At 35.0% G+C, this 71604-nt stretch overlaps 4 protein-coding genes, 1 long non-coding RNA gene, 2 other non-coding genes and 1 pseudogene across 19 annotated transcripts; 3 read left to right on the top strand and 5 right to left on the bottom strand.

The window, feature by feature from the left end:
* Nucleotides 1-2797: 2797 nt before the first annotated feature.
* LOC147556316 (uncharacterized) lies at nucleotides 2798-6887 on the bottom strand. 7 transcript variants are annotated; one of them, XR_015235303.1, is made up of 6 exons: nucleotides 6779-6887; nucleotides 6607-6653; nucleotides 4321-4576; nucleotides 4067-4218; nucleotides 3323-3630; nucleotides 2798-3189 (listed from the first exon to the last, which is right to left on the bottom strand). XR_015235303.1 is itself a non-coding variant. In XM_086664163.1 (6 exons), exons 3-6 carry the CDS (start codon nucleotides 4566-4568, stop codon nucleotides 3022-3024), a joined length of 705 nt encoding a protein of 234 aa, XP_086520289.1. In that variant the 5' UTR covers nucleotides 4569-4576; nucleotides 6607-6653; nucleotides 6779-6887; the 3' UTR covers nucleotides 2798-3021. The 7 variants fall into 7 exon arrangements, 4 of the variants coding, with proteins under 4 accessions (XP_086520289.1, XP_086520290.1, XP_086520292.1 ...); XM_086664163.1 differs by having other exon boundaries at nucleotides 3494-3630; XM_086664164.1 differs by having other exon boundaries at nucleotides 3494-3630; nucleotides 4321-4606; nucleotides 6779-6878.
* On the bottom strand, nucleotides 4673-6065 carry LOC147556317 (golgin family A protein). The gene has a single exon (XM_086664162.1). It carries the CDS (start codon nucleotides 6063-6065, stop codon nucleotides 4923-4925), a length of 1143 nt encoding a protein of 380 aa, XP_086520288.1. The 3' UTR covers nucleotides 4673-4922.
* A 25082-nt stretch (nucleotides 6888-31969) lies between the features above and the next one.
* Nucleotides 31970-41240, top strand: LOC147556315 (putative inactive cadmium/zinc-transporting ATPase HMA3). Of its 5 annotated transcripts, none has more exons than XM_086664156.1 (10): nucleotides 31970-32503; nucleotides 34079-34307; nucleotides 35370-35627; nucleotides 37005-37102; nucleotides 37211-37466; nucleotides 37764-37901; nucleotides 38322-38649; nucleotides 39058-39260; nucleotides 39401-39594; nucleotides 39688-41240. In XM_086664156.1, exons 2-10 carry the CDS (start codon nucleotides 34085-34087, stop codon nucleotides 41080-41082), a joined length of 3093 nt encoding a protein of 1030 aa, XP_086520282.1. In that variant the 5' UTR covers nucleotides 31970-32503; nucleotides 34079-34084; the 3' UTR covers nucleotides 41083-41240. The 5 variants fall into 5 exon arrangements, with proteins under 5 accessions (XP_086520282.1, XP_086520283.1, XP_086520285.1 ...); XM_086664157.1 differs by having other exon boundaries at nucleotides 32091-33880; XM_086664159.1 differs by having other exon boundaries at nucleotides 32386-33356.
* Nucleotides 41241-41821: 581 nt separating this feature from the next.
* On the bottom strand, nucleotides 41822-41903 carry TRNAS-GCU (transfer RNA serine (anticodon GCU)). Its single transcript has one exon. It is a non-coding gene; the product is annotated as a tRNA-Ser (tRNA).
* Nucleotides 41904-49567: 7664 nt separating this feature from the next.
* LOC147556313 (uncharacterized) lies at nucleotides 49568-52730 on the top strand. 2 transcript variants are annotated; one of them, XR_015235301.1, is made up of 4 exons: nucleotides 49568-49968; nucleotides 50006-50172; nucleotides 50709-51180; nucleotides 51545-52730. It is a non-coding gene; the product is annotated as an uncharacterized LOC147556313 (long non-coding RNA). The 2 variants fall into 2 exon arrangements; XR_015235300.1 differs by having other exon boundaries at nucleotides 49568-50172.
* Nucleotides 52731-53198: 468 nt separating this feature from the next.
* On the bottom strand, nucleotides 53199-61098 carry LOC147556311 (cyclin-D3-2-like; annotated as a pseudogene). Its single transcript, XR_015234108.1, has 7 exons — nucleotides 60650-61098; nucleotides 60282-60403; nucleotides 60005-60190; nucleotides 59783-59918; nucleotides 59394-59676; nucleotides 53348-53490; nucleotides 53199-53264 (listed from the first exon to the last, which is right to left on the bottom strand). The product of XR_015234108.1 is annotated as a cyclin-D3-2-like (transcript).
* TRNAS-GCU (transfer RNA serine (anticodon GCU)) lies at nucleotides 53523-53604 on the bottom strand. The gene has a single exon. It is a non-coding gene; the product is annotated as a tRNA-Ser (tRNA).
* Nucleotides 61099-62197: 1099 nt separating the features above from the next.
* On the top strand, nucleotides 62198-67657 carry LOC147556310 (uncharacterized). The gene is made up of 15 exons (XM_086664152.1): nucleotides 62198-62588; nucleotides 63116-63243; nucleotides 63726-63797; nucleotides 63883-63996; nucleotides 64208-64276; nucleotides 64376-64432; nucleotides 64714-64767; nucleotides 64843-64905; nucleotides 65043-65105; nucleotides 65301-65432; nucleotides 65518-65673; nucleotides 65825-65905; nucleotides 66014-66075; nucleotides 66170-66298; nucleotides 67304-67657. The coding sequence occupies exons 1-14, from the start codon at nucleotides 62414-62416 to the stop codon at nucleotides 66249-66251; spliced, it is 1308 nt and encodes a 435-aa protein (XP_086520278.1). The 5' UTR covers nucleotides 62198-62413; the 3' UTR covers nucleotides 66252-66298; nucleotides 67304-67657.
* Nucleotides 67658-71604: the final 3947 nt, after the last annotated feature.

The following is a 71604-nucleotide window of genomic DNA, read 5'->3' as shown; positions in this document are numbered from 1 at the left end:
AGAACTTAAGGATATGATTTGTGTCAAACCAAGACAGACACCTATGGTTTCTCATGACTTTTATCTCAGGAAGTACAAAATTCGTCTGTTTTGTGTAATCGATTATTATTAGGATCGGTGAGCGAAAGATTCAAAATAAGCTTGTTTTATAAGCAACAAAAACCAAATTGCATGAAGTTAAATTGTAAAATTTTATAGAGTTCTTTACGTTTTGTTTACTGCAATTTACATGTAAAAGTCCTTTTTTTTTTACATTTGTTTTTTCTTCATGCAATTACACAAATGTATTACTCATGTGTTAACTGTTCAGTGAATGTTTAGATATGTGTAGGAATAAGCTTGTTTTATAAGCAACACAAATCAAATTGCATGAAGTTAAATTGTAACATGTATAGAGTTATTTACATTTTGTTTACTGCAATAAGATAACACAAAAATAATTTGTCTGGTGAATCTTATAAAGTAGTGCATGCAAAGTACATATCAAAATTTTTATACTTGGACTTTTGGCCTATCTCTTGTTAATATTAGGGGGAGGGGGGTAGTGGTTGGGGACATTTTCATGTCCCCCAATGTCCGTGTTATTGGTTGGGGACATTTGAAATGCCCCCAAATGTCCGTGTTATTGGTTGGAGACATTTCAAATGTCCCCAAATGTCCGTGTTATTGGTTGGGGACATTTAAAATGTCACCAAATGTCTGTGTTATTCGTTTGGGACACGAAATTAGGGACATTTCAAGACAAATTTGTTTTGGGGATTTTGGAGACATTTTAGTGTAAATTTGGAGAGAAAATGTCTCTCAGAATATGGAAGACACTTGGGGATATTTGAGTAAGGAAGATAATAAAAATAATTATTATTATAAAATTATATTATAATAATATTCTCTTATTATTATATTACTATATTATTGTATTATTATTATATTATTATTATTATTATTATTATTATTATTATATATTTGAGTAAAGAAGGTAATAAAAATAATTATTGTTATCAAATCATATTATTATAATATTATCTTATTATTTTATTACTATATTATTATATTATATTATATTATATTATATATTATATTATATTATATTATATTATATTATATTATATTATATTATATTATATTATATTATATTATATTATATTATATTATATTATATTATATTATATTATATTACTAGGGTATATCCCGTGCCCTAGGGCACAGTCACTTATATCATTCAAATGTTACAAAATTTATTTTATATTTAACTGAGAGAGGGAGATTTTTGTTAGTTATTATTTTTGGGTAATATTTTTTTGTTTCTTTTTTCTTAAATTAGTTATTATTTTATTGAGAGAGAGAGAGAGAGAGAGAGATTTTAATTCTTTTCTTTAACCCTTGAAATTTATTTTGTTTCTTTTTTTTCTTAAATTAGTTATTTTATTTCTAAGAAGGAAAAGATTATTGTTTTTTAAATAGGTAACTTTATTTCTACGAAGGACTATATTTTAAATTTTGAGAAAGGCTTCCAAACAATATGCATAATTAAATAAGGATGTTTGTCCCAGTCATCATTTTCCCTTCTGTTTTATATAATAGATATTATATTATATTATATTATTATTATTATTATTATCATATTATTATATTAATATTATATTAACTATATTAAATAATAAATATTTACCAATTGTCCATCAATGTCCACAGATATCTACGGATGTCTATGAAAGTCGAAAAATTTATTTTCAAAGTAGTAGTGCAAATATATTATTTCATATGATTAGGCAATAATGATTCCATTAAAATAATAAATGGCTACCAATTATCCTTCAATGATAATAATAATAATAATAATAATAATAATAATAATAATAATAATAATAATAATAATAACAATAATAATAATAATATCCACTACACATTTTGTCCATGGATTCAATATGTTGAAATGTCCCCAGGACATTTTGTCCATGAACCAAATGTCTCTGAGACATTTTGTCTATGAATCAAATGTCTTGAAATGTCTCTAAAATATTTTGTCTCTGAATGTCCTCCAATGTCCTGAACCACTACCACCCCCTTAGACTCTATGGTGTTTATTAAGGCCCATATTTTGGACCTTTCCCTGAAGATTATATTCTATATACACTCTTACCCTTAATTTTACACTAGGTTTTCGTCGCATCCTACCGATGTGGCAAATCCCTAGATTCTACAAGTAATAAGGAAGGGAGAGTTGTATAGAAGATGGAGGAGATAAATATAATCTACTAATCGTGGATTGTATGAGAAAAATAGGGGGAGTAGTTATTTTAGGCATATCATAACTAATTGTTGACACTAATACTCTTCCGTTTTGAATCAATCTACAGGAAGAGGATTTTATGTCAACCGTCGAAAGTAATCGATATCAAACTTCTAATAAAAGTAGACAGCCAAACTTAGCCCAAATAACCGACCGACCTATTTTTAATTATAATTATAATATGAGATTTCAAAAGTGCTTGTACACTAAGTGATACTAGATGTGGAAAGAAGACCAGAGACTACAAAACTTCTGTTTATCAGCAAAAATTCATGGATGATAAGAATTGTCTAATCAACTCCAACAATGAGTAACAAAACAGATTAAAGAGTATAAAAAGTTTAATTGAATGTATCAATGAATAGGGAAAAGGCAAATCTATTGATATAGTTGGCAAACGACCTGTGTGGTATGTATAGGGTAAGCAAACGAAATAACAAGATAAAAATCGGGGCTGTGTTGTCCAGTATAAATTAGGATTCTAGCATAAATACAAACCTCAACAAATGCACAAATTTCACATTATTTCTTTCATTTCCTTAGAGTTGATTTACAAATTACAATAACAAAGTTCTTGGAAACATCAGTACAGTTCTATCCACACACATTTACACAACAAAAGAGAGAGGGAGCAGGGAGGGTAACAAAACCGACGGTACACAAATAGGTTTTGGAAGATATGGCACTCAAAGTTGAAGAGCTGGCCGTCTTTCATATGATGTTTGGGATGGTCAGTAGCCTAACCAAGCAGATGGAATTGGCTGAAACTTATACTTAGCGTATGACAGTACATCGTAATAATCCAGTCGATTGAAGCAATCACGAAAGTCCGTAAAGAGCTTTTCGAACACCCTCCATTGAACTTCATATGATCTTGAGTATGGGAATGGAACGAAAACCTGCAAACATGAGATATTATAAGCGAGTGGGCAATTAATATTTCATTCTTAAACAACTATTAATGAACCTTGTGTAACACTATATAGACAACATTATCAGACTACATGACGTAGCACCTTCGAGAAACCTTACATGTGGAGTGTGAATGTTACCCAAGTATAACATGGACAACAAAACCGCAGTCTACATTTTGTTTGAAGTATGAAGCACCGGAGGCGAGATGACTGCTTTGAGGATGTCGCATTCCTTAGGCGTGCCTAGTCGACACTAAACCCTAAATTCTAAAGGGAAATAGAAGCTTACATCTCCTTCTTGCGCGAGACGTTTAAGTAGTAGAAATGTGTGCTCAGTTTCTTCTAAATTGTCAATAACGGCTAACCAGATCACTGAAGCAAGTTCATGCGCTTTAGCCCTCGATTTACCACAGGCAATAAATTGATCTGCAAATTAAGGACAAACCTACACTTATTTACAATGGGAAATGCGGAATAAAGTTCATATGACATTATGACCAACAAATAATTGACACACTCGGTCGCCGATACCAGTAAGAAAAGCTAATAGAACAAGAAAAACCATTTTTGAGTTGACTGCAAACAAACAAATTTTGTGGTTTTGTTAAACATACTGCTCTAACATATCTGATTTTCGTCTTAAAATCAGGTAACCATGGATGCTACCAGAATTCGAGCTTGAAGATTGCAGAAGTGGGGATAAGATCGAATCAGGCTTAAAAATATTTCATTCTTTTGGTGTAAAGATGGGGGAATACATAATTTACAAAGATAGCAAGAACATAAAAAATCATGACAGGAACACCAACACACACAGCCAAAGCAAGCATAAGAAACACGGAAGAAGAGGTTGGGAACTCACCAATTATGGTTCCTTGAAGTACTCCAGAAGGAAGAGGCATGGTTGAGAGCTCCAGCTGCTCCTTTAGAAACAAATAAGTATGACCCATAATCTCGTCAATCTCACCATCAAATGCAAACATTTGTTTACTAACATGCAAAGCTTCATATCGTCTGGAGTATATAAAGAGAATACGAAAATGTCAATCACTAATAGGCTAGGTACAAATTAACATGAGGAAACCAAATCAAGAAGTGTGAGGTTGAAATCCTTACCTCTTGCTCAACCCTCGAGGAATTGGGCCAGGCCATCGTTTCCGTTGGTCAGCCGAAGGCCATGTCCTTAAAAGCGCACTTCGCCAAAAACACTCTCCTCGAAATAGATTCGCCCATTGCTTCTTAACACATGATATATGAGTCCAATCGGATATAGGCACACGGATGAAGATTTCTATTAGAAGGTGATCGGGAAGCTTCCGGAAGGATGGATCAACTAAAACAAGACTATCAATTTCCCCCGTCATTATGTTACCTACGCAGCTTAACCAGAATTATTGGAACACTGATCGAAGCAATGAAAGAGAAAATGAAGAAACTTCATATACACTACAGGATAACAGCAAAACAGAGATGAACATGAATAAATAGGATTTGTGTGACTTGTTCAAACAGCATCAGAATAACAAAATTGAGAGAGTACAATGTACAAATGAATCAACTAATGCTACTAATTTAAACTAAACCCGAAAAACCATTTAATCCAGTAGAAGAAACTTTTTTTTTTGTTGAAATGAACTATCATACTTGAATTACATACTTGTTCAATAGTTATGTTACACTTTTTCCCCAATATCAATTGTAAGGGGAAAAAATCAAAATCACAAATCTCTTTCCTTATTCAACACTTTCTTGAGAAGGGTTTCTCTACCAGGAAAAGGGTTGGAATTCCTCTTTACCTTTAGATCATAATCTTGATCTTGATTAAATTGATTATCAATATCCCTCTCTTTCTTCCTGTTTAAACAAATTCCCAACTTGACATTATGCATTTGGATACCTCTTCTTAATCTCTGTCTCTCTCTCCTCTCTTCTCTACCTCCTCCAACATTACCACCTACTACCTCATCTGCTTCAATAGAAACCCTAGAAGATTCATTCCCCAAAAAGTCTAATTTTATCTCTTCATCATAAAACCTTGAATCTTTAATTGAACTTCTCTCTTCCATCTCAGGAACCCTAAAAGAAGATCCTTTGCTTAAAAACCCCACTTTTCTTTCTCTTTTACCCCTTGAACTAATTTCTTCCATCTTAGAAACCCTAATAGAGCTTTTCCCTGATTTCCTATCTCCATCAACCCTTGAATGTCTAATACTGGGATTACCAATATCCATTTTCTCCCACTGAGAAACCCTAAAAGAAGACCCTTTGTTCAAAGCCCCTGATTTTCTTTCTCTGTAAGAAACCCTAGAATCTTCATCAGATGAACAAATCTTTTCAACTTGAGAAACCCTAGAAGGATAATTTTTTCTAGGTATTCGCCCACCCTTAGAAGTCCCAAGAAGTTCAAAATTAATTTTATTCCAACCAATCTTATCTTCATTATCCCAACCAAATCTCTCACTAATTTCCAGTAAATTCGAGACAGAATTCTCATTTGCACTTGAAAAACTAATTCTTCTATCCCCATTCAAGACTGTTTCAGCTAATTCCCATTCTACACGATCTTTATAAACTGGGTCTTGTAAAACTTCATCTGCTAGCTTTGCCCATTCTTCAAAATCACGAGCTCTTAAGGTCTTCGACACCCATTTTAAGTATTTTGAAGGTAGGGTTCCAAGCATTTTCCCCCTGTGTTTACCAAAATCTATGATTTTATCTCTTGCCGGAATTGTAGCAGAGATGGGTTTTATCCTAATGTATGATGAAGATGAGATTGGTTTGTAAGAACACATTAGAGTGGGTGATTGAGATGGAAAAACGAATGGATTTCGAAGTAAACAGTGAAATGCAAACAAAGGCATTGGGGAGAGAGAGGGGATTACGAGAGAGCGAGGAAGAGAGAAGGTAACGGTCGATTCAGATTATACAATCAGATACATGAAATTGATCAACTACGACGAGACTATCAAATTCCCCACATCATTAAGTTACCTACGCAGCTTAACCAGAATTATCGGAACACTGTTCGAAGCAATAAAAAAGAAAATGAAGAAACTTCAAATACACTACAGGAGAACAGCAAAACAAAGATGAACATATGAATAAATATGATTTTTGTGACTGGTTTTAAACACCATCAGAATAACAAAATTGAGAAAAGTACAAATGAATACATTCATGCTACTAAATTATACTAAACCCTAAAAGCAATTTAATCAAGTACAAGAAACTTTAACATAATTGAATCTCAAAACTTAATAATATACTAAAATTTCAGAAAACCCTTAAAACCCTTTTTGTTGCTGTTGCATAAAACTGAATAATAATACCTCAACACAATAAGAAATTAGCTTTCATAGTTAAGTTAAGAGTGACAATCAGATAAAAGTAAAACGAAAATACCTGATAAGTTAGCTAAATCAATAAGTTGAAGTGCTCAATTTTGTAATCTACACCAAATAGACACAGAATATGAGCATAAAAGCAAATTGAGAGTAGACGTAGAAGAGAACAGAGAAAACCCTAAAAGATTCAAATGAGATAACACAAGAAACCCATACTAGAAATAATATACCTAATTGAAGAAGAAACGCCTTTCAGTATATGGAGGAGAGAGAGAGAGTTGTTGATAGACCACCTTGCCACGTAAAATAGGTTACGGTCTGGGTCTCCGTAAGCCCAACACTCAATCTCCCGTCACATAAACATAAGGGTAAGGGTAAGGGTAATTTTAAATGCACTCACCATTTTTGTTATAGACACTCGGATCAAAGGTACTTTTTTTTTTGTTAAAATCAAAGGAGATGTGAGTGTATATAGAAAAAATTGTGAGTACATCTAATATTTTTCGAAAGGAAACTTGGGAGGACGAAGCATTATCCGGGGCTGGCCTTGAGGGCAAGAATAAAGGCTTTCTTGGCCCATCTCAAAGAATAGTTTACTTAGAGCATCTTCAACCTAGGCCCGGTTGAGGCCAAAAATTCACTCCAAGCCCAGTTGGTTGGGTTGAGCTCCAACCGACGACTTCAGTCGACCCTAACATTAGGGTCAATTGGAGTCTCACCAACATGACCGTTGGGGACTCCCAACAGTCATGTTGGGGTTGATTCGACACCTTCTCCAAATTTTTTTAATGTAATTAATTTTATTCTTTTAAAAAAAATTTAATTAGTTTAATTTTATAACAAAAATTCATGTATTAATAACCAGAATACATCCGACCAAGGTGTCGGTCCTCGAAGAATTTCCCAACCTTGAAAAAAAATATTATTTCGAAAATAGTTCAAACACGTGTTTCGTATATACATAAAATCATGCACGTTATTCGCACATCCCCCACACACGCGTTTCCCACATGCACAAATTTTCGGCCTAAACAGAAGATGGGGTTGGCGCTGAATTATTTAGGCTCACCCTGAGGCAGATTTTTTTGTGAAAACATAGTTTTTTCGGCCTAAGACAGGCTGGGGTTGGAGTTGCTCTTAGGATAATGACATAATCTTGGAGGTGTCTATAACACATGGCACCTCCCGACCGATTGCAATATTGGCAGAATATTGTCTTCTAATTAGGAGTATTTCTAATTGGATTTTTTTTCTATCTTTGTAGTTATTTCAAAGTTCTCATTACTTTTAAGAGATATGGGAAATAAAACTTCTAGAAACTCAGGGTCCGTTTGATACTTGTGAAAATATATGAGTAAGAAAGCCATCATTTTTTGATGGGAAAGAAAACAAACTCTTTCACATTAGAAGTTCAAGTTAAAGTGTTTGGTATGATTGTGGGAAATTATGCGGTGGTTTTAAAGCAATGAAATTATTAGACTTCTTTGAGGTGCCTTTGGCAAGTCCAATCATTTTCTTTAAATCGATTTAGACTTAGAAAGAGAGAGAGAGAGAATGAGATGCATAAGATCTATAAACACAATCCAAGAATAAAACATAATCACTGCATGATTCATAAACCCAATTCTCTTCTTCTTCTTCAATTCGATTCAGATTCATAAACCTAATCACAAACCCGTATCAACAAACCACATCCAAGAACAAAACCATTCAATTCAAACCCAAATTCGGATCTGCAAACAAGTATCAAAACATCTGGGTTTAACCCATTGAAGAAATTAGGGTGGGGTTTTCATTGGTTTTTAATTCATAAAACCATTGAAGAAATGAGGTTTTTTTAGTTGACAATCGATTCAGATTCAGATTCATAAACCATTGAAGAAATTAGGGTTTTTTCAATTCTAAATAACCAAGGATTTATAGAGATTAGGGTAGGCCGATAGTGTTTTCTGGTTTGAACAAATTAGGGGATAATTAACATTTGGTAGAGATTCCTGGTTTGAGCTTCAGTGAAGGATTCTAATTTGTATTTCATATTCTCTTTTATTCAAAATACTAAATAGATTTGATAAAAAGCTTTATAGTGAGATACATATATTTGCTAGACAGAGATGAGAGCGAATAAGAAAGAAATCTTTAGGAGAGAGACAAATCCGATTGTGAGGAGAAGAGATGATATGAGATGGAAAGGGAGTTTAAACAGATCAGGGGGAGAGAGAACGCAACATTGAGTGGGTGAGAAATCCGTTTTCCCACCTTTTGGGTGGGAAAAATTATCAAGCCTTTTTCCTACTCTGTTTTGACTTTCCCGCCTTTTCTGTCTAATCAAACAGTGAAAAATTGATTTTCTCGTGAAAATTGATTTTGTAACACCATTTTTACACGTATCAATCGGACCCTAAAGGTACTCAAGCTTTAAGGTCAAGGTGAAAATGTGATTTTTTTTTTCTTGTGTGACTCAACCAATATCACATCTTTTATGAAAGGGAAAACATTAGAGAAGATTCATGCACACTGGACTTTATTATACATTTTGAGAGAAATAAAGCCTTTAAGTGTTTTTTTGATACTTACAACTGTTAACTATAAAATAGAACAAATAATACAGTCTCAAACAATCTAGCTAAACGATCTAGAGGATAACATGCTAACTATTGGTGTCAAAAAGACTTTGCTATTAGCTGCCATCTTTAAATTGCAGTTTCTATCCAGAAAGAAGAGAACAATGTAGGAACGAAAATTGAGTGCACTCAAGCCACAACTAATAATCGGTAAAGCTTGATATGTTCGACTTGCAATATACCCCGTGCCCTAATTCTTTTGGAATAGTACTGATTCAATTCTAAATCACTGCATATTTAGGGGGGGGGGGGGGGGGGGGGGGGGTAGTGGTTAGAGACATTTGTAGACATTTGAGGATTCTCAAATGTCTAAGACATTCAAATCCAGACATTTGAGAATCCTCAAATGTCTGAGGCATTCAAATCAGACATTTGAAAATCCTGAAATGTCCGAGGCATTCAAATCTGAACATTTGAAAATCGTGAAATGTCTGAGGCATTCAAATCTATACATTTACAAATCCCCGAATGTCTGTAGCATTCAATTATAAATAAAATATCCGCGGACTTTGGTAGACTTCATAGTTTGATGGATTTTGTGAAGGATTTGGGACAAATTTGAAGCTCAAAATGTCTTTACAAAAACAAGAGACATTTGGAGTCCATCATGTGATTAAACAACAATAATAATATTAAAATAATAAATGACCAGCAAATGTCCATCAATGTCCACAAATATTTACAGATGTCTATGAAAGTCGAAAAATATATTTTTTAAATGTTCATACAAATATATTATTTCATGTGATTACACAATAATAATAATATTAAAATAATAAATGACCACCAAATGTCCAACAACGTCCACAAATATTTACAGATGTCTATCAAAGTCGAAAAATATATTTTTGAAATGTTCATACAAATATATTATTTCATGTGATTAAACAATAATAATATTGTTAAAATAAAAAGTGTCTACCAAAACGTCCATCAATGTCCACAAATATTAACGGATGTCTACGAAAGTTGAAAAATATATATTTTAAATGTTCAAAAAATATATTATTTCATGTGATTAAACAATAATAATATTATAATAATAAATGTCTACCAAAATGTCCATCAATGTCCACAAATATTCACAGATGTCTACGGAAGTCGAAAAATATATTTTTGAAATGTTAGTACAAATATATTATTTAATGTGATTAAACAATAATAATAATATTAAAATAATAAATATCCACCAAATGTCAATCAATGTCTGCAGATATTCACAGATGTCTAGGAAAGTCGAAAAATATATTTTTAAATGTTTATACAAATATATTATTTCATGTGATTAAACAATAATAATAATATTAAAATAATAAATGACCACCAAATGTCCAGCAATGTCCACAAATACTTACATTTTGTTTATGGATCAATTGTCTTGAAATGTATAAAGACATTTTTGTCTATGGATCAAATGTCTTGAAATGTCTATAAAGACATTTTGTCTACAAACTCAATGTCTTGAAAAAGTCAATGAAGACATTATGTCTATAATAAATCACCCGAAATGACTTGAAATGTCTACGGGACATTTTGTTTATGAATGTCTGTGAAAGTCCAAATCCACTACCCCCTTCCGGTTTCATAGTAGATACTTTATCACATAAAAAGGTGTAAGATATGGAGTGTGATTTTAATCACCCACTTGAAGGGTAAGTGGATAAATAGTAATAATGTATCCTTCAAGTGTTACACATCATCTCATCATCACAGGTAGTAGCCGACAGATGTGAAGGTTATGCTGACCCACATTAATTAGTAAATAATGGAGTGAAGAGAGTGAATCTTATATAGGAGAAAACATGGAGTCATAATGTCATCATATTGGTTCTTTCAACGAACAAAAGAAAAAGAATCATAATGGTTAGCACTAAGGTTCACTCATTGGGACAATAATTCTACTCAATCCCCCCCAAAAGTATCTTACAAATTAGAAGACCCAACTCTTGCCCCTAGGGGTGCAAGTACACAGTAGGACACTCCTTCCCTCACTTTATTCACTTTTGAATCTTCTACTCTTTGAACCAATGTCTAGTAGGGTTGATTTCGTTGTGTAACGGTTAAAAGTAGTTAAAAAGATGGCCTGTGTAGTAGGGTTGATTTCGTTGTGGCCTCTAATTTATGACTACTCGCCGTTTTGGCCCCCCTAAAGTGTCTGGCAGCTCGATTTAGTTTTCAAAGACTAAAAAATTTTCAATTTTTTCTGGAACTATCGTTGGGGGCCAAAATGAAATTGATTCCAACTTTTCTTTTTAAAACATAAACACCTCCTCATCTCTCTATTTCTCATCTACTTCACCTTATCTCTCCTCTATCTCATCTCCACGTCACTTCCGCCCGAGAAGTCGTCGGGCGGTAAAATTCCGGTCGACGACCTAACTCAAAAAAAGTATATATTTTTTTCTTCATATTCTTCTTTTCTCTCTTCTTCTTCTTCTTCTTCTTTCTTTCTCTCTTCTTCTTCCTTTCCTTTTTCTTTCTTTCTCTATCTTCTTCTTCTTCCTTTCTCTCTCTTCTTCTTCTTTTCTCTCTCTAAACACTCCGGCAAAGGGGAACTCCTTCGCCGGAGGTCTGGTTCACCTGATCTGAATCAGATCTTTGAAGGTCAGTTGATGACCTTCGAAGATCTGGTTCGCAGTGACAAGACCTTCCTTGAAGGTCTGGTGAACCGAACCTCCGACGAAGGGGTTCAAATCAGAAGATAGATGCTCCATCTCATTTCTCTCGTCGAGCTTTTCAGTTTAGAGCTAAGAATTGTTCAAATCTGATTCTAGATAAATGAGATATTGTTGGTCAAAGTTTTGGATTAAGTGAGGTACTGATCGAATGCTAAATTAGATATAACTGGCACCAAAAGGCATTGATGGTCAAACCCCCGCTTCTCGCATTCATGGAGTTGATTCAACACTCCAATTTGATGTGCCCCACTCAAAATACTCCAAACGGTTGTTAAGATTTAACGGGTGGTCCAAGTGTGCGTCAGAGTCGCGCTTCCTTACGCTTCAGCATCACCTTAGGCACGCGCTAGATCTAATGGCATACGTTCGACCCGCCCAGAACTTGAAGCTGTAATGACCCAAATTCCAACCACTTGGAACTTTAACAGAAGTATCACGTTCCTTCACAAACTGTCGCTCCTTTTGGCCGAACAGTCACAAACACATTTCTAATGGCAAAAGTTACATCCAAATAATGTGATTATCCGAATCCAATAAAAAGAACCCATTTCAATGTCAGAGTTCATTCCAGTTTTACTAGAGTATCAAACAGTAATCTAAGTTCATTTAGACCTAAGAGTATTAACTAGGATGGTTCTTAAAGAGTTTTAGTGGAAGCAAATCTTGTTCATTCGAATGAAGACAAAGGTACTTTATAGGGGCAACTGGCTCAAGGAGAGTGGAATTGTTGCATCGATAAAACATTTATTTTGTAATGCTTTGAATTTTTATCTTTACTCTTTTTTGTTTTAATTTATCTGGTTTCGGAAACAAGATTATCTAATTTGAAAGTAGAAGAGGTCTGGTTTAATTTGAAAGCAGTGGCGATTCGACTTCAAGTCATGTATTCTGAATTACAAACACTAGTTGTTACAAATACGAAATATATGGAATTGTTTTCTTCCTCATTCTTTTTATGTTAACTCGGTTTATAATCTGAATAAATTGTATGAATGGGGCATAGATAGTATCCACCATTGTGAAAGGGGAATGACTTTTTCTTCTTATGTGAAAGGCATAGATTAACATTGACTAAATACTAGGGTTATTTCTCTACTGACCCCTAAAGTAGGTAATCTTCCCGCAAGACCTGACCCTAAAGTAGGGAAAATGTCACAATGGTTGTTAGAGAATCTCCAATGCAAAATTCAATCTTAGAAACTCGGAGTGTCACGTAAATTTTTTGGAGTTTTTCTTTTAAATCATCTCCAATGTAAAACTCAACTAACATTTCAAAGAAATATCTCAAGCGGACACTCTATTCTAGATTGTCCTCTTGAGATAACTCTAATTTTCCAGCTTATCAATATTTGAATTTGAACCAACAGAAATCAAGTCTCCATATGTTTTCAATAACTAATTATTTCTTTACAAAAATAACCATGACACATAAGTAAAACAAACAAGTTTAGAATTTTGCTTTGGAGACATCTAAGAGTTGAGGATTTCTATTTTTGCGACATAGGAATGAGAGTCTCAATTGGAACTCGATAAATTGGATTAATTGAGATTTTTTGAGTTTTGTAATGGAGATGCTCTTAGCTCAAAGTTACGTTAGATTTCACTTTTCAATTTTTGTATTTTTTTTCTTTTCATTTCTTTTTCTCTTTACTTTATCTCAAAAATTCTCTCCCCTTCTGCATCTTCGTCCCCTCCATGTTTATAACCTTCATTAATCTCTATACAAAAAATTATCTTTGTTTTCTCCTCCTTCTCTTTCCATCAAATTTATCTTTTTAATCTAAAAAAGTATCAAATTTCTTTTCTCTCTCCCTCTCTCTCCTTCTTGCTCTTTGAGAACCTCTATATATAATTTGCGCATTTTTCTCCCACAAAAAGGTTTTTCATGGGAGATAAACCGATGAACACATAATTAAAGAGAAAGGTTTTCTCATGGGAGTATGGTTTTATGATTTGGGGATGATGATAAAGACGAGAGAGAACGAAAGTGAGGATAAAGACGATTTTTTTTTAATGCAGATTAATGGAGATTATGAAGATGAAGAAAGTGACGGAAATTGTTAAGAAAGATAAGAAAGAGAAAATAATTAAAAGAAAAAAAATAATTATTTTTTGAAAAGTTAAATCCGACTTTACTTAGACTTAACGGTCAATAGACAACAAATTCCAAAAGGGGGCCACCTGGGAATTTTTCTTTGGGGACGCAGTGGGGAGCTCACTTTACTATAAATGTTAACAAACTTATAATCATGGTCTTAATAATGTGATTTATAAAGGCCAGCGCTTTGGGGAAAGCTAAATAGTTTCCGGGGTGTGAAATTTTAAAGGGAATATGTATAATTTTAGAGATTTTCCGGGGAAATAAATTTTAAGGGGAAATAAAAAAAAACACTCCACCTCACCTCAATCTATCTCCACCTCACCTCACTCTCTCTCCACCTCTTTGTCTTCTCCGATTTGGTCGCCGGCCGGAAAATTTTCCGGCCGGCGACCATTAAAAAAAAAAAAAAAAAAATTTTCACTCTCTCTCTCTCTCTAAACTCCGGCGAAGGGGTTTCCCTTCGCCGGAGTCCCGGTCTGTTGAAGAACAGACCGGAACTGGTCTGTTCTTCAATAGACCGATCTGGCCTGTTGAAGAACAGACCAGATCTGGTCTGTTCTTCAACAGACCAGATCGGTCTGTTCTTCAACAGACCAGATCGGTCTGTTCTTCAACAGACCGGAAGTGGTCTGTTGAAGAACAGACCAGTCCGGTCTGTTCTTCAACAGATCCGGCCTGTTGAAGACCGGATCTGTTGAAGAACAGACCGGACTGGTCTGTTCTTCAACAGACCACTTCCGGTCTGTTGAAGAACAGACCGATCTGGTCTGTTCTTCAACAGACCGGAACTCCGGCGAAGGGAAACCCCTTCGCCGGAGTTTCTAGAGAGAGAGAGAGAGTGAAAAAATTTTTTTTTTTTTTTTTTTTAATGGTCGCTGGCCGGGAAATTTTCCGGCCGGCGACCTAATCGGAGAAGATAGAGGTGAGGTGGAGAGAGAGAAGTGAGGTGGAGAGAGAAAGAGGTGAGGTGGAGAAGCTATTTTGCTTTCCCCTAAATAAAATAGTCAAACAAATTTGACCAATTTTTGACCAAGTCTTCACACCCCGGAAACTTTTTAGCTTTCCCCAAAGCGCTGGCCTTTATAAACTATCCTGGTGCAAAAAAGAAAAGTTCTTTAGATTTATCGAAATAAAAACATTGATTTACGGTTTATCTTGTTAATTATTTTAAGACTGTAAGAAAAAATATTAAAAATTAAAATTAGAATTACAAAATTTTAGGCAAAAATACTTCAAATTTTAAACTAAAATTAGAACTTTTAAATTATAAAACTAAATTTTACTTTTTCTTGTCTACTAATTTTTAGGTTTTAGATTTTTTACGTAAAATTTTAAATCTCTATTTTTCATTGGCTAACTTTTTTATTTTTACTTAAATATTATAATTTATAATTTTTCAGTTGTGGACTTTTAACTGATATGTAATTATCAAGATAAAGATAAACCTCTTGTATTAGATTAATTGGTAAATCACATAATTAAGATTATCAAACTTAGCCGACAATTGAAATCGTTAAATATTAATTAGTATTTAATATACTTTTACATAAACCTTTCATTTCGTTATTGTAGGAATAAAACTCAAACATCTTTCATGACTTTGATTACATCATGCGCAAATGAAATCAAACTTCCATCATGATGCTTGAGGGAGCGTGTGAGCGCCATGGCACAAATAATTAGACCTTTATAGGCCACCCCAAGACCCTTAAGCATCAAGACCATGGGAGGCCTATATTTCATTTTTACCATCAATCTATAGATTTTTCATAGATCTATGGGGATAAGGCTCAAAATAAAATTCAAAGAGAGATTAAGGTCCTAGCTTCCCACAAAAAATGATTTTAGTCCTTTAGCACTTTGGACCCTACCCTCATAGATATGAAATCTATTCCGACCCAATCCTTCTTCAGTTCTCGTCCAAATTTTAGAGAGTCGTTACACCCAAATCTTTTTCTCTCTGTAGAAAACAGTTCGTCTCCCTCCCTAAAATCCTAGAATTTCTTCACCTAAATCGAGATAAAGCCTCTCTCCCTCTCTCTAGATCCCTCAATATTTTTTATTTCTTCACCATCTTTCCGAAGGTTCATCAAACACATTCTAAAGCACAACTGGAATCCTAAAAGTCAGAAACAAAACGCCATGAATGATTCATCATCTACATCTTCAAGCTTCTTCTTCATCTTCAAGCTCCATTAACGATTGAGTTTTATTAAGGTTTGGTAATGCTCATGAGAAGCTATGGAGAGACTTTAAGCTTCATCTTCTTGCTTTCTTTATGTTTTCATTTGTACCGTCTTATCTTCAAGATTATGTTTCATCATCTTCATCTTTTTATAGGGTTTCATTTTTAAACTTATGTTTCAGCCATTTCACAAATTATTTATCACAAAACACATTTTGTATCATCCATTTTATATATTTTATTTTCATAAGAATGTTGTTTCATATTATGTTTTGTATTATGATTTTCCATATCGTGATTTACAAAACGAGATTTTCACTCATAATAACATGCAATTTGATCTTCAAGGTTATGTTTCATCATTTTTATGGAGAACTTAAGAACATAAACTGGTGATAAAGGTGACGACGTGAAGATTAATGAAAGATTTTGATCAAAAAAAGTTAAGCTTCATGTGAGAAGATGATGAGAACGGTTTGGAAGATGATGAAAATAAGATTAATAAGAGTAAATATACGATTCTGAAAACTTACTTGATGAGTTTGGAAGATAATGAAAACCATTCTGAAAAATGTTATATGATAATAAAGAGAGAAAATATTCCAACTTGAATAAACTTGTTCTCTACAATGAACCATGATTTGATGAAGATAATGAAGGTTGAATGAATAAGATGATGCTGCGTGGTCTTCTCTACTCGGTTGTGGTTAGTTTTAGAGAAAGAAGGCGAATAACGGAGCAATATCAGATAGGGTAAATAAAGAGGTTTCCGGTTAGAATAAAAGATTGGAGAGAGAAAATGAGAGAAAGAAAAGGAACGAGAATCTTTGGAATTGATTTCTTAAAGAAGGGTTTATCTTATATAGAAGGGTACTAAGATAAAATAGAAATCATAGAGATTTGTGTTTTCTATGGAGATAAGAACATTTGGACTAGAAATCTATTATAATTTTTATTCTGGTTTAAGAATCTATATTATTATTATAGTGGACTAAATGTGGGATTAATTGTTGTTTTTTAGACCATAAACTCAAGAGTTATTTTTCATACGAGGGAATGAAGATCACCCTCCTAAATCGGAGTCTATGACCTATTGAATTTTGGAGGACCAACATCCTCCTAAGATATCAAAGGAGAACACAGAGCATTCATTTGTCTATCAAATATAAATTGTCAATAGATTTTGTTCTCTCCTATCTTTTTTTTTTCTTCTTCCCGGTGCCTTTTCTTCTTGAAAAACTTTGAATTATAGTATTCGTTGTTGAAACAATTTCTCTGATTTGAGACATGGTTTCAAAAGAAAAATCCAAGTCCTCGAGTAACTTAAAGTTAACAACATCACTATAATCTGTCCATAAGTCATTAATGGAAATTCGCCATAATTTCATTTGTTTCATTAACGTATGAATAAAGTCTCTTAACCTAACTTTAAATTTATCATCTTTTGGTATTATTAGATCTGACTGAAATACTTCATGCATGTCCTTACAAAATTTTGGTTCACTTCAACGCGTAGAACCCAAGTTTTGTATGGTATTACAAGGAAAAGCCAAACCTTAACAAGAACTATGATCCCGAAAAGAATACTGAACTATAATAACAGAATATCTGATTTCTTTCACGAAAACTATCAGTCATGGACAACGATCGAGGCTCGGATCTTTGTCAAATTAAGATTATTGATGAATTTATCTTGAAGACTCTCCTCTATCTGGTGAAATGAAAGAAGACAATCTATCAAAATCAAAGTAATATTGAACCTAAAACAAATTCGGGCGGCTTCTTCTTAACAGACGGAGGGGATTCCATAAAAAAGATCTCTCTCTTTGGGAGAAAAAAGCGAAAAAAACACAGAACGAACGAAGGTTAACAAATAATTAACTAGTCAAGGTTCGGTGTTTCTAAAGAGGAGCTTCTCTCTCTCTCTCTATAACTTCTTGTCCAGAGACCTTCCAGGGAGATTTTCGCTTCTCCGGCGAAGGGGCTTCCCATTGCCGGATTCCTTTCCTTGTTTCTAATAAAGGTTAGTTTCTTTGTTGGTCTTTAGGGCCTGTTTTGTTGATCTTTAGGATTCTTTTTTTTATTTTCGTTCGATTTCAAGATCAAGTGTTTGGTCATGGGAAACCATTGGGAGTTTCTTCAACAACTAACAACTCTCTCCACCGATGTACCGGAACCAGTCACAACGCAAAGATCATCCCAAGAAGTTCAAACCGTAAAGTATAGACGATGTGGTTCTTTGGTATTCTTCATAACATTTTGTAGTAGAAGACTCAAGTTGCTGCAATTAATGGAAGAAACCACCGACAATGCTAAACAATAACTTATAATGGGCAAAGTACAACCACAATACAAAGTGGAGTTCATACTATTCCATTCAGGGATGCGGGGGCTCGATTTACAATCCAGATTATGGCTAAAGAAGAAGAGGCGCAGATCAGAATCTGCCCATCGACGGTTGACGGCGAGAAGAGAAGAAGGTGAAAGAAGCAACAGTTATATAACCACCCACAATTGGGTGTGGCGTCTGCACCAGAATAACGGCCCACAAGTTAGACTAGGCATCTCTAGAGGCACCCCAAGTGAGCTTAACTTGACTTGTTAGAATGTTTGGTTGCATATTTGTATTTCAACTTCATTATGTAATTCTCATTAGCCTTTTGGCCTATAAATGAACCAAAATAATAATAATAATAATAATTAACTAGTCAAGTTAGTCAATGTAAAGTGTTTGAGTCAAGATGCTCTGAATAGTAGGGACGGAGTTGTATTTATAGGAAAAGTTATACAAGTACAATTACATGAATGCCTTCATACAAAATGTAGAATACAAATATATACATCTTCTCTTAACATCCCCTCTCAAGCCGATCGTCTGTTAACCAGAGAGAGCTTGAACTTTAACTCATTGAAGCGAGAGGTTGAGAGGCCCTTTGTAAAAATGTCAGCAACTTGATCCTTCACAGGAAGAAATTTCACCTCTAATTTCCATGATGCAACTTTTTCTCTGACAAAATGAAAATCGATTGAGGCATGCCTTATCTTCGAATGAAGTATTGGATTCACGACAAGATAGGTGGTATTGATGTTATCACAATGAACAATTGGAGGAGATGAGATTGTAATGCCCAACTCTTATAACAGATTCTTTAACCAGATTACATCAGCACTTGTGTGTGCCACTGCCCTGTACTCTACCTCAGTTGCAGATCTTGCAACTGTTGGCTGAGTTTTGGAAGTCCATATGATCAAATTGGGGCAAAAAAAAAAACACAAGAACTTGTTGATCTTCTATCATCAGGTGAACCATCCCAATCGGCATCAGAGAAACCTAACAAAAGAGATGATAAAGCTTTTCGAATACACAATCCTTCAGTAATTGAGCCTTTTAGATACCTTAGAATTCTTTTGGCGGCAATGAGATGAATTGTTGTTGGCGACTTCAAGAATTTGGATACTTGGTTCACAACATAACATATGTCTGGTCTTGTCATGGTTAAGTATTGTAAGGCCCCAACAAGACTTCGGAATAAGGAAGAATCAGATAATGGTTCACCACCAAGTTTCAAAAGTTTCTTACCTGTAAGAACATGGGTAGCCATTGGTTTCGAGTTTGTCGTGCCAAACTTTTGTAACAAATCTCTAATATATTTATGTTGAGTGAGAATTATAGAGTTTGAATCACGAAAAGCCTCCATACCAAGAAAATATGTGAGATTCCCCATATCAGTCATGTCGAATTTTTGTTTCAAGCTTTGAATTAAAATTTGTAAATCAGAGATTGAAGAACTAGTAACTATAATATCGCCAACTTATGATAACAAAATAGTTAAACCAGAAGAAGATCGATGATAGAATGTAGATGGATCAGATATAGATTGTTTGAATCCCAAAAAGTTGAGAAAAGAACTGAACTTGTAATGCCAAGCTCTTGGAGCCTGTTTGAGGCCATATAAGGCCTTATTTAACTTACACACATGATTGGGAAAGTTTTGATTTATAAAACCCTTTAGTTGATTCATGAAAACAGATTCAGAGAGGTCACCATTTAGAAAAGCATTTTGACGTCTAATTAACGAATGCTCCAATTTCCAGAGATGGACGTCGATAAAATTGCCCTAATAGTAGCTGGACGGACCACGGGGCTGGAAGTTTCATCATAATCGATTCCCTGTTGTTGAAAGTATCCTCGAGCTTCCAATCGTGCTTTGTAACGTTCGATTTGGCCATCAGCTCTTTGTTTAATTCGATAGATCCATTTACAGTCGACAATGTTCATATTAGAATCTTTAGGAACCAGAGTCCAAGTTTGATTTTTACGGAGAACATTCATTTCAGCTTCCTTGCTTGTAGCCAACTTTGAACTACTGGCAGAAGAAACAGGATTTGATAAAACGGAAAAAAAAATACCTTAGGTTTTCGAGTGTCATCTTTACTTCGAGTGATCATTGGGTGAATAGATGTAGAAGAGGAAGGAGGTGGTTGTACTGGTTGGGAGGCATCGTTACTCTGTTCTGATAGAGTAATTTGAATTAGAGAAGAAGAAGGTGGAGCAGGGGACACAGTAGTGGTTGTAAGAGGTATAGGTGGAGGGACCACAAGGGGTGTGATACGAGACACATGGTCGTTAGTGGAATTAGGGATACTGTTGGGGGGACAGGTGGTGCGAAATGGCTAGAACTTCCGTTAGAGTTAGAAACGCGTGTACGACCCTAAAAAACAAGTGAGTGACTGAGACCTACAGGTTGAACCATTGGACAAGCAGGTGGGTGAGTGTCACCAACACGTGAAGGGTGAGAAAAAATAGTTGTGGTTGTTTTCAGCCGTTGGGAGACAGGTGGATGAAAAACACCAGCTGGACTATTTTCCCTTAATGGGACAAACCAAGTGAGAGAAAACAGAGGTAAATTAGGGTTCTTATTTGGGGGTTTCGTTGATGAAGAAGAGGCAAAAGGAAAGAGAGATTCAAATAAAACATTTCTGGAGATGTAAACTCGAGAGGAATTTTCATCTAAGCACCGATAGTCCTTGTGATTGATACTGTAGCTAAGAAGAATGCATGGTTTCGTTTTAAAATCAAGTTTGGAAGATCGATATGGAGTGAGTAAGAGAAAACAACGACAACCGAATGTACGAAGAAAGGTATAATCAAGTTTTCTGTTAAAAACTTCTCGAAAGGCGAGATTCCATTATGAATAGAAGATGGTAGATAATTAATTGTGAAGATGGTTGTCAGAAAAGCATCAACCCAGAATTTCAGAGGTGCAGATGACTAGAGGACTGATGAAGAAGAGAAAGAGCAGTTTCCACGAGATGGCGAATTTTTCGCTCTGCCACGCCGTTTTGCTGGGGAGTGTGGGGACAAGTTTGGCGATGGTGAATACCATTTTTAGTAAGAAAAGTGGCTAATTCAGTACTGATGTACTCGCCTCCACCATCGGTTTGAAGAATTTTAATTGGACTTGAAAATTGATTTTCTACTAGGGTTTTAAAGATCTTAAAATGATTACTTACTTCTGATTTGTGTTTTAGAAAATAAATCCAGGTGAACCTGGTGTAATCATCGACAAATAACAAAAAAAACGAAATCCCATGTTGGATAATTCTGGGGATGGTCCCCATAGATCAGAATGAATTAATTCATTAGGATACTTTAATTGATGATTAACAGAAGAGAAAGGAAATTGGTGATGTTTTCCCGAAACACAACTTTCACATTGAAATTTTATAATTACAGAGTTAGATAAAGGTAATAACATTTCTTGACTAATAACTTGAAATTTTGTTGGTTGACATGACCAAGACGATGATGCCAGACTTCTGCTAAAGTACGAGTGCTAGGAGATGATGTTGAGCAAAGAAGTTGAGAGGAGCAGTGGAGGTAGGAGCAGAGGATAGTCGGAAAGACCATCAGACATCGTTCCGACGAGAACTTTCTTCCCTGTGGGAAGATCCTGAACATAAAAACCATTTCGATGGAAAACGACAATACAGTTAAGATCATGAAGAAGACAAGATAGAGAAATTAAGTTTTTCTTGCAGGAAGATACAATTAGTGTGTTTTTAAGAATAATTTTAGTAGAGGGTAAGCAGAAATTACCAACTCCTGGAAATGAAGTTGTGTTCCCATTACCAACCATGACAATTTCTGGAACAAGAGCGAGATATGAGAGAGGCAGCATCTAAAGCAATGTGGGAGGTAATACCAGAATCCATGTACCAGTGAGGATCAGCAGTGATGGAGTCAATACCTAGAGCAGCAAACGACTGATTTGACTCAGTGGTTCTTTGAAGAGAGTATCATTGACGAGCTGAGTGACCATATTTCCCACAATATTGGCAGAAAGTTGGTTGTCGATCTAGTGGTGGTCCAAGAACAGAGGTCCTTCGAAAATTTCCTCTGTTTGAATTTCTTCCTCGACCACCACCTCTGTTATATGACCGACCTCTGAAACCTCTGTTAGTGTTGTAGTTTGGATTGTAAGAACGAGATAAAGGAGGTGAGTGAGTAATGATTTGAGAAGTGGATTGAGATAGGAGAGTAGTGGGAGAGGGATTTGAGCTTGCTACAAATTGAAGTCTGAATTCATGAGTAAGCAGTAAAGAATGAAGTTCAGAGAAGGTGGGAGGAATAGCTCGAGTGGTGATGGAGGTAACAAAACCCTCATAATCATTACCAAGACCAGCAAGCACAATAAGAACCATTTCATCATCAGCAACAGGATGACCAATGACAGCTTAAGAGTCAGAGAGAGTTTTGAGACGAAGGAGAAACTCAGAGACAGAGAGGGGCCTTTCTTAGAAGTTTGAAGTTGAAGTTTGAGATTCATGAGTCTTGCTGAGTTGACAGAGGAGAAGGTTCTTTCAAGAGATACCCATACAACTCTTGAGGAAGTGAGACCAAGGACTTGTGTGAGAATGGGTTCAGTTAAGGTGGCATTTAGCCAAGAGAGAAGCATTTTATCTACTCGATACCAGTAAATGTAATCAGGATTTGGTAGAGAAGAAGAGGAGCCTTCAGTAGATGAAGCAGAAAGAGTAGTTGAGGTGGAGGAAGGGAGCCCTCAACAAACTTAAACAGATCTTGAGAGTGGAGAATGGGAAGAAGCTGACTCTTCCAAAGGAGATAGTTAGAGTTGTCAAGTCGAATAAATATGAGATTAGCAATGTTGGTGAGAGAAGGTAGAGTAGAGATGGAGGTGTTGGGGTTGGAAGGAGTCGAGATAATGGTGGGGGAGTTGGTTTGGTCGGTTGAAGCAGCCATTGAAGAACAAAGAAGAAGGAATGAAAAGAAAGTGAGACAAAAAAAGAAGGACGACACTAAAAACATAAAAGAACTTAGAATGTTTTGGCTCTTGATACCATGTAAAGTGTTTGAGTCAGGATGCCCTCAATAGTAGGGTAGAGTTGTATTTATAGGAAAATTTATACAAATACAGTTACATGAATGCCCTTATACAAAATGTAAAATACAAATATATACATCTTCTTTTAACAATCAATACCTCTTTCACAATAGGATAAAAGTCATTCCCATTTCACAAAAGTCGGTACTTATATATGACATATTCGTAAAATAATTTTGGTTATAAATCTCTGATTATATATTAAAAAGTAAGTACATTTTTTAATTTATCTTTTACATTAAACAAATAAATTTTTTGAATTAACAACATGAGAATTAGTGATGCTAAAATTTAACGGCAGTAGATTGATCAATGCACGCCTCTTCCACGAGTTAGTAGAAATTCATGTTATTTGTTTAAAACAACAAACTTGTCTATGTCTTTTTCACAAAATAGCTCAATTCAAGACCACACTTTGGATAAAACAGGAAAAACTTTCGGGCGCACCACCTCTTGGAGTAGTGGTTAGACCACCTACTCTAAAATTTAACGTAGGTAGACTGATCAAGGCGCCCCTCTTTCAGAAGTTAATAAAAATTCATGCTCTTTACTTAAAACGAAAAAAATTATAAATGTCTTTTTTCACACAATAACTCAATTTAAGACCACGACTTCGAGAAAACAAGAAAATTTAACGGGGTAGACTAATCAATGCAAATTTGTCTATGTCTTTTCCACAAAATAACTCAATTTAAGACCACGGCTTTGGGGAAAGAAGAAAAAATTTCGATTCCGCCACCTATTGGTGTAGCGGTTAGACACCCACTCTGCAACCTGTAGGTCCCAGGTTCGGTCCAACAGAAGTGAAAATCCCGAACTTATTGAACCTGGTATAAATAAAGTAAAGGTAGATCAGATATACTTTAGGCCACTTAGGATGGCTTTAATTAGGGCTTCAAATGTTTAAAAATCAGGTTGTAAGTGTTTATTCGATTCATAAATTTTTGTATTATCTTTTCATGATGTATCAATGTCTTGTAATGACTCTCATAGTGCATATATAAAATAAATCCGAGTTACAAACTTTTAGCCAATTTTATGTTTCTTTTTTGTTCCCCCAAACCCTCTACCACTATTTCTTCTCCCCACTTGTAAAGTCGCCATTACTGTCATTGTCGGCGACCTTTAATATTATTTTTTTTAAATTTTTTTCTCTCTCTCACCTTTAATTTTTTTTTTGGGAGACAGTGATCGGAAATGAGAGGAGATAAGCAACAAGAAGTTTTGTTGCCCAGTAATTTTTGACAAAACCCACAAATTTTATTAAAAATTTCGCACCTCCAAAAATTTTCATGTTCTTCCAAAGCACAGCCCCAATTTAATAATCATCATCGTCATTGTCAACTAATAATTTTATTTTGGATTACTACATGTTTGACCGCCTACTTTGTGACCAGTTTCCCTTTTGATCCTTTGTTTTATGGAAAATGTTGAAATGATCTCCTCTATAGTTTCCATTGCATAGACCAAAAAGTCATATTTTATCTCTCCTAAATTATCATCCCTTGTCTTTATTTATTTTTAATAGAGTTCCTTGTCTTTATCTCTTCATATTTTATCTTCAGCTTCTTCTTCTTTCTTTCTCTCTATACCCATTAATAGAGGTTCTCAATTTTTTTTTTAAATTCAAAATTAGGAAATATATTAAATGTCCATTTTCTTTCTCTCACTTTAAGGACCTCCATTAATTGATGGAGTTTCTTCAAATATTGTTAAAATTTTGGAGAACCTTAAAATAGAGATTTAATTTTTGGGTCCATGGGGCCCAAAATAATGTTCAAAAAAGGTTTATGGTCCAATCTTCCCAAAAAATATGTTTTTAGTCCGGGTGCTTCTAAAGGCACCTGGCCAAAAGGCTGTTAGCATCCGGAAATTTAATTGACTCGGGTCAATGGTCAATGACCCGAGTTCTCTATAAGCACCTGTTTTTTTAATGTGGGTGACTGTCACCTTCGTTTGCTTATTCCATCTTCTTCCAAAACAAAAGGAATCTCAATCTATTTTTCTCAAGAATTTTAGTTTTGTTTCATAGCCGGCAAATTTTGATTCCATTTATATAATCCAAAGCAGGTCAAGAACCATAAAAATTAGGCCCAAAATAATCACTTAATTAACTTAGTATAAAAAGAACATAAAACTTACTTGTTATTGAGTTTCTTCTTTTTATGATTAATATGATCATGTTCTTCGTTTTCATTTGGTTGATCATTCCAAGGCAATAAAGGGAGTGTTTGTTTCTGCCCATTTACAAAATTTGAGAGTGAAGGATTACAACTGTTTTCTTCACCAAGTGCCTTACTGAAACTACGCTTGTTTTTGTTGTTCTCCAAAATTGGATTAATGGGTCTAGTAGAAGTAGTAGTATCTTTTGGTTCATAATAAATTTGGTTATTTAGATCAAACCCTTTGATTGTCTGCTGGTTGGTTGATGAGAGTGAAAGACCTAATTGAAGCTCCACCATTGATCTAGTTTTGTTTCATCTCGATGCAATGGTGAGAATTTTAGTTTTGTTTTTAATCTGGAAGCAATGGTGAGAATTTTAGTTTGTTTCATATCCGCAAATTGATCTAGGTTTAGGGTTGTCAAATATGGAAGTGATTGTGTGAGAGATAGATGGAGAGGTTACGGTCAAATCTCAACTTTGACCGGTGCCTACATAATTGGACGGTGCTAACAGAGAAATGAGCAGTTGGGCTTGGTGCTAATAGAGTTGGATGCTAACAGCCTTTCGGCCTGGTGCCTTTAGAAGCACCCTTTTAGTCCTTTTGCACTTTGGACCAAAAACCCTTAGTATATTAAACAATATGTCGTCCTTGTCCCAAACTGAATTCCCGCGATTTTTTTAGTGTGGGGTCAGACGAAATTTTAAGCGGCATTTTGTACCGTGATTTTTGGTTTTAAAAAGGAAACGAAATCATCGATTTTCTCTCTCATCGAATCTGTTTTGGAAACGAAATTAATTTGCATGATTGGAGGAAGTTAAATAGGAAGTAGCGAATATTTTCAAATCATTTTTCTCTCTCTTTACAGATTTGGAAACCAAATCAATTTTCTCTCTTTACAGATTCGGAAACCAAATCAATTTTCTCTCTTACTATATAATTTCTTTTCGATTCAAATCAATTTTCTCTCACTTAACTTTCAGATTTGGAAAAAAAATATTTTCTGGGATCAATTAAGCGTGATTTGGAGGTTAATATACAAAACGTGTATATCACTTTCTCTCACTTAACTTTCAGATTTGAAAAATATATATTTTTGTGGGAACATTACAGCAACATTTATTTTCGTTTTTACTCATACATAACCACACATCGAATACAAAATTATGAAACAGGTTTGTAAATTATGTGTTATTTATGACGAGGCAACCATCATTTGTCATGTATACAACGTAATTTATCAAATGTATATGCGATATGTTCAATAAATTACACATACTTTCTATTAAATTACACATCGTTTACATTCTGTTACAAAAAAAAAAAAACGTACAAAATCTTCTCTGGTTCAGAAATTGTGCTCATCCATGTGCTCTCCATTTGCAGTCTTGAACAGGACAAACAACAATTACACGTTTTAAATCATTTTTGATGAATTTGAACTCATGACCTGTGTTTATACTATATTTTCGATGAGCATAGCGAAATGCTTTTGCACCACCAGGAAACAACTGATCAATTTCAATAAATATTTTATCCCAGCCATCAAATTTTAGTTTTGTGGTCTTACTTAATTGGTCTGTAGGAAATTCCATAGGTAATAGCAAAACTACAAAAAAAACATATACATTTGTGAACAAAACATATAATTTACTAGAAACGACATGTATAATGGAGTAAATTATGCATACTGTTTGTTAAACATCATAATGTGTTGGGAGACAAACAGAACTTTAGTTTGAATCACAAGGTCACTGTTATGTGAAAAAAATATGTATAATGTGCAATAAATTACATATATTTTTAGAACATTACGCAATATTTACATTCTGTTACAGTATAATTGTAAGAAATCTTCAGCGATTCAAATGTGTAAAGCGCAATAAAGTACGTATAATTTTTTGCACAATACACATTGTTTAAATTCTGTTACAGTAACATCGTACGAAATCTTTTATGGTACAAACGTGTGATGTTCAATAAATGCACATACTTTCATGTAAATTACACATCGGTTACATTCTGTTACAAAAAAACGTACGAAATCTTCTCTGGTATAAAGTTGTGATGTTCAATAAAGTACACATAATTTTGTATAAATTACACATCGTTTACATTTTGTTACAAAAACATACGTAATCTTCTCTGGATAAAAAATAGTATCGTTACCGGATCTGATATCAAAAGATGTTCTAAACATCAAGATTTGTATCCTAAATCTAATAAAAAATAAAATAATGCATAGATACAAACATAACATAATCGAAGATAATGAATTAGTAAACAAGGGTTTAACATTAACATCATAAATCGGTTATGAAGATCTTAGAGAGAGAAAATCATGAATAATGATGAATATTTGAGAAGATGATACAGAGATGAAATCGATTATAATAAAAATCATAAATATCTTTAAAGATGATGATGAAAAACATTAAAAAGAAAGATTAAACTTGTTACTTTAACCTCAGAAGCAACTGTTGATCTTAACAATGGTTCGAACTCGAATCTTTGATGATGGAAATCGAAATAAGCGATAGAGGTTTCAGCTGCTCTAATGAAGATCAAGAAGATTTTTGAGACTAAAAATGGAGGATGATTAGATGATTCGGTTTTAAAGAGAGAAAAGAAACAGGTTTCCGTTATGGAGGATAATGAAGATAATTGTTACTTTGAATAGAAACATGATTGGAGAGAAAAGGTGGGAGATAAAAATGGAAAAAGATATTTGAGGATTTTGAAAGTAAATCAGTTTTCATATATAAGGAAGGTTAGTTTAGGTATTATGATTCAATATGTATTCTAGGAATTTGTGCTTTCTCTATAGATGTATACAAATGGACTAGATATCCATTTACATTAATTTTTTTGGTTTAGAAACCCTTTATAGGATTAGAGAGGACTAAATGTATGTTTAGGGCCCGTTTTTTGGACTATAAGCCAAAAATTCTTAATTTTTTTTATATTGACTTAAAAAAAAGGGTTAATTTCGTTTTGGCCTTTAATTTGTGACCAACTCACCGTTTTGGCTCCCATATGTGTCCGACAGTTCAATTTGGCCCCCAAACTTTCTGTTTTTTAGCCCCCTAATTTTTACTAGCCTCTCAATTCTACCCTCATGACATTTCTGTAATTTAATTTATTTTTTTATTTTTTTCCACCTCACCTCAATCATTTCCACCCCATTTTCTTCCACATAAACAGGTCGTTGGAGAAGGTCACCGGTCGGTGACTCTTTCCGGCAACCTTTTAATTAGTATTTTTCATCTTCTTCTTCCCCAACCTCCTATCTTTCTCTCTATCTTCTCTTTCTCCATCTTCACTTTCATTTCTCTTCACTTTCATCTCTCACCCTCCCTCTTTCTTCTCAGTTCCGGCGAAGGGGGTTCCCTTCGTCGGAAACTCGTCTGGATCTAGGGTTTGGTAAACCCCAGATCCAACCCCCTCTTCATCTTGGATTTCCAAACGAAGAGGGTTTTCTTCGCTTAGAAATCTTAGACGAAGAGTGTTCTTCTTCGGCAAATTGAAAGAGAAGCTAGAGAGAGGAAGAAGTCGCCGGCGAAATTTAAGAAGTCGTCGGAAAAAGTCACCTACGGGTGACCTTCTTCGGCGACCTGCTTATGTGGAAGAAGATGAGGTGGAAATTGTGAGGTGAGGTGGAAAAAAATAAAAAAAGAAATTAAATTAATAAATGCCATTAAGGTAGAATTGAGAGGTTAGAAAAAATTTGGGGGCTAAATAGGAAGTCTGTAGGCCAAATCGAACTGACGGACACATATGGGGGTCAAAATGGTGAGTTGGTCACAAACTGGGGGTCAAAACAGAATTAACCCTAAAAAAAGGAGCCTCTTAGAGATAAAGGCAAGGGACATAATCAGAAATAAAGAAAGAAAAGACAAAAGAAGGTAATGTAAAGAAGATAAAATCTGACTTTTTAGTTAATGCATTGCAAACTACTAAAGAGAATCATCTCGATATTATTGATAATTTAGGAAGTTAGACAGAAAATCGGTATTAAGGACCAAGAAATAACCCTTACATTATCGCAAAAGAGGGCAAAGTTTGTAGGCATGAAACTAATGAGTTGGGATTAGATAAATCAAATTGATTAAATAATATATATTAGAGCATTAGACAATTACTTCAATCACGATACGCAAAATTTAATATGAGTATCCACAAAAAGCACTATGATCTTTTAGGTAGGGATAGTATAATCAGGAATTAAAAGCGTACACTGTTTGTTTTAGGTTGATCTCACACAGAAGTTCTTAAATTAGGGATATTTTAATTTATTATTGCCATTAATGTATAATTGAATACGCCACATTTTTTAATTGATAAGAAGACTTTTTTTTTCTTCCAACCATCCCGAAACAGCTAAAAATCTTCAAATACGACCAAACTACGTACTATCGTTAATTCAATTGAACTTACCCCTTTCTTCTTCCTGTTCTCGCCATATTTAAATAGTCAAATCGTCTTTACATTTTTTTTCTTCGACTTCATCATGCTTCTTATCTTCTCTCTACATCCTCATTTTCTTCTCTATCTCTCTTGTTACTTCATCTATTATCATTTTCTCTTTCACACTTAATATCTTCAACTAATGGAAGGTTTCAATAGAAATTGAAGAAAACTAGAATTTTTGAGTTGTCTTTGCTAACAATCTTCCATTTATAAATGATTTTGATAAAATTGATGAAGATATAAATGAAAAAAATGGTGTGTACACATGGTTCATGTGAGCATCAAATCACCATGAGAAATGATATGAACTTTATAACATATGGTGGAAAATGTTATATGGATTTAAAAAAAAAAAAAACTGTATTTTGTAGGATAAGAGAAAAAATAATATGATGCAAATGGATTAAAAGATAATAAGTTGAAGAAGAGTCTGAAGATCGAAAAGGATTTGAAGATGGTAAGAAGATGAACGATAAAAACAGAGATAAGTTTAATTTGGCATTAAAAGTGGTAGTTTGTTCATGGACAGACCAGACCTCCGGCGAAGGGATGCCGGAGTGTTAGAGAGAGAGGAAGAGAGAAATTTTTTTTTTTTTTTTTTTTAATGTTTGAAGGTCGCCGGCAGGAAAATTGGCCGGTCGGCGACACCCGCCGGAGAAGACGATAAAGTTGCGAGAAGGTGAGGTGGCAGAGAGAGATGGAGGAGAGAAGGTGATGACTATATAACGGTGTTATAACGGTAACTGAAAAAAAGGGGTCATATAGATATTTTTACTAAAGTAGGGGGTTAGGCAGGAAACCAGTCACAAAGTTGGGGGCCATTAGGGAAATAACCCTATGCAAAATTAGAACTTATTGTGTCTGTTGGAGTAGATAAGTCCAGTTACCAATTAAAAAAGAGGACATATTCAGATATGCGTTTAAGTAAAGGCGTAAACTAAAAACACCCAAAGCAGCCTAATACCAACCAAATTACCAAAATACGAAAATATTTTTCGTAAGTCCGAGATTTTTTATTGGGTTCTTATATGCTTGCCTTTTAATCTATTGCAGTATCATTTTTTTTGTTGCAAATTTTTAATCACGGAATCATGATATCTATAAAATACATTTAGGGTAGGGCATAGAGGAGAAGTGGAGAACTTTAGGACATCACCAATATTTGTATGTAGGAATTGAATATGACACAAATTCCTAATTGATAGGGTATAAATGCGACAAGGTACAACCTATATTCCAAGAATCCCGATAATATATCATAGAGAAAATAAGTTTATGGTTCTCACTACATGTGTTTAGTCTCTATGCTAATCATTACGAATTAAGGACATTTCTTCAGATTGGGACAATTAATTGATGTAGTTTTAGTCTTACGAAACAAATTGAAATACGTTTCAGTCGTGGGCTTAAAATAGTAATTTGCAACTACCTCTGTATATAAACAACAACCCATAACCTAAATAAAAAAAAACCTCTCTTATTATCTTCCCATCTCTTCGCTGCCTCTTCTCTATCCCGCTCTCTACTTTTTTCTATCTCCAACAATAATTGAGGGAAGACGATGACGATGGGAAAAGAAAATGGTGTATAAATTGTATACAAGTTTATAAAAAGTTGAGAGCAGATACCTAACTTGGTTCTATTACTATTTTATCTCGCGACGAATCAGAATAAGGATGAGTTAGATTCAAATATAGAAATAAAGCAGCCCTAAATTAGTTACACGATGTTCAATGTGAGTGTATCTTCAATAAAATACACAAAAAGAACCCCAAGAAAAACACATAGAAAAAGCACATAGAAAGATTGTTAGAGGACAATCACAAATGTGAGTGGCAGATTACACTTTAAACCCCACTAAAACCTTTATTCACAATTAAACAAATGTTCACATATATTCATCAAAATGTTAGAATATATCCTCATACATGACAAATTGATGTGTTTGCATTTGTGGATTCCATTCTGTCCCTCATGATACATATCTCTTTTTGATTCCCAAATCTCTTTTTTCTGATCTATCTCTCTCTCTCTCTCTCTCTCTCTCTCTCTCTCTCTCTCTCTCTCTCTCTCTCTCTTCTCCTATCTCTAAGTGGAAAAGTTGGCTGATTCTTTTGTGCTATATCTTTATACTTTAGTTGGTGATTTTCTCAATAGATTGGCCTTGACTTGTTTAAATAAAGACCTCCTAGTTATCTCTTCTTATTCTTTGCTCTCAATTAGAACTTGTGGAGTAATTGAAGGAAGAAATACTCATAACTCATCCCGTCCCTCTCTCTCTTTCTCTCTATCTCTCTCTAAGTGTTTTGGACATTATCAATCAAAAGAAAGGTACCCTCCTCTCTGAGTAGTAACATTAATAACTTCATTCTTCGTTCTGGTCTTGATTTAGTCTCACCTATACAAAAGTGCTTTGAAATTATTTATTCTTACATGGTTTGAGGGTTTTAGTCGTTCTTCTTCTATTCTATCTTGAAATTTTTCGTAAAAAGATAATAGTATATAGTAAGCCCTATTAACCTTCTTTGTCTGAACTATTCTTTTACTTTAGATGATTAATACAATTGTATTGATGATTTGAGTAATTTGAGATTTTGAAAGCTTTTTGTTCAATTCAACTTACTTAACAAAACCCAACTCAGAAAAATAGTCTGACAGACGGAGGGGCTTTTCAAGGACTTGATGAGAGCTTAGGGACTTAATAAATCCTCGTTAAAAAATAATATTTTAAAAGACCTTTGCTTTAGTTCACGAAGTATGTAATGGTGAATATTAGGAATATCCCTCGCCATTAAGTGTGGGAAAGTCTTTTTATGTGTTTTTTTAGGAATGTCCCTTTTTTTACAAAATCGATTTGATGAAGGTTTTTCACATGTGTAGTTAAGACCCACACCAATTGGCAGAATGACCCTTCTTCTCATCTTTCTTTTACCTTTTTATCTTCCTTCTTTTGTAAAAAATAAAATTTGGAGAACGTGAAAACTAAGAAGGGGAGAGATGGAAAACTTGTAGACTAGAGATAGAAATTGGATAGAGTTTTTACAAGACAGAAGTTAAAGGAATTTCCCCTTTCTCTCCCACGAAGGAGAGAGAGAGAGAGACGAGAAATCCACTTTTCATCTCGGTTCGATTTTACAAGGGAGAAAGATGAATAGGGGCAATTTTGTCGATAAGTAAACGGCAGGTTTGAAAAGTAACTTATGTCTAACAGATTTTGTTAGAAAAAGGGCATTCCCAAATCACATTGAAAAATGTGGTATCCCAACATTATGGGTGAGGGGGTAATCCATAAAATTCCCTATTTAACACTCTTAAATGCTTATCTATGAAAAAGTTAAGTTTGAAATTGGGAAAAAATGGAAGTGGCACTAAATGCAGTTTCCTTCTCTCTCTCTCTCTAGGTTCTCTCTCATCTCTTATTAATGATTTCTCTCTCTCTCTCTCTCTCTTCCTTCTTGACCCACTACTCTGTTCTGTTTAATTTATCTTCTCTCTAACATTTTAGGGCTCCTGTCAGGTAGATTTAAGCTAATATTTCAGTACAACAATTAGTATACCCATAGATACAAACTTGGTGTGTTCTTGGCTACCCTCCCCATCTCTCTCTCTTCCCCTTAACCCAATTCTTCTACCTTCTGATTCAATTTTGTTCAAATCAAATCCCTTTCTCTCTCTCTCTCTCTCTCTCCATCTCATCAATCATTTCAGGTATAAACTAACATTTCCCCTAATTCTTATCAATTATCACCACAACAATTGACAGGAGCCCTAATTCTTGTCTCTAATTTAGTAAAAAATTGGGAAGAAATATGAATTATTTTTATCATTTTCAGTTACCCATTTGCATTAATTTCATGACTGACTACTTTATTTTAAACTTTCTCTCTCTAAATTTGTTGTTTTCAGATTATAATGGCTACTGACAAAAGCAACATCAACAACAACAAAGAAGCTAGTACTAAGAAATTCCAAAAGAGTTATTTCGATGTACTTGGTCTTTGCTGTACATCTGAAGTACCACTTATTGAGAAGATTTTAAAACCACTTGATGGAGTCAAACAAGTCTCTGTTATTGTTCCATCAAAGACAGTAATCGTCATCCATGATAGCCATCTCATCTCTCAGATTCAGATTGGTAAGCCTTGTTACATAATATCATAACTCAATAATTTAGTTTTAAGTCCTCCTAGTATTTGGATATTTTGTACGATCTCCCAAATTTGGGTACTTAGTGACGCGGAACCCAGTGAATTTATGCTTGAATTATTGAAAAAAGGGTGTGTGGGTCCATAAAAACGGGTTCTTACTCCCTTTGACTGTCGAACCAATAAAGTTTACAAGTCGTTTTCTGATATAATTGAAGGGAAAGAATGAAGATCTCGTGAGACTCTGCTTGGTAAACTGGTCGATTATTCCGAACGTTTGTCATTGCCGTGGGCCTTTCGCTTTCATTATATCGATGCAGATTGCCTCGCGAAATAGCAATAGAGCTTTTCGTAATTCGTGATTTAATCAGACAAAATCTTGCTTTCAACCCCGTTCATTTGGAAGAAATTTACATATAGGTTAAAAGGTTCAAAAATGGGTTGAATACCAATACAATAAAGGTTGATATTTTGGAAAACCTGTCTCAATCTAACCCCATCCAAGATTTTGGATAGGAAAACGTTTGATGCTCCAAACCCCACCACTTCTTCTCCTCAAAGGGATGAATGAAGATAGTCGGTACATTGTTATCATCAATAATTCTTGAAAAAAAAGGTTGAATTCTTCTTATTCTTGTCCTTCCGCAGCCACCACCCCTTGTCGTCTATTACCACATCCAACTACCACCACTATTCATTTCCGTCCAAATGATTTTCATCTTAAATGAAGCAAGATAAAGAATGTAGCGGGACACATTCCTTGCCGATTGAGAAAGTGACAAAGGTCTAAACTAGGTTCAACTTGGGCCAACCAATCAAATAATGACCCATTAACCCGACTCCCAATCTTTACTAATTTCTTTGCTAAGTAGGTTAAGTAATTGTAATAATTGCAGACTGGTAAAAAGAGTAGAAGGGTAAAATGGGAAGGAAAAAAGATGTTGAAAGATGACTTAAAACTCTATATGCCAATCTAATGTACCAAAATCTATATTGTTTGCTTGTTTTTGTTTCTTTTCTTGATTATTAATGGGGTATTTGTATCGTGGCAGTTAGAGCGCTTAATCAAGCAAGACTAGACGCAAGCGTTCGAGTTTATGGCGAAAAGAAGAAAGAGAAAAAGTGGCCAAGCCTATATACAATTGGTTGTGGTTTATTGCTATTGGGGTCATTTTTTAGGCAATTTTTTCACCCATTAAAATGGCTTGCCGTGGCCGCTGTAGTAGTCGGGCTACCTCCAATTTTAATTAGATGTTATGCTGCCGTTAAGATCTTGACGTTGGATATCAACATTCTTGTTCTCATTGCAGGTATATATTCCATATCCCTTTTAATAAATTTACGTCCATACGTACCATAACTTAGTTTTCGGTTCTTCTCAATGTCTACATTAAGTGCATGATAACCAATTGTAGACGTAAAGTTGTTATCTTGTTTCCTTTATTTCTTTCTATCTCTTTCAGTGGAAGCTGTATCACTGACGGTTTACTTATAGACAATGACAATTTTCATTTTTATATACAATTCTTTTTGTGAAAAACTTCCAATTTTTTTGTATAACATTAAGCTCTTTCTGTTTATAGCATATTTGGTTTCTGATGAGAGGAATCCTACACTACCATATAGTTGATTTCTTTTTGAAGGGTAAAAGATGCTATGCCCGGCCAATATCCTGGCCGAATCCCGGCCAAGTACCCCGGCCGGATTCGTCCGGGCATAGTATCGCAGCTCTTTTTGAAGTATAGTTTCAGTTAGCAGTAATCGTGCACGCTATTTTAAAATCACATGTACATAATATATATTATATATATTCAGACACTCGTACGAGACATAATGTTGTAAAATATAGAAAACTTAACCTTCCATGAGTGCTCTCTTTGATGGAAGCAACCACAAATGGTCCCATATCCAAATCCAAAACCCATTTTTCAAACCCTAGTTGAAACTTGTAAGTTAGGTCATTCTTTGAAAAAAAAAAATTCAATTAAGAGTCCCCACTATCCCACAAACATATAAAGATAGTATGATTTTTTTTTTGTTAAACTAAAAAGTATGATTTGTTTGTTACTTTCTAAACTATAGAAATGGTAGTGCGTTCTTAGAAAGCATATTTATCTCCTCATCCAAGAAAAATAAGAAATATTAGCCTTGAAGAATAGGGTTGTAGGCGCCCAACATAATTGTTATAGGCGCTTCTTCACGGCCAACTTTTGAGGAGGTCGTATGCATAAATGGGGTGCCTATGACCATTATGTTGGGCACCTTTAGAGTCTCCCTAGCCCGAATTATTTGACATCTCTACACAACATTATATATTCTATAATACTAATAAAACGGAAAATCGTCCGTGGCCCTAGCCCCAGACATGTACATACATTCCTTATATGCAATATAGAAAAATCGAAACTAAAAGAGTCAACCGGTGATCCAACATAGGGCAAAGTAACAAGAATACAAATTGTTCTAAAACTTCAAACTTTTCTTAACCAACATTTTAAAACTTTCGTTGTTCTGTGTTATACGAAAATCTTAGATGGTTTATAATACAATTATTTTAATGCTTCCTGAGTAATATCGACACGTAATCGACAAAAAAAAAAATTGCAAGACAGTTGCATCTAAATAAAAATCATTTTACCTAAATAGGTTTTCTCAATAAAAATCGTTTTGGTTTTGCTGCATTGCAGTTGGAGGTACAATGGCAATGCAAGATTATTGGGAGGCTGCCTCAATTGTTTTTCTTTTTACCATTGCTGAGTGGCTTGAATCAAGAGCAAGTCGTAAGGTGAGATCACTCTTAATTACTCTTACTTTCTGATGTTGTAGCTAATGACATCATTTTGTTGTGTTTAATCGTGTATTTAAGTTTTTTCGGTAATCTTATGTTTTATAGGCAACTACAGTCATGTCAACTTTAATGAGCATGGCACCTCAAAAAGCTATTTTGGCCGAGAATGGGCTCATCGTAGATGCTAAAGACGTTCAAATCAACACAATTATTGCAGTCAAAGCTGGAGAAGTCATTCCAATTGATGGAATAGTAGTTGATGGGAGTTGTGAAGTTGATGAGAAGTCGTTAACCGGAGAACCCTACCCCGTTACTAAACAAAATCAATCTAAAGTTTTGGCTGGAACTATAAGCTTAAACGGTATAAATGTCTATTCAATCTTATCCAAGTTACCAATAAGATATAATGTGTTACTAGATAAACGATTTAATGCTCGTGTATTAGTCATAGACCATTTGATTTGTGACGGTAGAACGATTCTTGTACCAGTACTAAAATACATAGCAAAACTTAGAATCTTTTTACGAAGATTATGACGCTTTCCTAATACTGTTACAGAAAGCTACCGTTATTATCTAGATGTTGGTGCAAACTCATTAATAGATGAAATGCTTCATTTTTCTCTATTTTTAACTTATAAATAAGAACATTTTGCAGGTTATATTAGTGTAAAAACAACAGTTTTGGCCGACGATTGTGCAGTGGCTAAAATGGCTAAACTTGTAGAGGAGGCTCAAAACAACAAATCCCAAACTCAAAGGTTCATAGATAAATGTGCTCTCTATTATACACCAGGTTAGTTCATTTCCATAAATTAATGTTTAGATTAGAATTAAATGATAGTTTATGTGTTAAAAAAAAATCGTTATATTAATACTACTATATTAATAAATTATTATACTTTTAACGCATCGTAAAAGTTAAAACTAATATCCTAGTTTTTCATGTTTATTGTCTTTTCGGATAGATTTGAGATATAATTTATGGGTTGAGTTGACTCTTGTTAGATTTTAGAATTTATTTTTAATCTGTCAAAAGCTCATGGGTCGTGATCCTACGAAGTCAAACTTATTTTAAGTATGAATTAAGAGATAGCTATCAACAACGGTAAAAGACCATGACATTATGTTTTTCTTTGAGTAAACTTATGGACAATGATTTGTTGATCGAGCAAGCGATAATAATAAGGCATTTTCCCTTTTTTTTGACTTGCAGCGGTGGTTATAATATCGATTGGTTTGGCAGCGGTTCCAGCTGCATTAAAAGTTCATGACTTAAGGCACTGGTTTCACTTAGCTCTTGTTGTTCTTGTAAGTGCTTGTCCATGTGCTCTTATTCTCTCTACACCCGTCGCAACATTTTGCGCTCTTACAAAAGCTGCAACGAACGGACTTTTGATCAAAGGGGGTGATTATTTAGAGGTACTTGCGAAAATTAAGATCATTGCCTTTGATAAAACTGGAACCCTAACCAAAGGAGAATTTTCTGTGACGGATTTCCTTTCAATCTCTCATGAAGTTAGCCACAACGATTTACTCTACTGGTAAATACTCATAACTAATTAGCTACACTTTTTGCTATACAAATTTCACTTTTGTGTTTATTAGAACCAAAGTATTAAGAAACTAGGTGGTGTTTTTTTTATCCGATTTTAAGTTTGAATCGTTTGACTCGTCTAAATGTAAATCATCTTACTCAAATGGACTCAGGATCAACCTTTAATCAGTCATTCAGATGAGTCACACATTATGAGTACGACAAAAAAATATATTCTTAAATCCGTCTCTTAAAATCAATTCAGACTTTGAGTCTGGTTTCAAATTTGACTTAGAGAAAAAACAAACATTACTTTTGAAGTACAAATTATTCTAATTTAGTGGATCGTGTGGATTAAAACCATGCATTTGAAATTGGATTCAGTTTAAATTTATTTGAAATTGAACTTTTGAAGGGTTTCAAGCATCGAAAGTAAGTCGAGCCATCCAATGGCTGCTGCACTTATCGATTATGGGCGCTTTAACTCCATCGAACCGAGACCAGAAAATGTAAGCGAGTACCAAAATTTCCCAGGAGAAGGGATTTGTGGAGAAATTGATGGGAAAAGGCTTTATGTTGGGAATAAGAAAATGGCAACAAGAGCTGGGTGTGAAATAGGTTCGCTTCTCAACTCTCTCAAGTTCTCATTTTAACACTATGGACCACAATATTTTTACGACAGTTTAGACTGTCGCTAATAATAAAGTTATTTCCGGCGGATAGAAATTCTAATAACTTTTATCTGAATTGAATTTCAGTTTCAGATCATAGCACAAAAGGAACAACTGTCGGTTATGTCTTCTTAGGGGCAACTCAAGTTGGAATATTTAGCCTTTCTGATACGTGCAGATTAGGAGTTGCAGAGGCAATCAACAAGTTAAAAACTTTGAAGATTAAATCTGTAATGCTAACAGGAGATAGTCAAACCGCAGCAATGCGGTGTCAGAATCAAGTGTGACAATTACTCCTACCCGAATATTTTTATTGTTTCGATAGTTACATGAGTAGTTAGCTAATAATTTTAATTTCCATGTGTGGTGATCAGCTTGGGAATGCTATAGATGTCATCCATGCCGAACTTCTACCCGAAGAGAAGGCAAAAATCATCAAAGAACTCAAGGAGGAAGGACCAACAGCAATGATAGGAGACGGTGTAAACGACGCGCCAGCATTAGCAACTGCTGATATCGGAATCTCAATGGGAATATCAGGTTCGGCTCTCGCAACTGAGACTGGCAACATAACTCTCATGTCCAATGACATTGGGAAAATACCAAAAGCTGTCCAACTTGCTAGGAAAACCAAGCGAAAAATAGTTGAGAATGTGATTTTATCGATCGTTACTAAGACTGCAATTCTTGCATTAGCAGTGGCCGGGTACCCGCTTTTGTGGGCAGCCGTCCTGGCCGATGTCGGTACGTGTTTACTGGTGATCTTTAATAGTATGCTCCTTTTACATGGCACAACAAATTACCATTTGCCACACTTTCCAACCAAGACCAATTGTGGACATCTAACACATGAAGGGCATTGCCATGACAAAGCTTCTTCATGTGGGTTTCAAGATGTACATACCAATCTAAGCACCCATTCTCATTCAAATACTGTCAAAGAAAATTGTTGTTCATCTCATGTTGCTCACTCACCAAGAACCAAAACTTGTCAAGACAAGTTTGATCATGAAGAATGTGGTTCAGGGCATGGTAATCATCAACATCAACATGATCACCATGAGCATGAGAGTCATAACCATCACCATGACCACGAGCATCATCACCATGAGCATGAGAGTCATAACCATCACCATGACCATGAGCATCATCACCATGACCATGAGAATCATCACCATGATCATGAGCATCATCACCATCACCATGAGCATGAGGACCACCATCAATCTCTTAGTTCATGTGAGAAGAAAGATAGTTGCAAAGCTAGTGAAACCAAGCACCATTGTCATATTGGTACTACTCATGGCATGGATTCATCTTCTCATGTGATACATATCGAGAAAGATGCCTTTATGCAAGCAAAAAACTCGGAGAAACATGCTCATGACACGGATAAACACATCGAAGGTACAGAATCAAGTTCTCTAACAGGATCAAAACTTGAAGAACTATCAAAATCAAACAAGAAATCGGCAAAAGAAGACATCGTTGAAGTCCATGACCACTCACAGAAAGACAAGAATGGGCATTGCAGTTCCAAGTGCAAGAATCATGGTGAGGAAGTTGGGATGAACTCTCATGATTCAAGGGCTAGCCAAACCAGCAGGGACGATACCTCGTCGATGGTGATGCAATTGTGCAACAGTTTAGAGCATAGAGATATGGGTGGGTGTTGCAAAAGGTATAGAAAGGAATGTGGAGGGAATCACCATGGATGTTTGGGTGGTGGTGGTGGTATAGGAAGCTTATCAGAGATCATAACTGAATAGAAGATTATGATTCAAAATGAAGGTATACAAAATAACTTATTTCCTTAAACTTTGATGATCCAAGATGAAAAATGGATCAAAATTTGAAAGGTTTTAGTATGTTATAGACTTACATTTTGAACCTTACTTATAAATAAATGAACCATCTTTAGGCTTTATTTGTTATTAAGATTTTACAACTATTGTTTGAGAAAAGAATAGCTCAATTAAATGTTGTGTCTTAGTGATACCAATCCGACATTAGTGGTATATTGAGATGAGCACGTAAATCTATATTCCTATATTCAATTATGGATCATAGAGTAAATATACAGAGGGTTTGATCCGTATTTTATCTTTGTAAAGGCCAAACAGTGGCGTTTGTGGCTGAGAATTCAAAATTCATAAAAAAAAAAGTTTTCAACTAATAACGACGCCAACAATATATACAAGGGGCCGGGAGTCCGTACGTGGGCACAACTTACGACCCACCCCTGCACGTACTACAAAGACCTAATGTGAAGAATAGACTATACCGCGGATAAGAATAACTTGCAAGCATGATTTATCAAAGCCAAACAGATTCACTATTCGAGTAAGAGAGATTCTATTCATCCCTACATTTTGGTCCCTCCCCTAGCCCTAATTTTGTGCGGGTTGTCATTGGCTACATTGAGTTCTCTTCTTCTCTTGTAAGGTCCAAGCCATGTACTTAGAACAGTTGTTGGAAAATGAGTAGAGAAAAAAAAGAAGATGAAAACGACGCCTGAGAGATTCGAACTCTCGCGGGGAAACCCCATGTACTTAGCAGGCACACGCCTTAACCACTCGGCCAAAGCGTCTTTGGTTGTTTATTCTCTTGTCAATAATATATTAGTGCAAAATCCACAGTGAAAGAGACATCCAACTAATTTATAAGGCTCATAATTAAGTTTCTAACCAACTCAAATTTATTTTGACACCAAGTATTGGTTGTTGCATCAAGAAGATATAATAGCATGGCATTTATTTTGAATTAATTTTTGGTTTTATTGTTAGTAACATTTGAGTGGTGTGTTTGAAACAATATTACTACTACACCATGGATTGAATGATAATTCACTAGGAGTAAGAATGGAGTTATACAGTATTCATTTTAAATTCAAAAGTTGAACGAATGGAATTGGTTACCGAGTTCAGACATCTTACGACTCTACACCTATTAATAATTACAATTACTAGCGGGTTTTGAACTTTTGATGATTTAATTCTGTTAAACTATAATCGTTTTTTTTATGTGTTGACTTAATATTTTAAGTTAAACACAGGGTCGGTCCTGACTTTTCAGTGGCCCGAAGCGAGGTCTGAAAATGTGGCTCCTTCTATCAAATTGTAAAACGTATAAATATACTACATGAAAACCGTAAGTACCGCAAAATATTTTCGTCATATTTATATATAACAAAATAGTTTTTTTGATAATTAGAATCACTGAAATTTTGTTCTTCTTAAATTTTTCGATGCAAAGTTACTGATAATCGTCGAATAATCAAGACTGTCAGTCATATCCTTCTCAATAGATAATACAGCTAACCCGTTTAACCTTTCTTGCAACATAGTAGATCGAACATAAGACTTAATCAACTTCAACTTAGAAAAACTTCTTTCTGCAGAGGCAACAGTAACTGATATCGTTAACATAATTCTATAAGAAACTCATGTGTTCGGGCAACAACCTTTCATATCTTTCAAAAAATCGAGTACTTCAATTGGTCTTTTGATCTCATTTGGTAAAAGACGCTTCAACACTTTCAGTTCAGAAAATAAGACTAGTCTGTCTATGTCATATGACTCATTATGCTTGAAAAAGGTTTTAAGGCCGCCACGTGAATCTCAAATCACCATCATCTTGGGAGTTTAACGTTTTAAACAGAAAACAAAATATTTCTTTGTACTTATGAAATTGAACAACTTACAATAACAAAACTATATATTTTGTTTCTAGAAATTGAATAAACAGTCCGATTTGGCACTTTGTCTTGAAGAAAGGAAAGGATATTAGGATTTCATGATCTGAAAATTTAAAAAACATTTTTGTTTCTTAAGTCAAACAAACAGTTGGGTTCACCATTCATTTAAAGATCATAAAATTTGGCGGCCCTTTTTACGTAACATTTGTTAAATGAGGCCCTTATAATTTTCTTAGAGAGTTGAACTTCTTATATATTTCTTAAAGAAATTAATGTCTTGGTGACCCCTAAAAGCCGGTGGCTCGAAGCGACGCTTTGTTCGCTTTGGCCCCAGGGCCACCCCTGGTTAAACTTAAACACTTAAACACATACGCACCTCAAGTAATGCATTTAATAGCAGGGCCGTGCTTGGGCCCGTGCCGGCAGGGCGGCCGCACAGGGCCCCAGGGCCACCCCTGGTTAAACTTAAACACTTAAATACATCCAGCTACTTGTTGGCTACTCCAGCGACTCGCATTCCCGAGTTCATGAAGTAAATTTGTCAAACAAGCAGTTCCCCATGAATAGTTCTTAACCTCATCGACATTCTTCAAACATAACAAGTATAAAACTGAAACCCTACCACCACTTTTATTTGGACACAAACAAGTACCAATTATATATAACATGTACGCTCTAACAGTCTGATTTTTTTTTTCAACTAAATCAGTTTCCTTAGAATTACCAAATTTCGACCTCAAGGATGGAAGACTAATGGTTTTGACTTTTCCTTTCTTCAACTCATCTTTTGCAGCATCCTCTTCCATTCCAAGAGTATCATACATAAGGGAATATACCTCAGAGTAACTCATACCATCTGACCTATCATCTTCCACTGCTAAACCATCAATCGGTAAATCTAGAATATGTGCAACATCATCCAAAGTGATCATCATCTCACCAAATGGGAGATGAAATGTGTTTGTCTCGGGATGAAATCTTTCTATAAATGCACTCACTAAAACACTATCAATTTTTCTATGAGAGAATTGAAGCAAAGAGAGAAAACCTGACCTTTCTATTTTCTCCCTAACATAAGGACATTCTTTGTCCAAATTCCATAAGTCAGCAACACCAATAAGATACTTAACTCTTAAAACTCTATCATCTTTCTGCAAAAAACAATTGAAGTCATTCAAAAGATAATGCTCATTACTCGTGATTATTAATGACTAACATAAAAATAAGAAAACTTACCTCTCCACTCCATATCTTACAAGCAATGTGATGTTTAAAGGAATGAAGAAGAGAAGGGTCGGATGGTGCGAAAGAAGATTCATTAACTGCCGAGGAACTAGGGATGGTAGAGGAAGTGTGGGCAGAAGATGGCAAAGGTGCAACTTCCTCCTCTAAAGTTTGGGGCACGGCTTCTTTCTCTAGGGTTGGCATTACAGCTTCCTCTATAGCTGATGGTATGACTTTTTCCCCTAGAGTTGGCTGTACGGCTTCCTCCTCTAAAGTTTGGGGCACGACTTCTTCTTGTAGAGTTGGTGGTACGACTTCCTCTAAAGTTTTTGTTATGACTTCTTTCTCTAGAGTTGGCATTACAACTTCCTCTTGAAGTCGTTGACGTTTTTCAGCTCTCTTCTTTAGATTAGACTGTGTTGGTCTCTCTCTTTCAGCTAGTACTTTTTTATTTGTGTCCGTCTGATCATTAAGACATGTTCCAGATTTCGTTTCTCTATAAAAAGTAATGAATACAAGCTATGAACATCAAATAAAATTTTAACTATACATAAATTTAAAAATTTTGGGCCAATAGAAAGAATAGAAATAGACCACCATGAAAGTGCTTTCAAACCCCACTAATCCAATTTCTAGAAGGGACAACAACTGCCCAACTGCAATGTACAGATATAACTAAAAATACTTCACATCGAGAATAAATTACCTAAAACTAAAGGTAGCTCACAGCAATTTTATGACTACAATGATCATGACTATCTTGATGTTACGCATCATCTAAGACTACACAAGTTAATAAAGAGCAGCAGATGGATACTCTACTCCATTTCTCTAGGAATGTCAAATAAGAGACACAATGGGCAAAGAAATGGACTTTGGATCACAAGCATCTATTACGAGTCAAAACTACTCCAACAATAGTAAGCAATGGCAGCTAAAGTTACATCAAGGTACCTTCTTGGTCACTGTTGTAACACTTAAAGAACCCCTGAAGATTATGACAAGATTATGACAACTATATGTCGGTCTAAACATATCTGACAAATGATCTGATCACTTGTTCTTCGTGCTAAACAACAAAATTGTAACAATTATACGAGAAGATTTCTGATTAACACACCCTCTTCCCAACTAACTTTGAAGATTTTTGATTAACACAACCTCTGCCCAACTAACTTTAAAAGACATATAAGAGTGGGGGTTAATTAGTGATGTTAAAAAGGCCAGGCCGGCCCGGGTTGGGCCCGGGACCGGCCCGTTCCGTACAGGCCCGGCCCGTACGGAAAACGGGCCTGGCCAACCCGGGTTCTATTCCGGGCCCGGGCTGGGCCTATGGTTTGGGCCCGACGGGCCAGGCCCGGCCCGGCCCGGCAAAACCTTTTTTTTTTTTTTTCATGCCTTATTTTAAAATTTTAGATAATTTGAAAACATTCCTTTTCGAAAAGATCTATCCAACAAAATCGTTTCTAAAAGATTCATTTCCATAAAATATTTTCGAAAAATCTTTCCTAACTTGTTAATTTATCTATTTAAATCATCCTCTATATTATTTCCAAAACGTAATTTCTAAAATCACTTTCACGAAATCTTTTCAAAAATCTTTCTTAAACTTGTTAACCTATTTATGTAAATCATTTTCTATTTATATAAATCATCCTCTACTAATTAGTTTCAAAATATAATTTCTAAAATCATTTCCCAAAAATCTTTTCATAGAATCTTTCCTAAACTTATTAATTTATTTATGTAAGTCACCCTCTATTAATTATTTCCAAAAAGTAATTTCATAAATCAATTCAAAAAACTCTTTCTGAAAATCTTTTCTATACTTATTTATGAAAATTATATCCTATTAACTAATAACTATTCCTAAAATCTTTCCAAAAGTCATTTCTAAATCATGTCATTAATTATAGAAAATCCTTTTTAAAGTTTTATATTCAAAATAAACAATAGATTTGTATTTTCTTAATTTAAATTTTGGTTTTTCAAAAAAAAAAAATATATAAATATTATAGAAAATCCGGGCTGGCCCGGCCCGGCCTGGGTCTATACCCAGTCCCGGGCTGGGCCCTTGTATAGCCAACCCGGGTTGAGCCCGGCCCGGGAAACTTTCAACCCGGGTTGGCTAGGCCCGGCCCGGTTACTAGCCCGGCCTGGACAGGCCCGGGCCGGGCCGGCCCGACCCGGCCTTTTAAGCATCACTAGGGTCAATACTCTAGACATCAATTGTCATCCTTTGGGAAACTACAAACATTTAATAGAGTGGATGAACACAGTTAATCTCCAACCTTCCCACCAAACTAAGCAGCTTTAAAAGCTAGTAGAATGTAACTGTAAAAACAAACCCTAAAAAATGAGTAACTGCACAAGAAGATTACACACTCTTTTCATGAACCCATATCATTATTATTCCCTTTTACTCTTTACCCAAAATATCAATTATCTTTCCTCTTCTTCTTTCAAATTTGGGGTTAGGGTTTTAAAATTTTCTTCACCATGTCAAAAGATGGAGTACTTAGATCTTCATTGATTTGTTTGGGTGTTGTTATACTATTGATTGGATTTTACACATACTCTTTGAAGAAAATGTTTGTGACTTATCTTTACGGTGTGTTTGGTATAGCTGGTGTTCTTTTACCTGATTGGGAATTCTTTGATCGTGATTTGTGGACTTCTCCTATGCCTGTTGATGATATTAACAACTCAAATTCTTCTCAACCTAGAAGGTAAACTACTAACCCTAATTTGCTCTTGTTTCTTTAGTTCATGAAGGATGTACCCTTTTGAAAGAACAAAGATGATACTTCCGCTGGACATAACCCTGACCGGAGTATCTCTATGTGACAAATCGCCCCTATTACAGCTAAAGTTACATCAAGTTACATCATGAATTCATAAACCCTAATACACCATGAATCCATAAACCCTAAATCTATAACAAGATTTCTTTAAAAACTTAAACAAAGAGAGTAAGAAAAACAACAATCTTACCTTCTCCTTTGATATCTCCTCATCTTGGTTGGTGAAGAAAATTTAAGTTGAAATTTTTTTTTTTGTGAAATATGAAGGTTGGAGAAGAAAACTAGTTGAAGGTCGGCCAATGAGTTTTTTTTTTGTTAAAAGTCGGCCAATGAGTTAGAAGTAGGGGTGGGAATCGGTCCGGTCGGGACGACCGCGGGCCTTAACTTCATCGGTCGGTCTCGGTCGGGCACTCAAAATAAATGTTCGTCTATTTACTCGGTCGGTCCGGTCCGGTCAAAATCAACATTTCCATTGACCAAATCCCGCTTGTGACCGAGAGACCGGTCGGGACTCACCGGTATCGGTCGGACGGTATCGGCCAAACCACCTAATTTACAATTAAATAATACCTAAGTGAAAAGTTAAAATTAGATTTCATTAACTATTCTTATACTCTTAAATACCACTTAGACTTAGACTTGGTCACTTACAATTTACATGTGAGACTATAATACTTTCAACAAAAAAAAAGTAACATTACAATATTGGGGGTATTTAAATTAACAAAAGGGAAAAGTGAGATATAAGTATATTAGTTACAAAGGGATATGACGGGCCTATCGGTCGGGTAGGTTGTTATTTCGGTACTTAATAGTCGGGCCTATCGGTATTAACCATCGGTCTTTAATCGGACGGGTTAATCGGTTCGGTCACCCGGTCAAAGGGATATGACCATTTCCCGCTTGCTAACTACCCGACTGACGGGCCGGACTTTTCCCGTCACGGGTATCGGGTACCCGCGGTACCTAACGGTCCCGGGCGGACCCAAGCGGGTATCGGGCCTCCGAGCCGTTATCCCACCCCTAGTTAGAAGTGTGGAAGGGATAAAGGGTTTTAGGTGGAGGGACCTATCTCAAAATAGGGGCTTAATTCTAAATAGTTAATAAGTTGTGATAAAACCAAATATATTTGTAAATAGTAAAATGGTGATCTCCAAATAGCCAGCCCTGCAAATAGCTATCAGCAGCTCTGTAAATAGCACCGGCCAACTTGGTGCGTTCTTGGCTACCCTCTCTCTCTTCCCCTAAACCAAAGTCTTCTACCTTCTCATTCAATTTTGTTCAAATCAAAGCCCTTTCTCTCTCTCTCTCTCTCTCTCTCTTCCCCTAAACCAAAGTCTTCTACCTTCTGATTCAATTTTGTTCAAATCAAAGCCCTTTATCTCTCTCGCTCTCACACACATCAATCAATTTAGGTATGAACTAACATTTCCCTTGCAACAACAAAAAAGACTAACATTTCCCCCTAATTTTTAGCAATTATCACAACAAAATCACAACCCAAAATAGATAACCAAGAATTGTCTCTAATGTAGTTAAATTGGCAAGAAATATAAACCCTAATACCCTGTAAATACCCTGAACCTAGTTTTAAGATCCAACAGCTGAGGAATCAAGAGAGATCTCAGCCTTTGGATCAGAAATTAATGCCTATAAATACCCTCATTTCTGTAATGAAACCAACAGAAACCTAAAGTTCTAAAGTCCTAAACCCTAAAGTCCTAAAGTCCTAAACCCTAAGCATTTGGTAACCGAATAGTTACCTTTCTCTTCATCTCCCTTACTGCTCGCATCTCCCTTCGAAATAATATCATAGAATCGTTAGATGGTTTTGATCCATTGCAGTTGGAGGTGAGATGACGTTAAGTGCTTTTAGCAACACTTTTCTTTAATATGTGGTCTTTCTTAACATTATTGTGGTTAATGACTTCATTTTGTTGTGTTTAACCATTTTTCGGCAATCTTATGCTTTTATAGGCAACTAAAGTCATAATCATCGTTGATGCTAAAGCTAGAGAAGTCATTCCAATTGATGGAATAGGAGTTGATGGGAGTTGTGAAGTTGATGAGAAGTCGTTGATCGGCGAACCCTACCCCGGTACTAAACAAAATCAATCTAAAGTTTTGACTGGAACTATTAGCTTAAACGGTACAAGATTAGTCACAATCATCGTCCAGGTGTACAAGATAGAAGCAGAGAAGTACATAAAGTCATAACAGTAGAAGAAGAAAACAATCTAGTGAAGAAAAAAAAGTTCAATAATTGAAGTTAAGAAAAGAAGAGGACAGTTTACCTTTAGTTTGAAGTTAGAGAAGAAGAGGAAGGTCGTCCAGGTGTACAAGATAGAAGCAGAGAAGTACATAAAAATCAGAGATTAGTCATAACAGTAGAAGAAGAAAATAATCTAGTGAAGAAAAAAAAGTTCAATAATTGAAGTTAAGAGAAGAATAGGACAGTTTACCTTTAGTTTGAAGTTAGAGAAGAAGAGGAAGGTCGTTCAGGTGTACAAGATAGAAGCAGAGATGTACTTCTCTGCTTCTATCTTGTACACCTGGACGACCTTCCTCTTCTTCTCTAACTTCAAACTAAAGGTAAACCGTCCTCTTCTTCTCTTAACTTCAATTATTGAACTTTTTTTTCTTCACTAGATTGTTTTCTTCTTCTACTGTTATGACTAATCTCTGATTTTTTATGTACTTCTCTACTTCTATCTTGTACACCTGGACGACCTTCCTCTTCTTCTCTAACTTCAAACTAAAGGTAAACCGTCCTCTTCTTCTCTAAACTTCAATTATTGAACTTTTTTTTCTTCACTAGATTGTTTTCTTCTTCTACTGTTATGACTAATCTCTGATTTTTTATGTACTTCTCTGCTTCTATCTTGTACACCTGGACGACCTTCCTCTTCTTCTCTAACTTCAAACTAAAGGTAAACTGTCCTCTTCTTCTCTAACTTCAAACTAAAGGTAAACTGTCCTCTTCTTCTCTTAACTTCAATTATTGAACTTTTTTTCTTCACTAAATTGTTTTCTTCTTCTACTGTATGACTAATCTCTGATTTTTTATGTACTTCTCTGCTTCTATCTTGTACACCTGGACGACCTTCCTCTTCTTCTCTAACTTCAAACTAAAGGTAAACCGTCCTCTTCTTCTCTTAACTTCAATTATTGAACTTTTTTTTCTTCACTAAATTGTTTTCTTCTTCTACTGTTATGACTAATCTCTGATTTCATCCAAGTTTCCAATAAAATATGATATGCAAGTGCAACTAAATTAGGAATACGTTATGATGCTCATGTAACTGTCGCAAACCATTTGATTTGTGACGGTAAAAACGACTTTTTGACATTACTTAGACTTTTTCATACGAACATTGTGACGATTTTCTAATATTGTTACAAAAGAACGACCACTATTATTAGGATGGTGGTGCAAACTCATCTAAATTTCCAGTAACATATAATGTGCAACTGCAACTATATTAGAAAAACGTTATAACCCTCATGTAACAAGTTTAACTTCTCAACTCTCTCAAGTTTTCATTTTAACACTATGGACCACAAAATTATTTCCGACAGTTTAGAGTGTCGCTAAAAATAAATTATTTGTAGTAACCATTACTTTTGGGAAATTGTAATAATATTTATCTAAATTGAATTTCAACTTCAGGTCATAGCACAAAAGGAACAACTACGGGTTACGTTTTCTTAGGGGCAATTCAAGTTGGAATATTTAGCCTTTTTGATAGTTGGAGAGGCAATGAACAAGTTAAAAACTTTGAAGATTGTCCACCACCCTTTGGTGCAGCGGTTGGACACCCCTATTTAACCCATGAGGTCGTAGGTCGAGTCTCGGTGGAAGCAGTTTGCCATGAGGATTTATCCCTTGTAATTTAGGTAATATTTCAACTTCAGATCATAGCACATAAGGAACAACTATGGGTTACGTTTTCTTAGGAGCAATTCAAGTTGGAATATTTAGCCTTTTTGATAGTTGGAGAGGCAATGAACAAGTTAAAAACTTTGAAGATTGTCCACCACCCTTTGGTGCAGCGGTTGGACACCCCTATTTAACACATGAGGTCGTGGGTCAAGTCTCGGTGGAAGCAGTTTGCCATGAAGATTTATCCCTTGTAATTTAGGTAATATAATTGTAAATAATATTTTAAATTTGTCGACCTTTAGGCCTCTTTCATTATGGTTTAAAGTATGCGGTTATTTTGCTCATCACATTTTCATTATGTATCAATGCCCTTGTAACGACTAACGTAGATCGTAGTTGATTTCTCAAAAAAAAAAAAACTTTGAACTTTTATTGTTTTGATAGTTAGATGCGACATTTATTCCTCATCCCCAAATAATTTTATTGTTTTGATAGTTTTTTTTTTATGAAATTGTTTTGACAGTTATATGCGACAATTATTCCTCATCCCCAAATAATTTTATTGTTTTGATAGTTATATGTGTAGTTAGCTAATAATTTTAAATTCCATGTGATGTGATCAGCTAGGGAATGCTATACGTGTAATCCATGCCGATCTTCTACCCGAAGAGAAGGCTAAAATCATCAAAGAACTCAAGGAGGAAGGACCAACATCAATGATAGGAGACGGTGTAAACGACGCGCCAGCATTAGCCACTGCCGATATCGGTATCTCAATGGGAATGTTAGGTTCGACACTCGCAACTGAGACCGGGAACATAACTCTCATGCCCAATGATATTGGAAACTACCAAAAGCGGTCCAACTTGCTAGAAAAACCAGGCGAGAAATAGTTGAAAACATGATTATATCGTTCGTTATTAAGACTGCAATCTTGGATCACCATGAACAAGAGAGTCATAACCATTCATCATCATGAGGACCACCATCAATCTCTTAGTTCATGTGAGAAGAAAGATTGTTGCAGAGCTAGTGAAACCATGCACCATTGTCATATATTGGTACCACTTGGAATTGCAATGTTCATTGTTGACTTCCTCTGACTCGTCGTGGACTTCGACGATGTCTTCATTTGTGGCTTTCTCGCAAGGAATGTAATTGAAATCAGCATGGATGTTTATCGGAGATGCATCTTTCTCCATATGTATCACATGAGATGATGAATCCATGCCATACATATGGAGAAAGATGCATCTCTAATAAACATCCATGCTGATTTCCACCACATTCCTTGTGAGAAAGCCACAAATGAAGACGCGTCGAAGTCCACGACCACTCACAGGAAGTCAACAATTGACATTGCAGTTCCAAGTGCAAGAATCATGGTGAGGAGTTGGGATGAACATTTATGATTCAAGGGCTAGTCAAACCAGCAGGGACGGTTACTGGTCGATTGTGATGCATTGCTGCAACAGTTTAGAGCATAGAGATATGGGTGGGTGTTGGCGTGTTGCAAATGGTTTAGAAAGGAATGTGGAGGAAATCCCCATGGATGTCTATCATAGATCATAATTAAATACGGAGCAGAAGATTTTGATTCAAAATGAAGGTATACAAAATAACTTATTTCCTTAAACTTTGATGATCCAAGATAAAAAATGGATCAAAATTTGAAAGGTTTATGTTTGTTATAGACTTACAATAAACGAACCATCTTTAGGCTTTATGTTTGTTATCTTATGATTTTACAACTATTGTTTGAGAAAAGAATAGTTTCATTAAATGTTATGTCTTAGTGATACTGAATTACTGATCGGACATCAGAGGCATAGTGAGATGAGCACCCAAACAGTGGCGTTCTTTGCCGAGAATTCAGAATTCTACTGTCAAATTTTATTTGCGGTCTTTGTACAATGACATGAAATTAAGAAAAAATCTAAAAAAAAAGTTTTCAACTAACAACAATGCCAACAATATATACAAGGGGAGTCCGTATGGATTATAACATGATCGAGCAGTGCACTCTTTGTAAATGTAATGGTGAATCAATTAATCACCTCATACTTCATTGTAGTTGTGCTGTTGAGGTTTGGCCATACAACCTAAACTTGGTGCAAGCGACGTGGCCCGAAAATAAGAAAAACTTCTATAACATGATTTCAAAAGCAATACTTTGGGGTATTCAGAATCCCAATAGAAAGTGAGCGCGGAGTCGATCATATATTTACCAATAGAAATCTCTATAATTGGTCCAGAAGATCACTGTGGGTTGAGAACTTAGTATTGTCTGATTTTTTGTATAGTTGGGAAGCCATTATAGCTGATATAGTGAGAGTATCTTAGCTAAAAAAACAGCACAAAACTAAACCATTACAAAAACCATCATTTTATTTTTAAGTTAGAGAGAGTGACAGAATGGAATTTACCGGCATGAACCCAGGTACTTCTCGAAGCTCGTTCTTGAAATAATTCTCTTTAATTACACCGAGATAACCCTCCATTGGTAAATTCATGGATTTGCTCTTTGCTGCTTCTAAAATGAAATGTTCAAAAACAGAGTTGTTGAAAACTGTGAAAAGAACATAAAATAGAAAAAGTAAACGACGCCTGAGAGATTCGAACTCTCGCGGGGATACCCCATGTACTTAGCAGGCACACGCCTTAACCACTCGGCCAAAGCGTCTTTTGTTGTCAATCTATTGTTGTTTATGTATTATTTTTATAATATCAATGCACCAAGTGCACCAAACCCAATTGAACTAAATTGATTAGTTTTGCTATCGAACCAAACCAAGGCAAATCCTACGGCTCCAATCCATTTTTTTTTTTTGAATATTGACTACGATAGTCATTATGAATACATTCATCAATAAGATGTGATAAGCACGATAACCGTCGGATTTAAACTCTTACAGAATGGGTCTAAAGTCCAACTAAACTACTGGCCTAAAGTCTAAGTAATCTAATGGCCTAAAGGCCATCTAATTCTCAAAAAAATAAACTGTGGATTTCAGTTCCGTTAGGAATTGAACGTTGGACCTCCATCATGTAAGAGTACATGCACTACTCACTGAGTTATCAATTGTTGGCACTTCTAGTGCAACTTAACCGTGTTGTGACTGATATGAACACAATTAGTTTTATTTATAAAAAACAAACGTTTTTGTACTCGAACACAAAAAAAGTAATTATGACAATTATATCACAAGAAAATTTATATAAACAGAGTAAAAGTGTCTTTAGTTCAACAAAAAAGAAGAGTAAAATCGTCTTTGTTGTTATTACAATGACCAAACAATTTCGTAAAGTGAAAGAGACATCCACCTAATTTATATTAAAAGGTAGGCTCATAATTAAGTTTCTAACCAACTCAAATTTATTTTGACACCAACTTATATTGATTGTTGCATCAAGAAGATATAATAGCATGGGATTTATATTGGATTAACTTTTGGTTTATTGTTAATAACATTTGAGTGGTGTGTTTGAAACAAACTACGTACTACTACCCCATGGATTCGTTGCCTGTGGTTTAGGCTGCGAATTTGAGTGTCCCTTGTGGGATTCCTTATACCACCATATCGAGCTAATACCTCATTTACTAGGAGTCAGAATTGAGTTATATTCATCCTAAATTCAAAAGCTTAACGAACGAAGTTGGTTACAGTTTGAGTTGAGACATCTCATTAGTCATTACTCTATACCTAACAGTAATTACGATTATGGTTAGTATCGGGTATTTGTTAGTTAATTGTGTTAAATTAAAATTGATGTTTTTGATGTATTGACTTGATGTTTTATGTTAAAAGCATTCACACCTCAAGTAATGCATTTGATAGAGCTGTCGGACCCTGCAATGAGAGATTATATCCTCTTATAATATAAACCTTAATGACTATAGCCTACAAAAAGTATAAAGGGTGGCTCTTAATTATCTTTTGGCTATCTCATAATTTTTATCACTAATCAAGAAGGTTTTACTTCAGTTAAAAATCTAATTGTTTTACTAGAATCTAAAAAATAGGAGATAGATGATTGATCTATTAAAATTGACGATAAATTCTTTTACTGTGTTAAAATTAATATTGTTACAAAATTTGTTAGTTATTATTATTCAATAATCAGTTAAGAATATTGAACCAAATGAGAAACTTCATTGAGGCATTTAAAATCTAATTGTCTTACAATAAAGATATGAAATCATGAAATTCGTAAAAGGAAAAACGAATTATCCCCTCGTTAGAGTAGCCTGAGTTAAGTAGTAGGTGCCTAACAAATATCTCAATACCATGTATTTTATTGATAGCATCGGTCCACTAATAGATCTGGTGCTTCCAGATCCAAGACTTCAAAAGAGAAGAAACAAAGGTAGAGAGAAAGATAGAAAAAAAAAGGAAGTGGGAAGAAGAAAGAGACATAAGAAGAGTAGAACGATGATAAAGGTCAAAGTTGTTAGTAAGATGAAGTCGCGTGACCGAAGATGATGGTGGAGGTGTCGTTGATGGGGTGGAAGATGGAGGAAGAAAAAAATTGAAAAACAATAAAGGTGGGTGATGTTTGGATGAACAAAAGATTACAAATCATTTTTGTTTCCACTCAAAAGTTGTACTTCAGAAAATTCTATGTTTCTCTAAAAATATCGATCTAAATCCGGTAAGAAATAGTTCTCTTTCAATTTTGGTTCTCCCGCATATAGGAATCACCCGTTGGCAATTTTGCAACGCCGACTTGTATATATTCCACATGGACGGACCTACAACTAGGCCATGACCCCCTCGACCTAGTCGTAGCCATGTTTGTGATGATAAGAATAGTGAAAGAAATATGTTAAACATATCATTAAGGTATAAAACCTTTTTTGGTGGGACAACGAGGTTATGACGGGAGGGCCCCGGGTTCAAACCCTCCTGATAGCATAAAATTTTAATTGTGTGTTTAGTTTTTTTATGACTTGTACATACACTCTACTTTCTCTTACAAATTTAGATGAAGGAGATCAAACTTGAATGTAAAAAATTAAAAGACACCAACTATATTTTTTGTTGAAAATATCGTATTTATTATATGAGAAATTTTAAAATAATTTTTTTAGCTTGAGAAATAGATCAACCATCCACATTGATTGCACAATAAATACGAATCCTGGCTCGTTAGTCTCAAATTATGAACATAAAACGAAGTTAAATAACACATAATTTTAACTGATGGTACTACTCTTATTTCAAATTATATACTCATATATATATATATTCGTATCTTATAAATGGAGTAAATATAAAATTTAACCGAATTATCAAATAAAACAACTGAGTTCGTAGTACATTGACCGCCCTTGGTGTTTAGTCTTGGTTCCGTGTCTGGTTCCACTTCCACAAGACCTTTTTTAAGTATAATCCTACTTTAGGGCACCAAAGAAATGTAGGGGGCATAAAGGTTTTAAGTTAATTAGTTTAACTCAAATTCACCCAATTTAGGATCGGCGGTCCATAGTCCAATTTTAATTTAGTTTTGTGCATTCAGTCCCCTCATAAGGATCAATGTGTTATGAGGACATCGTAAATTACCATGTGTCGGAAAAAAAAAGAACTACGAAAGGCGAAAAAACGTGATCTTAAATTATTTTGGTACTCCAATCTAAAATAATTGTTTTGTTGATTTCATCAAATTTTGCATTTTCTCTATACACGGTGGTATTCTCGTGATCACACAAAATTTAACTGTTGTTATTCCTAATTTCGCCTACACTATACCTATAACACTTGTGTTTTTCTTTGTGTAGGACTATTTTTTTTTAGTTTTTGTTAAGGAATTTGTATAAGGACTAGAGTGACATTTATCTTTTTCATTTTGTCATTTTCATCATTGCACATTATTTTCACCCCCTCATCTCCATCTTAAACACCACCACCATCATCTCTCTCTCCTCTCCCCTTCCTCTCTCTTACCCTCTTACTCTCTTACAGTTGGGTTTTCCTCCTAGTGGGGAAACCTAGTTCGGTTTGGATTAGGAAACCAAATCCGGGCCCGAGTCGAGTTTCTTTGGGTCGGTTATTTATGACGGTGGAATTAGGATTAAGGGGGAGTCTATAAATATTACCTTAACCTAATTTAGATGAGTGTGAGGAGCACCAAAGGGGGCAACACAATTAGAAACGCACAAGAGAAGAGGGGAGAGAAGAAGGTTGTCGAGAAGAGCGGGGTAAAACTTTTTCAGCACGCGCAGTCGTTGTTCAGAAAATCCGACGGTTAGTTCTTCTCCAATTAAGCTGAAATTTGGCAGAACTGTTCTTGACATATTCATCTTGTATTTGTACGGATGGATCGTTGATTGATCGCCGAAATCCTAGTGAATTTAGGGTCGTTTCGAACTGCAAATATCTGGGCTATTTTTGTTCTTTCTTGTGAGGGTTTCTCCGTGTTTCTTCGTGTTTGAGATTGATTCTTTTGGGAAGGGTCTGAGTCTCGAGTGGACGTAGTCTGTAACTACTGTGCTTATTATAGTTGATTTGGTTGGACTACGAGTCCCGTGGTTTTTACTTCTCACGTTGAGGAGGTTTTCCACGTTAAAAATCGTTGTCTTATTTACTTTAAGTTCTTTGCTTATTGCTCCCACTATTCTTCTATATTATCCTCGTAACTAGCACAAAGGGAAAAATTCTTATATTTCCGCTGCGCCTAAGTGTCCGTTTTTCCCAACACTTACTCCATCTTCTCCACCCCCTTAGTTTAAATCTAATTAGGTCAAGTTGGATTCACCCCTTTCAACAAAAAAAGAAAAAAAAGTTGGATTCACCCAAAAGCTTCCTACCCCAACATTCTTGGGGTGTCCAAAGCAACAGCCTTTAATTATTGTGTCCCACAAGACTAGGGGGTGGGGGCGGGGGTAGTGGATCAAGACATCCAATGTCCGTGTTATTCGTTGGGGACATTTGAAATGTCCCCAAATGTCCGTGTTATTGGTTGGGGACATTTTAAATGTCCCGAAATGTCTGCGTTATTGGTTCGGGACATTTCAAATGTCCCGAAATGTCTTCAAATGTCCATGTTATTGGTTGTGGACATTTCAAATGTCCCGAAATGTCCGTGTTATTGGTTGGGGACATTTTAAATGTCTCCAAATGTCCGTGTTATTCGTTTGGGACACGAATTTGGGGACAATTCAAGACAAATTAGTTTTGGGGACATTTGGAGACATTTTAGTGTAAATTTGGAGAGCTTTTAGAGAGAAAATGTCTCTCAAAATATGGAAGACATTTGAGGAAACTTGGGGACATTTCAGTGAGGAAGATAATAAAAATAATTATTATTATCAAATTAGATTAAATAATATATAATAAATAATATATAAGATATTATCATATTATTAAATTATACTATTATTATATTATTATAATATTATCTTATTATTATATTACTATATTATATTATTATTATATTCTCTTATTATATTATTGTATTATTATATAGTATTATATTATAATATTATTATTCTATTCTATTATAGTAATAATGATATTATTATCATATTACTATATTGTGCTATTATTATATTATTATAATATTACCTTATTATTATATTACTATATTTTATTATTATAGTGACATAATATTATTATATTATATTTTATTATTATATTAATATTTTATTATATTATATTTTATTATCATTTATATTATATTATATTATATTATATTATATTGTATTATTATAATATATTATATTATGTTATTTTATTATTATATTATGTTATTTTATTATATTATACTATTATTATATTAATGTCCACAGATATCTACAGATGTCTATCAATGTCTACAGATATCTACGGATGTCTACGAAAGTCAAAAAATATATTTCAGATTAGTGGTACAAATATATTATTTCATATGATTATATAATAATGATAATATTAGAATAATAAATGTCCACTAATTGTCCATCAATGTCCTCAGATATCCACGGATGACGAAAGTCTAAAAATATATTTTTGAAGAGTTAATTCCTATATGGCCCCCTACTTTGTGACCAGCTTCTTTTATGGCCCCCTTTTTTTCGTAAATTCAAATATGGCCCCCTATTTTCAAGTAAATGTCATTACTACCCATCCTTTAAATATTTTTTCAAAATAAAATTAAAAATAAAACATTAATTCCACCTCACTCACCTCTCTCCACCTCAACTCTCTTTCCAACTCACCTTTCTCTCTCTGCAACTCACTCCTCTCTCTCTCCCACTCACTCCTCTCTCCAACTCACTCCTCTCTCTCTCCAACTCACTCCTCTCTCTCTCCAACTCACTCCTCTCTCTCTCCAACTCACTCCTCTCTCTCTCTCCAAATCACCATCACCTTCTCCGACGAAGGTCACCGGCCGGAAAATTTTCCGGCCGGCGACCTTAAAAAAAAAAAAAATTTTCTTCTCATCTCTCTCTCTAAAAACTCCGGCGAAGTGGGTTTCCCTTCGCCGGAGTACCTTCAAAGGTAAACGCATCTCTGTTGAAGGTAGTAGGTAAACGCATCTGTTGATCTAGGGTTTTCCTTTTCTTCAACAGAGAATTCTCCTGTGAGGAAGAAAATGATGAAGTCACAGCCCATGATTCATTTGAACTATCTGAACTAAAAGAAACATCTATTACATCGTTTGGGCTTCCAGGAAGAATGGATGAAGATGAATACTTCCTTTTGTTGCTTTGGTTGTGGCAATGGAGGATTGAAACCCTTTTCAAGATTAGTTCATAACAATCATCAATATCTCCCTGTAATAATTTGAAATCAAAATCAAGATCAATGGGTTTGTTTATTATGTTGACTATAAACTTGGGTAAGTCAAGAAATTGAAAACCCATGAATTAAATGACAAACCTTTCTGGTTTTAAGAACACCCATGAGTTGATTTACTAGATTATCAGGTTCAACTTGATCGATTACATATAGCAGCATTGAAGTAGCTAATACTGATGGAAGATACTGTGAAACCCTTGAATCTGAAATTACAAATTCAAGTTTTACAAATTGATGATCAAGGAATCACCTCATAAAAAATGGACATTTTGGGTTTGATTTTGTTTATCTGAAAGAACTAAGAGAAGAAGATGTTCACATTTTTGGAGAAATCCCCAATGTATTGTTCTTCAACCCAAATCTTCTGATAATGTGATCAAAAAATGAAAATGGAGTTACTGGATTCATCCTCCATTGAAGAGTAGAAAGTACTAGAAGCTCCATTCTCTGAATCGTCTTAGCTTCAAATAGATATTTAGTTTCTTCCACCTAAAAGATGGAATTTTTTTTAACAAGGATCGAGATTTAAGCTAAGATTCTAAGAAAAACCCAAACTTTGAAAGTTGAAATTTAGGTTTACCTGTAAATCTAAGAGAAGGGGGACTTGGGTTTCTTCAACCTTGGCTGCTAGAGAGAGACAAGCTACTGCAACAAGTTGAATCATCCATGGCTTCTCTCTCTGATAATGAAGATTAGAAAGGATCAATGAGTCGGAACGCCGACTCATGGCGGATTATGTCTTAGGATAAGAGGGAGATGTACGAACGTACGCTCGAGTCCTTAAGTCCCTTAAGAAGGATGGGGCTTCAAGCCCGTATTTTAAGACGTTCGTCCGTCGGTGGGAATCTGACGACTGGGGGTCGGGGTCTGACGACGAATGAGGTTGACCCCCTCATTCGTTTCTTATGAGGTCGTGTCAAACAACCTTAACCACACAAGCCTGGGCTGATCTATCTAAGTAATTAACAGAGAGAGAAGCAGTAGCAGAGAAAGAATAATGTGAAATGACTCTTAATATCCAATCAACAGCTTCTTTTCTAGCTGATTCAAGATATGGGTTTGATTCAAGATTAGTGATTCTGAAATGGGTTTCTTTCTCTTTGTGAAACAAAGAGAGAAGCTCTTCATCTTCCCAAAACAAATCTTGTTCTAATGACAAGCTAGGAATAAGAGTTGGGTTTGTTTGATTCTTAATGTTGTTGATCTCAGTGCTGTCATCTTCATTTAGTTCATCTTCTTCCCAACGTTCTTCTTCACAAAAGAGAGAGCAGAAGTTGCTCTGTTCTTGGTGGTGTTTATGTGGATCCATTTCCCTATTCTTCCACTGAGAAAAGGTTTAAACTTCTGTTCATTACTTCATTATAATCAAGTGAAGAAGGAAGAACACTACCTCTCGGTCTGTTCAAAGAACAAACCGACTCCGGCGAAGGGAAACCCCCTTCGTCGAAGTTTTTAGAGAGAGAGAGATGAGAGGGAAATTTTTTTTTTTGAAGGTCGCCGGCCGGAAAAATTTCCGACCGGCGACCTTCGTCGGAGAAGGTGAGTTGGAGAGAGAGGAGTGAGTTGGAGAGAGAGGTGAGTTGGAAAGAGAGAGAGGTGGGTTGGAAAGAAAGGTGAGGTGGAGAGAGATAAGTAGTGGGGAGGGAAGTGAGGTGGAATCAAAGTTTTATTTTTAATTTTATTTTGAAAAAAAATTTAAAGGATGGGTAGTAATGACATTTACTTGAAAATAGGGGGCCATATTTGAATTTACGAAAAAAAGAGGGCCATAAAGGAAGCTGGTCACAAAGTAGGGGGCCATATAGGAATTAACTCATTTTTGAAATATGAGTAAAAATATATTATTTCATAATTCATATGGTTAAACAATAATAATAAAATTAAAATAATTGTCTACCAACTGTCCTTCAATGTCCTCGGATATCCACAGATGTCCACAAATATCGAAAAATATATTTTTGAAATATGAGTACAAATATATTATTTCATATGGTTAGACAATATTAAAATAATAAATGTCTACCAATTGTCCTTCAATGATGAGATGATAATAATAATAATAATAATAATAATAATAATAATAATAATAATAATAACAATAATAGTAATAATAATAATAATAATAATAATAATAATAATAACAATAATAATAATAATAATAATAATAATAATGTCCAATACACATTTGGTCCATGGATTCAGTATGTTGAAATGTCCCCGGAACATTTTGTCCGTGAACCAAATGTCTTGAAATGTCTCTAAGGCATTTTGTCTATGAATCAAATGTCTTGAAATGTCTATAAAGACATTTTGTCTACGAATCAAATGTCTTGAAATGTCTATAAAGACATTTTGTCTACAGACAAATGTCTTGAAATGTCCACGGAACATTTTGTCTCTGATTGTCCCCTAATGTCCCCCAATGTCTTGATCCACTACCCCCCCCCCCCCCCCCCTACCTAAACTTATAATAAATGGGCCCTTGTCTAGTATTGCGTACCATACTTGTTTTAAAACTCTGCCATTAGATAAAGAAGGACCCCACTAAATGAAGATCCCATCTCAATCGTACACGTGGCAATCTAGTTTAAGACTTCACACGTATAATTCCGACATAAAAAAAACCCAAACTTTCGTCTTCACATTCTCCTTCTTTTCTTCGATGAACAAGAAAAGAAGTTAATCGAGATCCCCTAACTTTTTCTCTCTCTAATGGCAACCCTAAACTTATTGATCTTTTCAATCCTTCTAGCCCTAATTTGTCACCAAATTAGTGCAGATGCAGGGATTGATAATGAAATAATCACACAATCACCAACAGAAGTTTCTTCTGATTCGTCATTCAAGCTCGAATTAGACCAACTCAAGTCTAAGATCTCTGTTTTAGGTCTTCTCAAAATACTCCATTTCTCCTGTTTCTCTCTCTCATTATGTTAAAGACAATGTGATGTTCTAGTTTCTTTTTTCATCCAGATCTTTGTTTTTTGTTTTGATTTATTAGGGATTTTTGAAAAATTTTGTTGGTTGTTTATAAATGAAATTTTCTGAAAATGGAAATTTATTCTCTTCTAGAAATGTGCATATTTATTGAAATTTCTGTTGTTGATTAGGTTAAAATCATAGGCTGGACTCAGGAGTAACTACGAATTAGCTTTCGTGTAGAAAAACCAATATTACTGTAATTTTTAGCTTTAATGTGGTACTTTGATTTTTTTTTTCTTGGTTCTTAACCCTTTTTAGGGTTTAGTTGAGATTTAGAGTTGATTTAGTTATACTTGGAATAATTGATTTATCTATCAACCCTTTGTTGCTTAAATCCAAAGAGGTTGTAATCTGAAATGATAGTTGTAGTTAATTTTTATCAAACTTTAAAGTTTGAGTAATGGGTTTCTTTGTTTTTTGTTCTTATCATAGAATCAAGTATTGGAGATAAAATCCGAGAATTGGAAGGAAAAGATGAGAGCATTTCAAGGTTGGAAAAAGTCATTCAGGAGAAATCAGATAGCATTTCATCACTAGAGAGGGATATAAAATCACTTCAGGTAAGATTTTTGTATTCAACTTAAATAAGATGAGACCGGTTATATTTTGTTTGGTTAAAAAAACTCACGCATTTGTATTTTGTTTGGTAAAAAACCCAAATTTTTGAATTTTGTTTGGTTAAAAACCAAATGCAATGCAACCCTTTCACAACCATTTGCAACCAGTTGAGACGAAAATACTTAGGGAGTTGTAGACTAGAAAAAATTGAGTGATCATTTTTCACTAAAGCAAAAAATGTATAGGGAGTTTTGACCAAATTTCCTTTATCGAAACAAGAACTTACTTTACATATGGGAGTTACAAAATTGTAACCCGTATAAAGTTGTTTCATCATACAGAATCTTAGACGTGAGAAAGAATTGATCATATTCCTTAAATTATTGAGTAGAAAAAGTATCATAAATATGAAGTTGTGGGTTGTAATAATTTGATCATGGTTGAATAATATTAACGTTTCATTCTCGGTTTTCGTGATTATTAGGAAAAGGGGAATGTAGATTCTGGGGAGCAGGTTCGTAAGGCCAATGCACGTGCCGGTGAACTTGAGAAGCAGGTATTCGTTAGAAAAGGAAAAAAACTAAAATTTGATTTCACCCGGAGAAGTTGCTTATTTTAGTTTATATGAATCTTTTTGGTAGGTTTTGAAACTTAAAAAGGAGTTAGACACACAAACTGCGAAAAAAGATTCATTGGAAGCTCGTGCAAATGAAGCTGAGAACAAATTGAAGATACTTAATCTGAAGCTAGAACATGTAAGTTCTACTTCTTATTTTGTTTCCTAGCTAGTGTTCGGACTTCGAAGATGTAATTTGTAGAACTTGAGCTTTTCGTTATATATTTCATCTTTAGACCCTCTTATCACAATATTAATTTTGGTCGGTACTATTCTAATCCTCTCATCTTTATAATTAGTTAAATGTTAGTGAGACTTGCTTGATATCTTACTCAACTTTTCCGTTACAGCTTCGCCAGACTGACGACGAACAGAAGGATAGAATTCGGAAAACTGAACGAGCTCTTAAAGTGGCAGAGGTATTATTCACTTTTTACCTTTGGGAAAAAGTTATATTGCACAAGTAGATAATATTGTTGTATTTTATTTTTTTTGATTTTCGAGTATTTTCCTTATAGGAAGAGTTAATGAGGACGAAATATGAAGCTTCGTCAAAGATGAAGGAGTTGATGGAGGTAGGACACAAAAGATATGAGATAGTTGAAACACTACTTTCTTAATACTATTACTGTCCATCTGAGGTGTTTATATTACTTGCCAAATGTAGTCCAATTTATTTGTTTCTATCGATTAATGGGTACCCGTCTATTGATGATAAATACTGGAGAGTTAACTGTGACACATTTCCTTTAGCTTATCTAAACTTCTAGTTAAGGTAAATCAAGCTACGGTTAAACGTGATCTATAATATTTTTGTTCGGAATTTGCCGACTTGACATTTGTTATTCTTGATCAGGTTCATGGGGCTTGGTTTCCACCATGGCTTGCAACCCATTTGGTACACTATCAGGTAAATGTTCTCCAGTTTGATGAGTTTTATACGATGAGACCTCTTTGCCGGAACTAATACTTAAAGAACTTTCAGTCTTTAATTGCAACTCATTGGAGTCAACATGGGAAACCTGCGTTGGATGTTGCAATTCAAAAGGTCATATTCTTCGATACACGGATTTTAGACTCGTTCATTTATTGCATATTTGTCCCAGTTAATATGAATTATTGATTGGATATAGACCATACGGTAGGTTTCTCAGTGCTAGATTTTACATATCTAAATTGTTTCAGGCATTGGAGAAGAAAGCACAAGCTGAAAAGTGGGCTGGACCTCACGTGGAAACCGTTAAAACTGTAGGTTTCTCTCACGTTTTCATTTTCTGTGTTTGCTATCATAAGGGTGTAATAGGCTCATCCATTGTCTGGTCATTTCATCTGTACTGAGGAACTTACATTTTTTTCTCTGGAAACATTTAATATTCTATCGGTGAATTTTATTCGTAAGTTTTGTATTTTAATTTTTCTTATTCTTTTCACTATTGTCTGAAGAAACTCGTCCCAGCTTTGAAGGAGCATTTGGTAACGATTACTACTCATGTTGGCCCACATGTGGAAACAATTACTACAAAAACCATTGAGGTGTACGAGTCTTCCAAAACTGCCATAACACCGCATCTTCAGGTATTTTTCCTTTATAAAACCTCTACTTTTTGGTTGTCGTTCAAAATGTTATATCTGATTCAGAAGAGCTTTCTCTTGGTGTCAGGAAGCTAAAAGGTTCAGCAAACCATATGTGGATCGTGTTTCCAGTCTAGCAAAACCACATGTTGACCAAGCACGGATCATTTTGGAACCTTATACAACACAAGCATTTCACGCTTACACAAAGTTTCTGAAGACTGCGACCACATACCATCATCAGGTACTCCATCTTTCCCCCTTCTCTCTTTGCTGGGGAAACACTCTCTCAAGATGAGTCTTTTGAAGTTTGAACCAGATAAGGTATTCGATATACACGGATATAAATCTCAAAGATATTGTTTGCTCATATTCATGGTTCATGATTTTGTTAGGTCCAAGCTGCTGTCCAGGAAAAACTAAGTGAACACGAGTTAAGTAAACCATTAGCAACAAAAGAACTGGTCTGGTTTGTGGTATGTCTATAAAGTGCTGTTTTATCCTTTTGACAGGATTTTCTTCTCGTGGGTATATCCGTAATTTACAGTTGACATTGTTAAAAGTTTTACCTAATTTGTATGTAGGCGTCTGCTGTATTGGCGTTACCGGTATTCTTTCTGCTTAAATTGTTATCAGCTATCTTCTGGTTAGTTCTTTTGCCTCTTCCCAGGATGATTTTAGACTACACGTATGATGTTTGTTTCTCTTATCAATTTAGTGTTTTTATTCTAATTTTGTAGTAAAACGGCAAAGAAATCTTCGCGGATTGCCAATACTAATCACTCTCGGCGGAGGCCAAAACGGGGGCATTCTGATAAGTAGAATGATAGATATAATTTTAGGCAAGTTTATGGCATACTAAACCCCAGGTATTCGACTTAGTTCTTTTAATACTATTTCTCTTTCTAGTTTTTGGCTCCTTAAATCTCTGCTAGAATACTAAACCCCAGCCACCCAACCCTAGGTAGGTCCTTTAGCTGCTGGCATAGGCAGACCTATGTGAAGACCAGTCTGGACTAGAGTCCAGACAGGAATTTTGTGTTGTGCATATAGTACTGGGATGTTTGAAGGTAACTGAAAAATGGCCCAGTGGTTCAGACTGTGCTGTTGACCTGAGAGGTCTCTAGATCGAAACCACGCTAGTAATATTGCTTTTCCGTAGGCTACTGTCTTTTAAAAAGTTCTTGCCGTAATTTTGCTCTTTGAGAGTTAAAAAGAGGAGTGGAACCCTGAACTTCGAATAACATAGTTTATGAGCCTGTGCTAAACCACTGAACTATGTCAGAAGTGATATCGATTGGTGAAGGACATCATCTCTTGTGTACAGTATGTACATGAGTAGAAATATCAAGCAAAACCTGTTTTACTGTCTACCAATCTAATCGTTTGAGATCCATTTGCCAACTAGTTAGTTGCTGCCTCCCTACCTTCGAGATAGCAGGTTCAAATTTTATATCTATATTTTTTTCCCCGTAAATGAACACTGTAGCTTCCTCCGGAATTTTGAGATGTCTAGTTCTAAATTTGAGATTTGGCATGATCGGACAGAATTTTGAGGTTCCTTGAGAATCTGAGATCATAGTTTACAAGTTTAGTTTTAGGTTAGCCTACACTAATTCGAAACAGCCAACACTATGAATATCCAACTCTCTATGTTCTTATGCCCAAACTAGAGGACATTACGTAAGTACTTAGACCCATCCCCCGCCCTATAAGTTTCCAACTTTAAATACTAAAGCATCGTTCCAAATTTCATGTCTATTAAGAAAATAATGTATGACTGCATCTTTTTCCCGTTTGATCTCATTGCATCAAATAAGAGACATGCAAGATTTGTTTTTATGCACTGAATCTGTTCTTTTATTTTTGTGCAGAGGAAGTAGTCATACTGCTAAAGACAAAAGCTGTTGTAGACATACTATGGTCGGCGTAAATTGGTGTTTCGTCAAAAAAAAAATGCTTCATACTTCTCACAGGGATTTCTGAAGTATTATTATTATTATTGACAACTCTTCTTGTTCTTTCGTATTTTTGGTCTTTAACTTGTTAATGTTTCATAGGATTAGATTTGCATCTTTTATGGATTTTCTTTTTATTCTTCTTCAATTGTGGGTAGTTTAGGGTTAAATGTAGTTGCTAGTGGATTCTGTGTTGCAGTATTTATTTGGGTTTCTCTTACGTATAGTTTGGGAGATTTTATAGGCAATGTCCAAAGTTGTTAAAGGTAATCTCGCTTAAGACAATCTCTAGTTTAGTTAAAGGCAATGTGTGTTTAGGAGGCAATGTCTCAACCAGTGTTTGACCTGACGTGTCAATTGACGTTAGGTCGTCGCTGACTGACGGTCAACAACATATTTTCTTTTTTCTTCTTCTCCTCTGACTAGAACCTAACGTTTTTGAAGAACTTTTTCTGTTCTACAAAAACAAAGTCAAGACTTTGTTATCTCAGCAAATGAACGGAGCCAAACTTTAGGGAACAAATAATAAGGTTTGGCTCACATTTTCATCTCAGACTTAGCCACTCTCACATTTAGGTTCTCCATGGACTCCTAGATGGATAAAACACAAGTAGAAACTTCAAATCTGCAGAGAACCCCTCGCTAGAGAAGGTGCACTTCTCTGCTAGCCTTGAGAGGTGGTATTTAAGTTTTTCTCAAATTTACCCTCTCAGAGTCTTCATTTTAGGGCTTCCCTTTTTCAATTCATTAGGAGTCCAAATACTTCTAAAATCCTTTCCCTCTTAGGGTTATTTTTCTTAAAGGAGAAAGAAACTCTATCTGTTTAATATATTTTATATGGTGTTCACTGTTCCCCTCTTATTTATTTGATCTTTTTTACTCTAATATTGATTTAAGTGGTTGATTAAGAAGCAAAGAAGAACAAGAAGAAGATGTAGAATATGAAGAAGGAAATAGCTGAAGAACAATTTTATTTTTCAATTAAGGTCGTCCGGCGTGGGTGAAAATAACCTTCACATGTAGCATTGTCTTGTACCAAACTTGGTAATAGGAATTGACTAACTGTCTAAGTTAAGCTTGCAAAATACATTACCTTTTAACGATAAAAGACATTGCCTATAAAATTTCGTATGTATAATTCACTCAAATGTTTTGTTTAAAGCTTCGTTTGGTATGTGTGAGAATCGGGTCAGAAAATCAATTTTTCACTATTTTGTTGGACGGAAAAAATGTGACAATCGGTTTTTCGTGATGAAAAATTAAGTGATGAAGAATATTTACCACCCCCACTAGGGAAAACCATTCCCCATTTTCTCCGTGCTATGCTTTGCGCTCTCTCAACCCCAAACCCCTTAAAGAAAAGAAACTTTATTCTCATTTCTCATAATTAACTTTCTCTCTCATCTGCCCATGTCTGGTCATCTTTTTCTCGCATGCTACTAAAAGGCACTTGGTTTTTGTGCTTTAAGCAGGCGGCTCTATAACTATCCGGGTCATTTTTTTCAAGAAAATTATAAGCATTTGGGTTTTTTAATAAGCCACCATTGACCTTTATACATAACACATTCGTACATCGAATAATGAGTTTTGGAATGTTATAAACCTCAATAGAAATTTTTCCTTATCAGTTGAAAATTGGTTGGAAAGAAATGATTATTTTCTAACGCCCTGTTTGATAGCGAGTTTTCTCGGGGAAAGGGGTAATAGTTTCTCGAAATATGATATTTTTCCACGGTTTGGTTTGTATGGGGAAAAGTGAGGGTTTCTCTCACGTGACATGTTTTTCCCAACTTTCCTCAAATATGGGGAGACTCTTGACCCCTCTCACACACGGGTAAATTTTTCTCAGAAAGAAACGTTGCAAACTTTCTCCACCTACGGTATCACACGGGATTCACAACAGGTCTCTCTCTCTCTCTATCTTTACTTCTTCTGTCTTACCCAAACCCTATACCATATTATTGACATGCTGATTAAAGAAGGTAACATGGAGAATGGAAGATGGATAACAATGGAGAATGGGGTGAAGAAAAATTGTTGTTTTGGTGAGAATGCCCAAATTGATTCATCATCTCAATTCTCAAATCACAATTAGAGGATTATTTAGCATGTTCATGAGGTCTGTGAATATTAAAGATGAAAGACTGTGAATATTAAAGATGAAAGACCCATTATTTCCCTTGGTCATGGTGATCCCTCTACCTTCCCCTGTTTTAAAACTTCGAAAATTACTGAAGATTCTTCTGTTGATTCTCTTCGTTCTGTTATGTTTAATTATTAATTCTTTTAGCTGACTATAGCTAAGTCAGTGATGTGTTCTCAACCAACAAAGAAGTGATTAAGTAATTAAACTTGATTATCTTTCTGAGGAAATTAAGCAGTATATCATGGAAGAACAAAATGGCCTTTGAAGAGATCTATTAGATATAGACGTTAAATAAGATGTCTAAGAAATGGATTCATGAATAATGTTTTTAAAGAGGGGGCAATTAATTTCTTATTGGCTTATATATCACTTTAAATTGGAGGGTTATCACTTTAATGTATTGGTCTCAAATACCTTACCTCCCTGGATTATTCGAACCAATCCGTCCAACCTTTTGGTTTTGCTGGTCTTCGAACCAATCCGTCCAACCTTTTGGTTTTGCTGGTCTCCGACAAAATTTTGATTCAATTTTGAAGTGCGATGATAAATGTTCTGTTTTAGATTCTTCCTCAATGGTACATGACGCGCACAGGTGGGTATTTGTATTTCGTCAAAGTGTTGAGAAATTTTTTCATTAGAAAACCAAACAGTGGATAATAGAGAAAATAGAAAATTAATTGTTTTTTGTCTTTAACGAACCAAGTGGAAAATATGGAAAGTGTTACGGAGAAGATGTTTCTTGATGAAAACTCGAAATCTGGGTGCTTACAAAATGTTCAGGTTAATGTTCTTTGACTGGACCCTAGTTAAACTAATAAGCCGCATGCTTATAGCATAAAAGTGGGGTGCTTTTAGCACCACCTTTTCTTCTTCCATCTCGCTCTCGATGGTGCGAGGCATATTGTGAAGACAGAAGATCTCTTCGACAAATAAAGCAGTCACTTGAATTGTCGTGTAAAGATGAAAATGACCATATTTGGCCAAGCAATCTACCACGACTCGAATTACATATTTTGAAGAAGACGTGGGTAACCCCGCATTAAAATCAAGAAAAACTAGGTCAACCATATGTAAGAATTGGAAGAGGATTGAGAAAACCCTGGTGGATAAGTAGTTTCATAATTTTGACGTTGGCAAACATCACATTCAACAATAAGTTTCTTGTTATATGTTTATAAGTGCATACAAAGTCTGAATTACAAGAGGTTGGCGTAAAATGAAATTCACATAACTTTTTTGATGTCATGAAGCAACTTGTGGAACAAAGATTTTCCCCAAATACCTAAATGTATCATTCACAAGCTAATAAAACCTTTTTGTGGTGTTGAATCAACTTGAAGGTTTTGCGAAAGAGTAATCAACTCCGGATCACCGCGCGCATGTTTGTTTGATGTCATTAACTCCACTTAATATTGGGCTAGATAACCCCCATCACAACGAGTGACTCATGTAATTGCCGAGATAAAGCATCACGTAAAATGTTACAGGTGCCATGTCTATACTCAATGGTATAGTTATAGCCAAGTAATTTAAATGGAGTAGTTATTTGCTTTGATGTGGGAATGCGTTGATCCAAGAATATTATGATTTGTAAAGATTTTAAAGGGTTAAGCATATGCGCTCCCGTTTTCAACTGCAAAGACAACCGTCAACATCTCTTTATCATAAACTGGGAGAACTAAGTTTTTGCCAAATAGAGCTCTGCTAAGGAGGATAATAAGGTGACCTTGTGACAACACAACTCCTGTGCCACCAGCAGAGCATCGCATTCCACCGTAAAAGGTTTGGAAAAATCTAGTAAAGCAAGGACTAAGTGGAAGTTACAACTTCTTTCAAATTTTCAAACAAAACAATAAATATTTCAGTCCACATAAAGTTATCCTTCTTCAACATATGTCACAAGGGCTTAGATGTTATACCAAAAAATTTCACAAATTTGTGGTAGTAACCAACTAAGCCCAAGAAACCACGCAAGTCCTTTGACGTAACAGTCTATTCCAATAATAAGGGAGAATTTGTCTTCTCGATGACTTTGAATATTTGTCCTCAAAGTCATATCGAGTTATAAGGC

This window comes from Eschscholzia californica, unplaced genomic scaffold (genome assembly GCF_041429995.1).
Source record: "Eschscholzia californica isolate CP2 unplaced genomic scaffold, dmEscCali1.0.p SCAF_2, whole genome shotgun sequence".
NCBI classification, from domain to species: domain Eukaryota; kingdom Viridiplantae; phylum Streptophyta; class Magnoliopsida; order Ranunculales; family Papaveraceae; genus Eschscholzia; species Eschscholzia californica.
The sequence above is the reverse complement of the archived record's forward strand: the minus strand, read 5'-3'. Positions and strand labels throughout refer to the sequence as shown.

Bases quoted from the DNA above. Each gene is read 5' to 3' on its own strand.
- LOC147556316 (XM_086664163.1), bottom strand. From the start codon at position 4,568: ATGACGGGGGAAATTGATAGTCTTGTTTTAGTTGATCCATCCTTCCGG. The intron at 4,219-4,320 runs GTAAGGATTTCA...TATATACTCCAG, and splicing joins CCTCGAGGGTTGAGCAAGAG to ACGATATGAAGCTTTGCATG. The intron at 3,190-3,493 runs GTAAGCTTCTAT...TCATGTTTGCAG, and splicing joins GTCTCGCGCAAGAAGGAGAT to GTTTTCGTTCCATTCCCATA.
- LOC147556310 (XM_086664152.1), top strand. From the start codon at position 62,414: ATGGCAACCCTAAACTTATTGATCTTTTCAATCCTTCTAGCCCTAATT. The intron at 63,798-63,882 runs GTATTCGTTAGA...TCTTTTTGGTAG, and splicing joins CCGGTGAACTTGAGAAGCAG to GTTTTGAAACTTAAAAAGGA. The intron at 65,674-65,824 runs GTACTCCATCTT...TGATTTTGTTAG, and splicing joins CGACCACATACCATCATCAG to GTCCAAGCTGCTGTCCAGGA.
- LOC147556315 (XM_086664155.1), top strand. The intron at 34,308-35,369 runs GTAAGCCTTGTT...GTATCGTGGCAG, and splicing joins CATCTCTCAGATTCAGATTG to TTAGAGCGCTTAATCAAGCA. The intron at 37,467-37,763 runs GTATAAATGTCT...AACATTTTGCAG, and splicing joins TGGAACTATAAGCTTAAACG to GTTATATTAGTGTAAAAACA.
- LOC147556317 (XM_086664162.1), bottom strand. From the start codon at position 6,065: ATGCCTTTGTTTGCATTTCACTGTTTACTTCGAAATCCATTCGTTTTT.